The following is a 58,839-nucleotide window of genomic DNA, read 5'->3' as shown; positions in this document are numbered from 1 at the left end:
AATAATGATAAATCGAATTTGAATTAAAAATAAACGTTAATTGCTAATTGAATTGAAGATTGATTTGCAACCCTGATCAAGACTTACCATAAACATAGAAATTAAAGCAGATTTCAGATCCAGCGACGTACGCAATGTTCACTACTGACAATGTTTGACATGCCAAGAGAGAATTTACTCTTAACTTCTTCACCCGCCCAGAAAACAGACGGGATTAATGTCAGCACGCGGAACACGGGGTACGTTGGCGATTTTTAACAGAGAACGATAGATCCACGTCCGCCCTCGGTTTTGTACTTTATAACTGGATTACTTCTGTCTTTTTTTAAGTAATTCGGCTGCCGGACATGTGAATTTCATCTAACGTCTAACAGCGTATGAATGTTTTCCGCAGAAATAACAGCATCTAGGTTCCGCGTCTTTATAATGCGCTGGTAGTTGAAGGAGGAGCGCACTACGTAGTACCCGTGAATGAGTTCGTTCAACGCAAACTTGGTGGACAAAACTTTTTCTTTTCTGCCACGGGAGCACGTGGGCTAATAAGCTACGTACATAACTCATCCGCTGGCGCATCGAAATACGTGCACGCACGGATTGTAACTTTAAGCTCTTGATTAATCATGATGTAAGAGAAAAATACATCTCTGAATACTAAAAAAAATTATGGCATTACGAAATTTGTGTCGAAAATTGTTGATCTTTGGAAGATAAGTACTGAGACATAATTTAGGGCAATGATTTTTATTTTAAATCAAAGCTTGAAGCCATTACTTTAAAATGACATCCAAAAATTTTTAATTTTCTACAAAAGTAAAAAAACTCATGTACTGTAATCCAACATAAACCATCATAATCACAACACCTGATATATACAGTGTACTATAATACTTATTCCGTCTATTCTCAAGGATTAAATCTGTTTTATCGAATCTTCCATATAACTCATGATTAAAAGTCAAGGACAATGTTGAATTATTATAGTCTAGCAATCGTATAGTACAAGAGAAGTAAAACTATACAGCAAATAAATTGATAGAAGGTATACCACATTTATTCGTCTGAGCACTCGATTGCTCGTAAAACCAAGAGGCATCCGTTTATTCGGATAGACAAGATGATATACGCCTCTCATAAACGGTATAACACAAAGTCGATAGAAGTACTAGAGCCGATTGTAAAACACGCGGTGATCCCGTGTTCTGATTCCCATTGAGAGCGCTCCTTCAACCCTCTCCATCTGGGACACCTTGTCCATCGCGTGAGGGACAAAGATTACGCACCGCGTGGAATGTGGAATACAAACCGTGAAATACCTAACCGTATGTACATATATTCATACGGCTCATAAATGCGGACGACTCACGGACCTTTTCTAAACGTCTCCGATGGGTACAGTCTCGGGTTACGTTTCAGAAATTACCTGCTCCGGGACTTTTGTGTAAGTACTGGGTACAGTTCTACCGATCATTTGATTGTACGTGTAATTGCATGTAATAAACAATTCTTTTCAATACTGCGTTTCTCCATTATTTATTATTTGCAAAACAATTTTATTATTATTTATTTATTACGTTATTTGCAAAGATATATAAATATTACAGAATATAACATATTTAATAAAATTAATAGTACCTATATTGTTTATACTTTTTATCATAAATATTTAAAGTTGTCCCATTGCGTAAGCAACATCGCAGTTACTATTCAAACTATTAAATACGCACAGTGATTTTTTGCAATATACATGTCCTTATAAATCGAATGCGAACTATTACCATAGTTGGCATAATTAAAAAATCTCAGTGTCGATTGATGGCCATCTCTTAACACAAGCATAAGTGAAGTAGATTGCAGGGACGGTACTTTATCACGCGAGAGCTGATTCACTTAGGAATGATGTAATGAAATCGTAGTCGTCATAATTGCTCGTACCTCTCGAGGATCTCCTTTACTCATATTGAATTGCACGGCAGATCTGCGATCTGCATTCAACACGAGTAGGCTCGTCGCGTTCGTGTTGTCTGCATTGGTATATGTACGTGCGATTTGCCAGGGGCTAAGGGCCGTTCGACGCTGCACACGTCGTTTTAATCGCATTACCGTGATAATACATTTAACGGCAAATATCTCAAATATCAGATTCAACTTACATATTGTATTGTAACAAACGATTAAAAGTGAGTGCGAACCGCAGAATTTGTTTGACATGTTTTAGAACATAAGAAATTGACAAGAAAAGTAAAATCTAATGGAGTATGAATCAATACGTGATTAATTATGAATATATTTGTTAATGGTACGTTTTTCTAAGGTATTTAACGTAAATCATCATTGCAACATATCTACGGCTGTACTTTAAAATCGGATCAGGTTTATAATTATCGATCTGTACCTGAGATATCTTACTGTGGAAAACAGAAACCAATTAAGGAGTATCACGTTCGGAGCAAGAAAAGACGGCTTTGCAAAATAGATTCATTATGACCGCTGGAACGTAGTCCAGTCGCACGATAAACGCTGTTCCTAATGGCGGGAAATAATTAGTATCGCTGTCGGTGTTCTCAATAAAAAAGGGCAACACAGTTGTCCATACCAATGAGGAAAGCTGTGTCACAATTCTATAGCGCTGCAGTCTAATGGAATCTGCTAGGACGTAAATTCACCTGTTAGCCTGTTACCAAACGCAAAAGCACGTGCTCTACTGATTTTCTAAGAATTTGTTCTTGTTGCATTACTGCAAAGTACGTGATAACATTTCACGTTGCCTAATACTCCTGTTTTAATTATGATATATGCAATATCTCAAATTTCAAGTATTAAATTGTTAATATTCATTCACTTCATCATCAAGTTTGGTCATACACAAATTACAGATTATAGAATGTAATATTATAAGTCCACAATTAATACCTATATTATACATCATACTTTCATGTATTGTGAATATCATTATAAAATGTTACGGAATTATAAATAAAATAAATATTCTCATAATATTGATGTATCGTCTTATCTTAATTTTCCATTTCAAATTCATGAATTATCATAAACACTGCTCTCTACGAGAATAACACATTTATCTAATGTAGAAGCACTAAGGAACAAAGGGAAAAGTAAAAGCACGAAGGAAAAGAGGGAAAAAAATAAAGAAGATATAAATCAATCGTCGCTAACTGGTTGGCAAGGCAAACTGATAGCCGCAAGTATTTTGCTTGTGAGTAGGACTTTAAGGAGTCCTCCGGTAGCGTGGGCGTGCAGACGGACGCGAGATGCACCAGTGGGGCGAAGATGAGAACGGATATCGTGAACCGTCGCGTCGGTTCACCAACAACGAGTTCGCCAAACCGTCGCGTCGTACGGATGAGTCCGTGGCCCGAGAAACGGAACACCTGAGCTTTCGCCCGGCCCTTCTTTCTTCTTCTTCCTCTTCACCTTCTACTGCTGCTGCTGCTGCTGCTGCTGCTGCTGCTGCTGAACCACTATCCATCCGGCCTCTCTCCCCTCAATTTCTGTTCGCTTCGTCCTCCTGCCGTAGAGACCGAACCCGAATGCGTGAAGATTGTACTCGGCGAGGAAGGATGGCTATGCACTAACTCACCTACGTGGGACGCGCATTTCCGAACTCTCTCGTCATCGACCCTTTTAGCTCGAGCCGCCTTCCACTTCGCGGAGCACCTACGGACAAGGTCGTACCCACCGCACTGTCGAGGGATCGATCGAATCCTGGAGGATGCCACCTGGCTCGCCGCTCAAGGTTTCATCAAGGTCTGCTCGTTAAAGGAAAACGCATGCGTCATAAGGTTTTCGAAAGAAAAGTGCCCCTGGTGCAACGCTTCGATTCTGTACTGGAACGTTACCTCGCTTATAACATCGCTTGTCGGAAGACAATTTTGGGGATAATTGCAGGCTTTCCAATTTCATGCAGTTTTATATCTTTTTGCGGTTGTATTAAGAAGAAAAGTAATAAGAGGGTTTATATAATTATCAATAGCTATTTTTTATATTGATATTCATGAGATCGTTCGTTTCCTCCAATCTCGTAAACAAGTAAGGCAGTAAGCTGCTTTACATTACCTCTAATTTCTTGACTTCACTAAAATTTTTAATGGCAACACGTGTTTCGAGAACATTTTCTCGACACACTAAATGTATTAAGGCATTTTACGACTAGGACCCCTTTTTCGGGCAAAGGCGGGAAGTGGTAGAAAGAGTTACGAAGGCTGGCAGATTTATTTCCACTTGAGATGTAGACGCGCTGTTCAAAAGGCTCGTAACAGCTTGAGATAGGACCGGGTTTGGTCTACCTACCGACTCGAAATTGCTTGTTGACCAAACTGGGCAATAAAACGAGTCTATTAAAGCGATGTCCGATGTGCGTTAGATTATCACACTCTATCACAATAGTTTGTCACCATAAATTGATATATCTTGTTCTTGTAAAATTTTTATGAATAATCCAATTCGAGGCAAGGGTTCAGATTTAAAGCAGAACGCGAATCTTAAGATTAAGTAGGCTTAAAGGTACATGGACACCTTGATGCCTTTAATACTCAGTGCACTCGCTGTTGTCTGACCGGCATCCGGTACACTCCGACAGGTGCGAACGGAAGATTGAAATGTACATATTAACTTTGCGTCACTTTGTTTTTCCTGCTAAAGATTAAATAAAAATAATATCGAACTTTGAGAAGAATAACTACTTAAAAATGATCCCGTAATGGATATACATAAGATCTATCATTTGAGTAGAATTAATACACTTCCAAAATAGACCTAGGAAAGTATACCATACTATTTGTTGCGAAAATTGTTCGAGTAATGATTTCATCAACCGGTAGTTTAAATTCCTAAGCTATCTGATCGTATTGCTTAAATAATGATAATATAGCTACATTCAATAGCACTTAAGATAAGGTGAGATTGCATCACTTAATTTTCGAATAAATTCATCTTTGCATCGCGTTTTGTTTTGCTTTCCTCGGTCGATAAAGATTGACGAGCAGAGTGATAGATGACCGCGACTTTCATCGTAGAATGTCATCAATATCGTTAATTATGTATGCACAAGCAGAAGCTAAGGATTTCTATCAGGTATCTAATGTACATGTGCATATAAATCGCTGTCTGAATGATAAAATATGTTATGTGTAAAATATCGTTGCAGTAAGCGTAGTATATTTTATGTAGTAAAATTCGATAATTAGCTTCTCACCTTTATTTCCTCTATACATTATGAAAGAGTATTGTACAAATAAAATTATCAAAAAAATTGAAGAGAATTCTCTATGAAATATTATTGCAGTTAGCAAAATGTAATAGAAATGTAGAAGATATTGTATTTATAAAATGAGTATATGAAATTGTATTTAATTCAGGTCTGTGCCTCTACTTCTCTTGTTGACAGAGCAAATAAGTTGAAGATCGATGGCCGTATTCTATACATATTAAAAATCGCATTCCGAGCACGTTTTTTTATCCCTGTGTAAGATAACCTCGTTGACCCGTTTCTGCATGGCGAATCCCGTTCGTCGTTTATCGCGATACTTTAAAGCTCGATTCATCTGGGAACGTCAAAATTCGCCTACGCGGATAAATTCCACAATGCGGCGGCGGCGGCGGCGGCGGCGGCGGTGACCGGGTATTCTGAATCGTGCTCGCACGCCGTCTTTGTGCAAGACAGCGTGTTCCGGGCACCGGTTTCGCGTATAATTTAGAAGCGTGTCCTCCGTGTATCATCGATTTAATTCCTGGCTACGCGATACCATCGCGTCGCGTGCTCTGTCTCTGAACCGAACTGGACTCTCCTCGACTCCCATGCCGGCGGCTATCTCGGGAGAGTTTCGAGCCGAGGCTCGGTCGCCGTGGAACGACGCACGGGAGGAAAAGGAAGAAGAATCCCGGCAAGACGGATAGAGCTTGTCCTATCGCGTACGGTGTTCGCGCAAAACAAATGGTACCGGGGGCCGCCTACGTTTCCTTCGGCGTTCGACGAATTATTCCCTCCGCGTTTTCGTTCTACGCCACTGCGCGCACTAATGATATTTCGCGATCCGCGCACCGTTCGTTACACCATCGATATTGTAATCCTTTACAACGCCTCGAGCCTTGACGAATGGACAATTTGTCTGAATGCAAATGTGACTCCCAACTTGGGCGATATTCCAGAAATGTATCGCGTATAGAACCGATTATTGTTTGATTTACGGGATACAAGATCTGTTATTTGGCCAAATTTGCGATAAGGCAAACGCAGCGTACGCGGATCCATGTATATTGTACAATTTATGTAAATCCATTCTTCAAACAAGCTTTCGAGCTTGGAAGTTAGCATCGCGAACGGACCAAACGGTGGCAACAGCTGGAGCAACAGAAAGAGAGAGTGAGTAGAATGTATTAAGACACAAGATGAAGTATCAAGTTATGTGACAATTATGGCTACGTTAAGGTAAGTCCGTATGAAAGCGTGGGACGCGAACAATTTCATGTTCGATCATAAATAATGACTCGCGCAAATGATTCCCGCTACGTACTTATGTACGTACGTATGTAGCGCGATGGTGAAGGGGAAGAAATTAGAGAGATGAATCGTGTCAAGATGGAAATTTTTTACTAGATTGCAATATTAATAGGCATTGAACAACGCGAACTTATTGTTTCCCTTTTACATCGTAATGAACGAAAGTGAATGTTGCGCGATTGTTCAACCAACAAATCTAATATCAGATTTTATGTTTCTTATGACGAGGATCTCAATTAACCAATGAAAATTAATACGACGCGGGTACTTATTCGATAAATTGATGTTACAATATTGCATCTCACTGATTAAAAAAATCTCTTAAAGGTGCTTCTATTTAATTGCATAGCGGGATAATAATGCTGATGATTTGAAATTTTAACGAATCAGGTGTCCGACTATTTATAAATCTCTGTATCTAATTGAGCTATCTGCAGACTGATGTCATACGTTTTTCCATTCAGCATAAATCGTAGCCAACAACTAAGTGTCTGTTGTAATCGGAGAGTAGTGCGTTTCATGATAATATTAAATATACATACGATGCGCAGTAGATTTTAACTTGTAAAGAAGCTATTCTGCTTGAAATTGAAAGGTCATGAAACAAAGCTAGATGAATTAAAGTTGACAGCGAACATACGAAATAGTGTAATAGACAAATTATGACAAAGGTCAGCTAAGCTAATAGCAAAGGCATTTAAGGATGTATTGTAGTAAATTCTCAATTATAAGAAAATATGTGTGAGCAAAGTTCACAAGTTTATTACGTATGAAACGTGAATGAGTACAGCATTCGTACTTTCGCCGAGCTTCTCCTTTTAAAAAGTAGAGCAAGTCCCAATCGAATGTGTAAAAGATAACGGCGTTGCATTCGTAGTGCCCCGGGCGTTAAGTGACAGTTGGTGCTTTACTGGTCGAATTGAGTGACCACTGTACTTGTACGTGTATATATGTACATATATATAAAAAAAGAAACTCGCACACGTGGATACATCTGAGAAGGTACGTGTCCATTCGAGCGTATCACGACGCGTGCATTCACGTGCGCTCTAGACACTTGGTAACGCCCGTGAGATCGCTTATTGGTTGCTGATCTCGTCGGTTTTTGCCCATAAGAGAATTTCGCTCGCGCAAAGGTGTGGTACCAGTTTGTCGACTAGATTTACGAGGAGACCGCCTTGAAATTATTGTCGCACGCTTGCCGCGCGCGGGCCACGACTGCGAAACCGCGAATAATGCGCGCCAGTTCGTTGCAAAAAGAAATATCAATGAGGGCCGGGTCGGTTTGGTCTCTTTTCCCCGACTCTTCGGTCAACCTGTTCTCATCAAGAGAGTTCGAGCTTCCTGCCCCACCCACCCTCCTCAGTCACCCTTCTTTCTCCTCTGCTTGCACGTCGGAATGGATTCTGGATTTTTTTTCCAGATGGGACAATACTATCGTGATCGAAGATGGACGCTCGGTACTACGTGCTATAAATTGCGATATGCAAATTTAATAAGCGCGCGCATTGAACGTCGTCGTTGTTCGCTATTGCGATCTTCATTGAACGCTCCGCGTTGCAGGTCTTATCAAAACGGGGTGAGCGAGGCAGCCTCGATGGATTAGTTCTTCTAGGAAAATAACATCACATGTCCCGATTGGAATCCTTTTCGAAATTCGAATGAACTCTGAAATTGTTATGAATTCGGGTTTACACGCTACTCTCCGCGCTATGCAAATTCTTGAAACTATTGGTTGGACACCAAAGCTACCGACAATCCTTTACACACTAATGTACTATTTTTTACATTTGAGTACAATTTAGTCTTCGTACTTTTATTTCAGTTTGATAACAGCTTAAATAATAATTTCAACTTCATGACAAAACGTTCAAACACGACAAAATTTTCATTTTCTTTTTATATTTAGAAGAATTTAATGTGTCATTTGACCAATGCATGGTAGGTACAGTGCTAGCCATCAGAAAGAATGAGGCGAGTAAATATTTCCGACACAGAGTTAATCATACCTTCCAATTTCTAAAAATAGCGGAATTCACCTCGTTGCAAACGAAATGAGATACATACACCGTAGGAAGCGTTTCGCGATACAAAAGTAACTGGCGATCTTACGCTCTTAATTACCCTACTCAAAGCACGAGTGTATAATTCTTCTGATAACCGTACGATGATTAAAGAAAAATATGTTTTTACTTGGCCGGGGACCGTAAATTACATGCATCGGTGCAATTATATATTGCAATGAAGTCGCAAGGTATCTTTACTCTCGGTCCCGATTACGAAGACGCGATTTTTAATTACATAAGGGACGCATGCACGAATGAGCGAGGAACCTGCACGTCCATTTCCAAGCAAATTGACATAAAACCAGGAGAAAATAGAACGCGCGTGCACGCACGAGACACGAGGAGTAGGTAAAAGTGAGCATGTGTAACGTCTGTGTATTACATATGTGCCCGCTGTCTCGTAACACGAATTTACCACATTTTCTTGGGCCGAGTTCACCGCCACGGCGTGTTCTGCCGCCGGAGGATCCACTCGCGACCAGCGCTGATAGATGTAATTACATTGTATCGACAGCAGGCGTGACTGACGCGCGCAATGCGCGACGCTTTGTGATTTACAGTTGCGCCGCTTGAATTAAATGCAATTAAGTCGCGGTAAATTACGCGCACATCCTCGAAGGCACCGGGCAGATAAATCAACGTTGTGTTTGCCTTCGCGTTGTAATCGCGAAGGGTAGGTAGGTAAGAGTTAGCCGGAGGAGGAAAGAAGCACCGGGAGAGAAGCGAGCCGTACGTAAGCACGAGCCGGGAAAGAAACGGAACGGGCAGGACACGAAGAAGAAACTAAAGGTACAGCAGGAATCGCTCACTAGCCCGCTCGTCGACTGTCTGCCCTTCGGCGGCGAGCACAATGCGCGCGCGTACCCACGTCGCAGCGTAGAATCTCTACAGAATGCGGACAGGGCTGTTCGAAAGAGGGTGTATACGCGCGTGCTCCACCAACCCCTCTCGCCGCTCCGCCACCAGGTGGTAACAGGTACTTCACGGCACTATCTCGTTAATTATAAGGAGAGCGAACCTATATTTAGATATCGTTTACGGAATCTTAGGGGATACATTTTTCTTCCTACCTGTCCGTCCGTGCATTTGCTTAAAAAGCAATGCGTAACAGCCGCTAATTACGCTTATACATATATTTCATGAATTTTATGATACGTATTAACCAACGTATCATTACTTTCTCGTTCGTCAATAATTGGATTAGTTCGGACACCGGTGATATTGTAATTATGATTCTGGAATTTGTATGAATACTAATGATTCGATAAGTTACTGTCTATGACTGATATAAAAAAGGAATTAATACTGCTATCATCTGTAAAAAAAGAGGCGATTAAAGATTAAATGCAAATATCAACCACTATTAGATTCGAACACACAAAAACGACAAGATCGGAAAATGCCGATGCAAACGCACGTGGATACGACTTGGAAAAAAATGACCAGACGATATGTCTTGGAAAATGATCAAATCTCAGGCCCAATACAAAGCTTCGAAGCGTTATTTTACGAATTGAGTTCCTTTCTTCCTTTCTTCTCGTTCTCTCATGTTGTAATTCTTAAATCTTATTTGTCGATTAAAAAAGTAGGAGCAATATAGCTTAGGCCCTAAGCCTTAGGGCAACAAGGAACGAGAGATGAAGAGGACATCGTAACTACCAGCATAAAAATTCACCCTGGAAATTCACGGATTGCTGATTTGAAACTGTCTATCTCGAATTTTTCTCTCTGTTTGCAGAATATTTTATAGACATTCCCCATAAGTGCATTGAGTACGCCGCAATGATTGCTGTCACAATTACGTATGTGTATCTAAACTTCAGCCTTCACGTCTTGTTAAACAAGAGATGTGAAAGCAACGGAAGGTGAAAGTACAGACGCGGTTGAAATCGTAGTAATATTGGAAACTCGTTAATGAGTTGGTGACGTCATGGTTAGCAAGTTAATAAGGTCGCGCGGATACGTCCTGGTAATAAAGAGCGCGCTTATCCGGGCTCATCCTTCAGGCTCCAGCTCGCATAAGCGGAGCACCTAGTTGCTATACATACGTACTTACACGCATACATGTCTCCTACCGGTCCTCTCTCACCATTCTGTTATATACTTGAGAACCTCGGCCGTAATTTACATATCTTTGTATCAATGCTACTACCTTATTTCACTGGTGCATACTTTCAACAATGCGCAACGGTTCATATTTTAGAACTTGTAGGATTACAAGCTGGACTACCAGATTAAAAGGACTTCCTTTAAATGATGCAGCAATTTTAATATAAAAAACATTTCGATTCACATATTCGATTATAAATCTAATTGCTTTGATTAACTTTTTATTCATACCTGTCGCTGTATTTAGTGAATAAAATCGTGATACAAATTGCAACAATATTGTGGGATCAGAAATTTCTTCTTTTCCAAAACAAATGTGTATTTGATTGTTAGAAATTAAAAGTATAATAAGTTGTTCTCTTCGCGACACTACTCTATGCTCTAGCTCTCTCGTTGTCCCACGTTCTCGCACTCTCTGACTGTAAGTAGTCTCTGACCTTCCCTTCGGGATCTACCTCGGTGGTTTTCCCCGCTTTTCCCTTTACTTTCTAAAACTGTCAATAGCTGATACACAGATACACTGATACATAGATTTTACAAGAACGTCTATACGCCAGATGAAACCCTATTATAAACCAAACCCTCAGTCAACTACCTGGTCTGAACCTTTGACTATACATATACATATAAATGTACCGCTGGTCCGCTAGAGAAAACGTAACGCAACAACGCAAGCATAATCGGGACCCAACATTTTTGAGAATAGTCACATATACTATGTAAAATTTAAACTCAATTGCTTATAATTGTCGCTGTTTGGTCATGTGCGAGTCCCAATGGCGGACTTTAGCTACCTGATGTTGGCTACGCTTTTTTCACAATGGAAGCCTATGCAATCCCATTCCGGATTCATGTGTATAGGTGTCTCGCACTCGTACAATAATAATATCAAGTTAAACCTTTAGAAAGTTCATCTTGGCAACGAGGAAGACCTTTTCATTTTATCGTTCACCTGTTTTATCTAAATGGCAGCATTTATTAATCCCAGTAATCTCTAAGGTTACAGTTTATACTTGTACCTACGATCAAAAGAATTTTCACCTTCTTTGGGAATCTTTATCTTAGTCAGGATTATCACAAAGGAATAGAGCCGAAGCTTAGCGTTATTGAATTGAATCCGGGCACTCGTATTCTACCACGTTGCGTGTGGGTGTTTAGGGTAAGCCGCTGAACAAAAGTCGCGGTAACGTCGTAAGGTATATGTATGTATAAGTATATCTGTTTAAACGGGCTGATATCTCTTTACCCTATTAAGCTTGGTAATTGACTCACTATCGATTCCGTTATAGTCGATGTTTAAACTGAAATGCTGATTCGCGAAATATATGTAGAGCGTTCCTATTGTATTCTTATTTCTTCGAAATAATTTGAATTTAAATTCCACAGTATGTAACTTTAACTAATCTCTCTAACACCTAAAAAAATTAATTTGTTAAATACAATATTAATAAAGATACTTAAGTTTGTAATATGTACGAATATTTTTGGACGTCACTGTATGCAGTCACGCAATACAATTCGTCACACATTCGCAAAAAAGAATCAATCCCACGTATGAGCCAACAAATTATAAATTCAATGACTTTTCTTCACAGCTTTCACCACTCATATGATTAGTACTTCCGGTACTTTAATAGAACCTCTTGTTGCAGCACGAATTTTCTGAAGAGAAATCACTGGCTGCTAACCGAAAGCCCTCTAATATGTTCGTGATCAGTCTCAAATGATAGCGATTGTAATTAATTAGTAGACTGCGGATGTTTATGCATTTATAGGAATTTTAAATAATTTGCAAAAATATGTAAATTAATAATAAATATCCAAAGTAAAATACAATTGATATTTATTGTTAGAGAAGAAAATCGATGTCTAAATTATTTTGTATTTTTAATATTATTTATAAAAATAGGAATTTATGTCAACATCCGCAGTCTAATTATTATTAGTCTATTATACTTGTAAAGGTATAGGCAGTGATACAGTCTGAATACCTTATATATTTTTTAAAAATAAATAAATTACGCACGTCTTAAATATTACATTATTTCTATAAATATGTATTGTTATTTCAAACTACATACAATACACATTATATTGCGAGGTGTGGATGATTGTTCAACGACGCATAAATAAACGGGGATTCCTACTGCGATTTATTTTGCATTTACATGAGATGACTTATCTTAATCGAAATGTTGACGTTCGCATAAGTCCTGGGAATCCTTCGATAATTAATCGTCGCGTAACAAAGAATATAACACTTCGCGTTCATTTCTCGCAATTCCGGTTAAGAATTATGCTTTTAAACGAGCAGAAGATAAAAATCGAGTGAGCTCAAAAAGAATATAATCAAGAAACATTAACTAATGTACATTTGCTATTGGATTGTGATTAAATTCTCCGTACGATTTTATGATTTACAATGAATTAGATAATTGTTTATCAGGAACAGAAGTATGCTATTCAACACGAGACGTGTTAATGTCATTAATTCAGCCTTTGGTATTAAATCGTTTTATCTTAATAGCCGTATGGAATGAAGTTAACGAAGAAACCTCTTTTCGGATCTACTGACAGTTTATTTAAATACGCATTAATATTTAATACTCGGTGTGCCTAAGAGAGAGTTGGCCCTCGTCGACCAGCGACCAGCCCCGTGTAATTACCGAGTGCTTCACAAGAGAACAGAGTGAAATGGGTCAACACAATTGAATACCAAAGACAAAGCAAAAGAAGTAATATTAAAAGAATTGAGAAGAGATACACAAAACCGCATTCTTCCATCAATTATAATACTTGCTCCAGGAAAATAATCAAATTTCGTAGAACATTATTCACGTATATTACGCTTGTACAGACACAGAAACGACATACGACAACAATTCAATGCTTATTCAAACGTCAATATGAATAAAATCGAGTAGTCAGCATAAAGATTAATCGTGAGATTTGCTCTTAGAAAGATCACATGATAAGTGCGGAACGTAGAAATAGATTCGAGTTTAAAGATGAACCCGGTGGAACGGTCCGGAATTTTTGTCTTCGTATCATCAACGTTCCCGAGCGGCCATTACCGTGACTTTCCTATCCGGTGCCCGGGTATTATTTGTACCAATAAGCGATGAGCAAGAGAACGAGTAGGAATCCCCATGAAATGACGTATCATTACGCGCGTAATATTTGCGTTCGCACGGAGGCTTCGGAAATCGGAAACGGAGCGGAGCGAGGATAAAAAGAGATGGGTGCGGGGCAGAACAAGGCCCGAATGAATGGAAGAAGAAAGGGTAAATATAGCGTTTTTCGCGATTTTCTCACGCAGATAATTTCAACGGTTAGCGCAACTGCGGCCAGGGTCCATCGCGGGTAGCGCGGCACGAGAAAACGAAAGACAGAAATTGTTTCGCCGTGCCGCGCCGTATAATTTGCAAGCCCGCAACCATCATGTATCATTTGCGGGAATTATAAATTCATTATTTCACGATAATTATAATGCATCTGCGAAAACGTCGGTGATCCTGCCTGCAGTGGTCAATACTGAACTGTAATAAAAATTTCCAGAAATGTGAAAATGCCATTGACAATAAAATAAACACGAGTCTTGGCAGTTAGCGTATTATTGAATAATCCATAAAGAAAGGAACGATTTGAATGTTTATCTACTTAAATGAACTTGATTCAGCATAAATTTTTATCAATAACGGAAATTGTATAATGGAAAGACCAGTGGTCTTTTGAAAAATTGATAAGAAGAAAAAGCATACACAGAAACCTCAATTTTCAGTGCAATAAACGCACCGGACGAGCGGATCAATAAAGTAAACTAAAATCGAATATCCGTTTAAGTTAATCCCAATTCTTTTACGCATAGTTATAAATTTGAGGCACTGCGCTGGATCGGTCTTTAGTGCGAAGTCAATTAGTTGCAACTTGTTAGTTCTTGCAACGTCCTCATTCAGTAAATTAGCGTTTTACAGCGAAATATGTACGTACGCATCGAGGGAATATATCACGGAAGACTCGATCAATGGTGAAGAATCGTGAAGGATTGCAGGCAACGTGCGAGTAAGTGAGCATGTGTCTCCTTACGCACACGCTACGAGCAAAGCGAGAAACCGAAACGGTGCGCGTCTTCGAGCGTCTCGCCGTGGTCGTCGAGACGGGAATTAATTCATTTCGCGGCGTGAATGCGCGCACGCGTTGTTCACCAATGCATTATTAATTATTAGACTCGTAAAAGTTGTTAGTAAAACGTGCGTTTTACGAATACGTTGCGGCGCGAGACGCGTCTACGTGATTGGGTTTTACGAGTATAAGACAGCCGCATCGAAACGCGTAGCTGTTAACAGCTTTTCATCGCAAAGCTCGTCGCTTGGCTATTCGGGTGTACGCCATTGGGCATTAACATGCTCCTCCGCGTCTGTCTTATCACAGCGAAATCCGGCCGGGTGAAAATAATGTGCTTTGTGCCTGTGGCCGAAGCCACGTTCCTCTTTTTATTATCGATCCCGCTTCTCGTCATTCGTGTGTGAATTTCTCCACTTCCATTTGACATCACATCGGTTCAAGAATATGCGACTGTACAATCGCGTTTGGTCACCGATTGCTTTGAAACTGCTCGTGGTCTTTCCACCGACTGATAAAGTGTATTCCTGGACATATTCTTAAAATTTCTGAATCCGTACACTGTTACATGATTCAATACGCTTTTATTGTCCATCGTCTTGAGGTTGCACGAATCTTTGAATAAAAACAATAACAAAGCATTCAAATCTTAACAGTTATTATATTAACACTAAAGTACAAAACCAGTCGAATAACTGGTTTTGAATGGAGGAGTGCATGAATAAAAAAGTCGATATTTTTAATGTTAATAAGACAGTTTATTAGATTTTACAAACTCCGCAAGGCTATTAAAATAATTATTACATCTTGAATTATGGTATTGAATGGCAAGATTTTAATTCCATTTATGAAAGAATGTCTATAAATATTTTTCCTAAAAGTATATCGCTTTAAAAATTGGACATAGCTTTTTATTATATTTCTTAAACCTTTCGTAGGGTAATGATCATACAATCTTAAATTCAGGATAGGATTGCAGAAACAATTGCATAAATAACTGAATCGAAGGTTTTGCGCAATTCTTGCCGGCGATGAAAGCAAACGTTGTTCATTGCAAGAAAATGAAGATCCCGAGGCTCCTTTGCTTATTTAATCTACCCGACTCATCCTCGCTCGTGTCGCTGCTATAATTCACGTAGGACAGGTTGACATGGGCCAAACCTTACGAATTTGAATATGAGACTTACGACTGTCTACGACTGGAATCTGCATTCATATTGCCCGAACCAGCTTTGGCCTCGCAGTCTCTCCTCGCGAAGCATCATTGTGACAATAAAATCGTCGTTTGAAGAATTATGCGTCGGTATTAGTCCTTAAATCATAAAGCGAGCCAAGCATATATGTATACACGGCATGCAACGTTTGTAGAAATAGATTGAGTGACTCAGCGAAAGAAGCCTGCAGCGATTTTAGAAGATAACGTTACGTGGGAGAACGATTAATCTTTACAATGTGCAAGACTTCCCCGTTGCGGAGTCAGAATGTACAAGTCTACTCATCGGAAATTTCAGTTACGTGTACTTAACGGTAATAGATCAGACAGTGACGATGCATACTAGGTGACGGAAAGTGATCCGAAAATAAAAATTGATGTCGCCGGACTTCCGGTCGTCGTTCTTCCAATTATGGCAATATACCGCGGCAGGGTTCAATTCGTTTCCCGGAAGATTCGATTCAGTCCCGAGCAAATATTTAGATACGTTACAACATCGTCGTCATCGTGACGCAAACGTGGAGCACTGATATTCGTGACGTAAGTATGACCCGTTGAATCGTACGTGCCGCGCACGTGTTGCAGAGAAAAAAAATATTACTGCGATTTAGAAACACTGTCGATTGTCTTTTATCCATCACTGACCTTTGGTAAGGTAACAACGAAATGTAAGATAGTATCGGGCGACTGGCGTCTGAGAAAGCTAAATGTAATGGAATTTGTTGTACCAATTCGTGTTATTCATTATTATCTATGCGTTTCTGTTTAGATATTAATGCAAGATCAATCAAAATCAATCAAACCTGATATGTGTCATGATGTATGACTGTCTTAAACGTTGTAGATGCATAATTCATTTCGCGCATGAAGTAGCGAAATTTTACTATTGTAATACAATGTAGTATAGCATTCTAAATAAGATTTATTACGACGATAATGACTGTTAAATACGAGACTGATATTATTGATCGATCTCTATTTAAATGTTATGTAGATACGTTTAGCGCCAAATTTTTATTTTAATGAAAGAAAAAAATGCGAGATAATCGTCATGTTTTGTGAGTACAATGCGCGATACGTAATCGTTTCCTTCTATCATGTTCGCCAAGTGTTTCAATCTGTGCTTATAATCTACGGCTACTATTTCTTGTTGTATCATCAAGATTAGAGTTGAATTATGAACCCTATCAGTCTGAAGAGACGTTTTGTTTGTCGAACACGTTTCTTTCCATGGACGATTGGGATCATTATGCGAATCAATATTCGTAGATGATCTGTTATCGAGATGAACAGGGTCCAGAGATCGATGCCGAGGTAAAAGCTGTCGAGAGAACCAGAGCCAGGACTCGCGCGTGGTTTCCCAGCTAATGGACGTGTCGCCTCGTTATTAATTGCACCTACCGTCGACCTAATTCAACCATGTAATCGGTTAAGTTTTGACTGGTGACGTAGATAATTGCAGTACAGGCCGCTTAAATACGGACCATTAGGCATCGTGAACGTAGGAACAGCGTCAGATACCAGTGGCATCCGATGTAATCGGAAGGAGCGCGACTCAACTCGAGCCCGCTCGGAAAGACCACCGAGGTTACACAGATAGCGGCCTTTTTTACAACAAAAGTCAAATTGATTGTTTTCCTCCTGTGAATCATCCAATGGAAATTTGTAACATTTAGTCAATCATTTTTTATANAATGTTTACTTCTGGCATAAACAAATTAATTAATATGTTAATGTTATTCATGAAAATATCTAATAATTGCCAATGCGAATCTAATATGTAATACTCCTTTTATAATGTAAATGCAAATGTGTAGATATGTTCTAAGCTCTGCGAGTGATCTTCGTGCAGAGTCGACCAACAAACGTCTTCATTTCTTTTGACAATGCATTTATAAATGCGGACTTTCACGATCACAACATCGAGCGATGAAATTGAATTGGCCGGCGACACAAGTGACGGTATGCAAACTCGCGAAGCGGGTTTCTTTTATGCGGGCCGTGTGTACTGCGCTCTCGCAATGCTCTTACCTCCCACTCAGCGATCGAACAATTCCCACCTCGGAAGAAAGACTGAATTCATGAATGGAAACCGCTCTCGAGCGTCGACGTTACACCTCCGTGGTGTTCATGGTGCGAGATACCGCCCGCGTATGAAAGTTCGCGGAAGAGAAAGTCCTCGATGACGATGACATCATCGCTGCCATGGTCATGGTCTCCGTAATCCGGATCACTGGTTTTCGTGTTAAAAATTTGAACGGAACTTTCCGCGAAACGACTTGCACGATTTTTGCGGCTACGTGCGTAGGTACGTATGTAAATCTCCGGTTCCAAATACTGAGAACGTACTTGAAACAACGGTGGCACGCGTATGTAACTTAAACGATCGTTAAAGATTATGTACTAATCTCACAGAGTAAATCTAATAAATAGAACGAACTTTGCATTAGACGCTATTGTAGATAAAACGTCATTTAAGATTCTCTATTATATACAGTCATTGTCATTAATATTCATGAAACTTTGTACATACATAAAACTTAGATCTACGAAAAGCATGTATCAAATATTTATTCGAGATCCTAATAGAAAAGTTAAATATCATGACTTTAATTTTTTTATTCCAGACTTCGACGAATAGCAATTCTTGTTAGCTTTTTGTTACATGTTATACATATAGTAAACTGGACCTTCTAACACCCCAAAGAATGTTACGTTTTTCGGTTCAATATTAAAAATGTTATTCAGGTTTGAAATGGGTACGAATGTCAACGTGAGTGACCGGTATATACGCAATGTTTGTCTTATTCGATTTTATTTTTTTGTTCATGCTTGACCCAATTATTGGACTCGTTCTGCATTACTTAACAGGCTTCTCAAGATACGTACAGCACGACGTTATAAGTATTTCTGATATTTAATGTCATATTGATTAAATATTTATTTAACGTACATAATTAATAATGCTTAAAATAAATTGTGGCAATATCAGATTTTACTATCGGAAACCCACTTGCACCAGGTTTCATTAACTTTTGTTCAAGTCTTCAGTGCTTCCTCCTACTGATTCTCCTAGTAGTATCACAATTGAAGCACCTTCTAATTATAATTAATAACCATGGTACCTAATGAACGATTACCTCTACGTGAAACTATATGTAGGCAACATATACGATCCAACCTACCCTACTCCTCCGCATGAACCTACCAGTCTACCATTCGAACTTCAATGACTATTTCCTCTGCTTCTCTCTTCGTCTAATAATGCATGTCTGTCTTTGAACAATGAGATGCCAGAAAAGTGACTGACGTCACTAGTTACGAATCGTACCTTCTATGGGTTTCAAGTTGGGAGTTCGGATCTCGCTAACCCACGTTCGTCGTATGGTGGCAGTCACAAATCAAGGATTACGCGCATTACAGAACTCCATATCGTGGCCTACCCTGATTTACGAGCTTGTAAAAGCGTGACTCCGCCAATCGTTACTTTCGATGTTTATGTAACGATCGTATTAGATTCGTCATAATCCGTGGAATTGCCAGATCGTTCGTACAGTTCACTATATGCATCCACGATTTTCTGTTCTACCAAGGTTAATAATCTACGATAGAAACTTATTATGCGCATAAATTGTAACGTTCTTTGCCTCCAGTTGAACAAGACGAAATTTCGTAAGGTTTTTCAATTTAATGTAAAGAAATCCAGATGATTTATTTTCGTTTCAAACACAGGATACAATGGCCTCGCGTAATAGGGTCTCAACGATTGGTAGGAAGGGAAAATGGGTCCGCGAACGTTAACATCTGATTGGTGAACGTTCGTCTACGTAAATCTGTAGAAAAATCGCAACGGATCTAAGAGTTACAATTATGGCGGCTAGGTAATCCATAGCTGTGTTCCTCTCATTAGGAAACTTGCCGTAGAAGGTAATTGATACTTTCATTAGCAGCCAGCATTCCCGCTCGCGAATAGCTCAGTTTTTGTCTTGTTCTCGTTAGAGGTGACAATAACTAGTTAGCCGTTTCTAGGTAGGTATAGGTATACCCATCCATCGGCTGTCTCACTCGTCGCGAAACGTCTCGAAGCTTGCGAGATACTAGCAACACCCTGAAATTATTACAAAGTCATTATGCTAGAATGATAATGATATTTCCTATCTCTCGGAATTCAATAAGTCCGTTCGTTTGCATACTTGCCACTCAAACAGACGCGTTATTAATCGATCATCTGTTTCAGCTTTGATAAATGTTAAGTACTTTATAAATATACTGTATGTATGTACATAAATCGTCTAATTGTAAGTCTAGAGACTAGGATACATTCCGCAAGATGACAAATACATGACACATCATCAATATCATACTTGACATTTTTACTTTATCCTTTTAATGTCTACGTAAAGCTTGCGGTGAGGTTGTTAATGAATTTGTTTTGCACCACAACACTTGAATTCATTTTCATAATGAATAAAGTAAAAGTCATACGGCTGTTTTTATATCCACTGAGTATATCAACCTACATTGCTTGCACGCTATGTAAATTTATGTTATGAAATCATTTATATCATTGTTAATGTTATTGTTAGGTGTAGTTTTAACATTGAAACGTACAGTGAATGCAATTCTAATAAAGGCACTTTGAAAATTAATGATTCTTCCGCCTATTTGAAAATGAAGGGCAAATAATGTTGCCATAATGATGCATTTCATTTGCTGCGTCTTAGATTTCGATTTACGCCTCAGTTTTCTATACGTGTACGTAATGAAACGTGTTTAGTAAAATCTACGAGTGCGAAATTTATGTAAGTGCATTGTTTTTCCTCCAATATTCGAAAGAGTCAAGAAGATATGGAATAGAAAAAAAATGACTAAATGAAAATTCTTAAATGAAGATGAACAATTTAGAACTATTATTTTATAGAACAGATGAGAATCGAATAGAAAAATTGCAAAGAAAATTAGTTCTGAGTGCGAAATAACGAACACTTTGGAGGAAATTAAAAGAACAAGCTATGAATAGAAATTCAAAAATAACAAAGCAGGGAAAGAACGTACTCACAATTGAAATCAATAAAAGAGTAATCGAGTGCATTTCAAAGTGTTTCAGAACTTCATCTGCTAAAAACAAAACTTTGCATGTTGCTGCTTAGATTTCTAAGAAGCCACAAAAATAATTGATACTGAAGGCACGGCACACGTACGATCGTTTATAGGAATTTCGCTGACTGTATTAATGAGTGTGGTGAGATTATGACTACACATTAAGCGTATAGAAATCTCGACCAAGGACAGGCATCGTGAACAATAATTAATAACAAGTAAAGACGAGGCAATTTCAATACGCGCATCAGCAACTGCCGTTAACATATACTCGATGATTGAGTCTCCTTATCCAAGGTTTAAATCTATGAGTAAGAACGTCGACCGAAGTGCATATCAGGGATACAGTTACGCTTCGCACTGACTGGGCTCGGAGAGCCACAACAGCTCTCCCGCGTCCAACCAAACGATCCTATCTAATTATGTAAGTTACCGGCACCTACATACAAACACTCGTACGTAAGTGAGCGCGTACATGCGTGCGTACGTACCTGTATGTATATAATGTATAATACGCGGCAGAGAGTTTACAAATTAGCTGTGGTTACGAGATGCCCGTACACGAGCGTCGGCGAAACACTAATCACGGTGATTGCAGGGGAGTGCAAATCGTCGATGGGATAATATTCCGCGTAATTGGTTCAGCCCCTGTCAACCTGTCTAGCTACCGGACGATGTCTTAACCTGACAGCCCGTAGGGCTGCAGCACGTAAACGTAAACGTGCGGGATGTTACGCATTTTCGCAAGGTATCACCTGGCATGTCCGTTCGTGGAATCTATTACGTACAACCGATCCGGTCTTGCCTCGTAAAACGCACACGATTCGAGGAGCCGGCCGTGTTTCTCGGTTCTGCTTCCGCCGCACCGTGAAGAGAAAAGTGAAAGATTATAATTAAATCGGATAGCGCGGCGCAGTAATTTACACAGGCAAGGAAGATTACTTTGAATAGGAGTTTATAGATGTTTGTCTTCTACGGATCTCTAGAAGAGCAAGTTGTGATTTCTGGAAGAGACTACCATGGTATCTTCGCGAAATATCTGCAAACAGCAGTTTAAAATAGTGTAACGTAATAGGGGGAAAACCATTTAACATAGTGACGCAGTTTTTCAGTGTTTAATCTGGGTTCTTCGTGAATATTCAATAGAAGATCGGTCATATTTCTACAAAGTATTGTAGTTTAAAGTATAATTACACACGAAATAGTTATATTTTATGCATTATGTACTGAAAAAGTGTTCTGCCCGAAATGCCAGTAAACGTAATATTGACATGTTCTTTTAAGAAAAAATTCTCGCGACTGCGGCACGGTAAAAACGACTGACCGGAGAGAAGTGAGACCAGCACAAAGGAGCGAAGCCGCTTACTTTTTACTCGTTACGCATGTACATCAAACGCCGGGCATTCTTTATAAAGACGTCCCGGTTCCTCGCGGAATTCTTTCCTGACAGAGCGGCGCAGGATGTTTCCTGGAAGGTGGATCTGCACCTGTCGAGAATACGCCACAATGGCATCGGTGTGCTCGCATCTTCTAGCCTCGCGTTCCTTCGACTTCCATGCGGTGTTGATCGCCGCGGCGCGGTACCGTTTCGAGTAACTCCGTTCCCACGGGAATCTGCAGAAATGACAGACTCCAACGCCCCTCGCAGCCGGAATTTGCCTATGAGGACCGAAAGGGAGGAAACTTTCTTCCAGATATTAATAAGTTATAGCGGGCCGATCGGTGTTTTTTTCTTAGAAGGTAGACCCGGACGGGACAACAATGGCCGAATTCGCCACGGGAGACCAGGCCCCGAAGATATACTCCGGATAGACTTTGACAACGCGATCGCCAACGTCCCGTATTGTAAGCCCATGCCTCCGGACTGCAGATCAGATAAGGGATGCGTTTGAAAGACCGACTGACACGGGCGACTTCAGTACGCGCTACGTTCGCACGCATTTTCTCTCTTTCCGTTGCCGAAAGATACCGAAACTCGTCAAAACAACCCCTGCAGAAGCCGACTGACCACCCTGTAGCATCCGTGGTAAGAAAGAGCCAGGATCGTGAGACGAGGATTGGAAAAGGATTTCGAAATCGGAAAGGGCTTCTCGGGCGGAAGAAAAGGATCAAGGGTGAGGTCGTTACTAGATTAACGAAAATGTACCTGACACAAGGTCGTTAACCATTATTCTGTCACACTCGACTTCTTGTAGTTTCGAAGAATATAGTCGCTCAGTTCATAAAAAAATTTACATGGACCGTATTTCGATGCTGTAAATCTGTGGAAATGAGAAAGTTATCGTTGCTGAATGTACGAGTAACAAAATCTGTTTCGTGTCTCTCAGAGTGCGAACCATTATTCGAATGAAATTTTTACAAGTAATTCCGTTTGTATTACTCAATCATTTTTACATGATTTTGACGGATCTTCATATGAATGAAATTCGTTCAGATAACAGGACACATTTAATTGGTCAGAAGAAACATATGTGCAAGAATCGACCGCGAGAATATTGGTAGGCTAAATGATTTAATTAACTTTCCAACCGGTCCCGATTCGACTGAATTATCAGCGGGAGGCTCTCTCCGTCCGTAAGTTCTCGGCGAACGGTCGTTCAAAAAAGGTTGGACCGTAACGATAGGACTCCTTAATTTATCAATAATTTGTGAGACATCGTTGTTGGTCGTGCGGGGAGATATAACGAGAGTTGTAACAACGGGCAACGATTTTACATTCTCGAGATTTATTCTTCTCGGGAGAAACACGCAAAGTTCAGTGACGCTTGCGTCATCAGACCGGCACCGCACGCTTCGTACCTACCACCGCTGTTAATGTCTCCTTGCTCCGATTTTTGAGCGTAAATAACTACGTGCTCGACTAGAAGCGTTTCAAATGGCAGAAGTAAAATATTCTGGCGCACGAATGTCTCTGATCTATGACGGTAGGAGCAATAATTATTGCGTACGTGGATATAATAACGATTGGCGATAGCGGCATTATTCATCAGGTACTAATTTACTTAACCTGGTACGGCTGCATACCAAATCTATAATTCACCGCTAGTTTCATCATTTCTACACAACACTTGTCACAATAGAATTAATGTCTCGTAAACGAAGAAACATTGAAGAGCAAAATAGCAGTTATTGTGGCTTCCTTAGACAATAATATCTAACAGTGATTGCTGATGTAATTGATAAAAGTTATCGCACGTTGAAAATTCGTGATGTCTTTCGATCAAATGATTCACCGCAGATTAAGAGACGAACATTTTGTCATCACTAAGTATAATATGAACAGTATTGTCCGTTTAAGTATCCCAGATTCCAAGTAATGAAACGTTTTAGTATTAGGATTTCCTCTAGCTTATCTCTCATCGTATTGCTTCCTCCTCGAATGTATAAAGAACGGAGTGAGAAATAATAACAATGATTTCTACGTACATTTCTAAAAATATCTCGGATAATTCCATATTTAAGAGTATAATGAATTTTAGGATGGGACTTTTTTTTTATTAAATTTTCATTATAACAAATTCAAATTATTTATAAGAAAAGAGAAGAATTGAAATTAACATTGGAAATGGAAGCATTTCATTGGAACAAGCCATATAAAAATAAGATTTAACATAAACTTTCGCAGTCTAAAAATAAGCATTTTTAAGATGTCAATAGTCACCGAAGTGATAACTATAACTTAAACTGTGTTAATTAAAGCAGATGATAACGTTCAATCGAATGAATCACCGCGGGGAAAGCGCGCGAATGAGACATGTGAGCACGTTGACGAAGAGCGGAAATAGGAGCGCGATATCAATCGAAGGCGCGAATTTTCGGATCTCGTTTACGATTGTGTCAGTAGGTTTCCAGGAAAATCAACGTAATCGCGAGCAAGTCATCGGCGAGGGGAGGGTTTCTTATTGGCCGAGAGCAGAAGACGCCCACAACGTGCACGCTTATACATATAGTACTCTAGTGCTACGCCGGTGTTCATTCATAGTTCCACTCCTGTCTAGTCATTCATTAATCCGATACGGCGAGAGTGTCCTTACCTTACAGAGCGTGCGCTGATCACGAGTCTCAATCGTTCGAGTGACCCCCTTCGAGTTCGCGTTCAAGCGCCTATGTGTGTGTGTGTGGGTGGGTGTGTGCTACGTTCTACAGATACATCGACGGAAATTGAGGAGCGAGCAGCTCATTGACAAGGTGGATTAAACATCAATCACGGAGAATGCGAATAGGTAAGAAATGACTCATGAATCAGGCTCTCGGTTTCACGCGAACGTTATTGGTAACGAAACAGTTTACCGGTGCGACTCGCTAGCGCTAAGGCTCCGTTTAAAATAGCCGATGCTACGGGAAAATCGATCAACTTGTGCATTCCATGACTACACGCATAGCGTAAGATACCTTCTTCCTTTCTCCTTCGACGGTTTAGTACAAACGTTATACGTACGTACGTATCGCGTTCACGACATTTGCAACCTGTTAATTATTATTAGCGCAGAGAGTTCTATAAAGATCGCGTCACGAGCCGATCGGTTAAAGAAGATATTCCAGTTCAAGGAATGCCGGTTTCATCGATTTTACCATAACTGCATACTCGGCTATTTTTATTTTCCCCTAGACACACATATTACCCGGCTGCGTCGCGTTGTCACGTGTATGATTTCTTTTGTAAGGAGCGCGTTTACGTGTTCTGTAAAAGCAAGATCCGGGGAACCCTGGTAGCGACACCTTTTTTTTTTATCGTTGATCACAGCGGTTCCTCGGTCGGGGTGGATGGCTGATCTCGACCCGTACCTCAACGGAACTAATGGATTTCAAGCTTCTGCTTGGATCGAGAAGGCGCGAACTCGCCTGTGGCAAATCGCTCGTGCCCCGAGCTCGGATCGCCATTCACATCGCGCGTCGTCTCTTTTATCGTGAAGAATTGAAATTAACACTGGAAATGGAAGCATTTCATTGGAACAAGCCATATAAAAATAAGATTTAACATAAACTTTCGCAGTCTAAAAATAAGCATTTTTAAGATGTCAATAGTCACCGAAGTGATAACTATAACTTAAACTGTGTTAATTAAAGCAGATGATAACGTTCAATCGAATGAATCACCGCGGGGAAAGCGCGCGAATGAGACATGTGAGCACGTTGACGAAGAGCGGAAATAGGAGCGCGATATCAATCGAAGGCGCGAATTTTCGGATCTCGTTTACGATTGTGTCAGTAGGTTTCCAGGAAAATCAACGTAATCGCGAGCAAGTCATCGGCGAGGGGAGGGTTTCTTATTGGCCGAGAGCAGAAGACGCCCACAACGTGCACGCTTATACATATAGTACTCTAGTGCTACGCCGGTGTTCATTCATAGTTCCACTCCTGTCTAGTCATTCATTAATCCGATACGGCGCGAGTGTCCTTACCTTACAGAGCGTGCGCTGATCACGAGTCTCAATCGTTCGAGTGACCCCCTTCGAGTTCGCGTTCAAGCGCCTATGTGTGTGTGTGTGGGTGGGTGTGTGCTACGTTCTACAGATACATCGACGGAAATTGAGGAGCGAGCAGCTCATTGACAAGGTGGATTAAACATCAATCACGGAGAATGCGAATAGGTAAGAAATGACTCATGAATCAGGCTCTCGGTTTCACGCGAACGTTATTGGTAACGAAACAGTTTACCGGTGCGACTCGCTAGCGCTAAGGCTCCGTTTAAAATAGCCGATGCTACGGGAAAATCGATCAACTTGTGCATTCCATGACTACACGCATAGCGTAAGATACCTTCTTCCTTTCTCCTTCGACGGTTTAGTACAAACGTTATACGTACGTACGTATCGCGTTCACGACATTTGCAACCTGTTAATTATTATTAGCGCAGAGAGTTCTATAAAGATCGCGTCACGAGCCGATCGGTTAAAGAAGATATTCCAGTTCAAGGAATGCCGGTTTCATCGATTTTACCATAACTGCATACTCGGCTATTTTTATTTTCCCCTAGACACACATATTACCCGGCTGCGTCGCGTTGTCACGTGTATGATTTCTTTTGTAAGGAGCGCGTTTACGTGTTCTGTAAAAGCAAGATCCGGGGAACCCTGGTAGCGACACCTTTTTTTTTTATCGTTGATCACAGCGGTTCCTCGGTCGGGGTGGATGGCTGATCTCGACCCGTACCTCAACGGAACTAATGGATTTCAAGCTTCTGCTTGGATCGAGAAGGCGCGAACTCGCCTGTGGCAAATCGCTCGTGCCCCGAGCTCGGATCGCCATTCACATCGCGCGTCGTCTCTTTTATCGTACTTTACCCGCGACTCGATTCTCGAAAAGAAACGAAAGAAGTGGCGCTTCCTCTAAGGGTTTTCTGTAACGAACGAGGAATGCGGCGTTCTCATAATCACTCTGATTTCAACTATGCAAGTGATTTTATAACAGGAAACTTATACCTCGATTGAATTCTTCTCGGATTCTCACTTCGTATTTATTTACGATAATTTCCAATATTTTGTAATTAAAGTACATTTTTCATTCTTGTATTTTCACGTTTAAGTAGAGAATAAACATAATTTCCTGTTGAGCAGAATAATGTTTAACGTGCAAACAAACCTACGTGTTGGTTGGTTATCAAAACATGAATCATCTTTCATGCACACTGGTTGCTACCTGTCGTATAAAATAACTTTATCTCCCGGCTAGCTAACTATAATAGTGACACGATCCGAGAACTATTTGCGATTAAGGTACTGATAGCGTACAGATGATCATATCTGGATGATAATATAATTCGTCAATTGTTTTATCGGAATGAAACTTTTTTAATGCAATACTTTTTAACCAACCATGAAGCTCTTCAATTTGTTTGTATGCACAATAGCAGATCGCTTAGTCATTTCGCTTGATATTTTATTTTTGCTTTAGCAAACCTCAAATGCAGTTCGCAATTAAGCCGAGCGAAATATGTATCGTAACTTTTTCGTCAAACATTTCGCGCGTAACGATGTTTTAACGAAGCAAAAATCGGACAGTTTTACCAACCGTAATAAAACTTTTCTCGGTTGTTTTGCTTCCTCGTTGTTCTCTCGAAGCTGACGAAAGAATCACCTGAAGAAACGTGTCCGCGGCAAAACGAGAAACGAGACGTTGCAACGGTGCCACGTATTTCCGTTCTAATGACTAGCAAAAACTTGACACCTGCATCGACACCATAGTGTCGGAAACAACGACCGTGCCGAGAAATCGACCGATTTCAGGAGTTAGTCTTGCGTAACAAGAATTTTCCATTTTTCCTGCCCGAAGTACGGGCACGCCGATTGTGTCGTTGTCTCGGAAAGCAGGTAGCGCCTCACGCCGCGTTATATAACAGAAAATGTAAGAACAGATATAATGAAACTCGGGGAAACCCTCGGCATACGTTCTGCGTTGCGTTGATTCTTATCAGTAAATTAGCTTCATTGTCAGGCATTGTCAATACAACACAATTGAACGAAGATCTTCAAAAGTAAATCGAACGTTGCAGTTATCTTTTCTTGGTACTTACGTATTGTGTAGACATTCAGTGAAATTCATGAATATTCGTACACGTTTCAAAATTGAATGACTTTTTTAATATCGGATTTAACGAATTAATTTTCTTCAGGTATTAGAGAGATTATTATTAAAATCGACATCTTAACACAGCGCTTTAGATTAGAAAACTGAATAATTCTGTAATTTATGCCCTTGTAGCAGTTTTCTTTAATTTTTTTTATACTTCACATAGTAAACTATTCTCTGTACTTTAAAAAAAATTGATTCATTGAGTCCAATATTAAAAAAATTATTCGATTTTGAAACGCGTACGAATATTTACGATCTGTATGTATTACACATACTGCTATGACTCAACATTGTTAATCGCTTGGATTAACAATCGTATAAACGAGCATGAGTTGACAAAATACAAAAATTCAGACAAAATAAAAAGGCATTTTGTCTTTACCAGTTATCTTTACCTGTCTTTACCAATGTACGCATCACATTTCTTGTCTTATCATTTCTCTCATTCGACACTGAAAAATAATTTTAACAGAAGATTAACAACTTCCGTTGAACTAAAAGAGACACGGTTTATGGAAGAACCTTCCATATTCCACCACACGCGGTTACACTGAACTATCGAGTAATTAACGACATGACACCATAATTGGCGCGGTAATTCGATCCCCTTGTGGATGAATTCTCGCGAGAGACTTGCATATCCCGAGGGCTAGAGTTAAGACAGCGCGCGCGCATCGTTAAATTAAAATCCCGAGGCGACCAGTACCCGTCGCATCGCATCGTCCAGATTTGCAGTGGGGGCCACCTCGGCGGTGCCTTCTAATTTGCTGCGCATAATATTCGAATAATTTGTGCACACTAATAGGACCGGAGCGTGAAAATCTCGAAACAACTTACGAACCAATCCCCGATATACGATATTACGTACTATTATACATAGTACGTACACGTTCATCGAAATCGCGCGAAGATAATTGTCGCGTCTCCGGTTATCGAGCACGTAAATGTGACGAGTCCCTCGCAATCATTTGATCAAAGTGTGCGACGCGACATATCTAATCGCGAAGCATAATATCTTATCAGTGACGTATACGACGCGCCGCGTCGCATCGTTGCGTTTCATTCGCGATTGGTATGTATGTATGCATGTATGTATGTAAGTATGTAAGTATGTACGCACCTGCATCAAAAGTATCGAATGTGCTCATCCTGTTTCTTATCGGGCGAATCGTTATTATTTGCAAAATTTTAGTCGCCTTAATACATTTACTTTTCGATTGCGACTTGTAATGGATATGTGTCGAAATAATTCGAGTCGAGTCGTGCTCGTTATCTTCTTTCAAATGTAAACTTTATGAAACATACTTAAAAGTGCGAGAATCTATAAGCCATAGTCGATGCAGCGAGACGAGGCACTATAGGAAAAGATGCGTCTATGCAACGGTGGGAATGGATGTTAATCAATGTTGTGTTTAGCGATTATTAATATCAATTATATATTGGAAAGGTATCAAATCACTATAGATCACATCGTTAGTTGCTCCGGTTTTTATTTTATTATTTGTATTACATGCATGTATGTATGTAAGTATGTAAGTATGTACGCACCTGCATCAAAAGTATCGAATGTGCTCATCCTGTTTCTTATCGGGCGAATCGTTATTATTTGCAAAATTTTAGTCGCCTTAATACATTTACTTTTCGATTGCGACTTTTAATGGATATGTGTCGAAATAATTCGAGTCGAGTCGTGCTCGTTATCTTCTTTCAAATGTAAACTTTATGAAACATACTTAAAAGTGCGAGAATCTATAAGCCATAGTCGATGCAGCGAGACGAGGCACTATAGGAAAAGATGCGTCTATGCAACGGTGGGAATGGATGTTAATCAATGTTGTGTTTAGCGATTATTAATATCAATTATATATTGGAAAGGTATCAAATCACTATAGATCACATCGTTAGTTGCTCCGGTTTTTATTTTATTATTTGTATTACACGTATTTACGTTTACTGCGTTTCATATTTTGTTGTTCGCTTATTGAACATAAGTGGAACCTTAACAACTGTATTTGATAATTATGACTACATCCTTGTACTTCTTAATTATCGCCGGGTCTGTCTTTTCTGGTGCCACGACTCAATGAACGAATTATAGCAATTTTTCTTTATACAAATACATCGATTAGATTGACGGGTTATATTAAACAGCGAGTCAGAGTTGATGAAATATTTATAGATCACAAGTCATTTAAATCTATTTGTGAAAGAATTTGATTGAGTTGTTTCTCAATCATGTGCTTAGTTCACCTCTTATTAATTATTTTCATTGTTTACTGTAATAATAATTCAATGTACTTTTCAACTCCATTTATTTTATTCATAAATACAATCTACTGAAATTGAATAAGTTTCAATATACGTTAAAAATCAGAAATTCGAATCACAGTATAGATAGAGACAAGTAAATGCGCAGGTATAATTTTTATCGAGGCGCCGCGTCACAGTCTTAAAATCGACGTCACTTACTGCTAGTATCAGACAATATCATAGCTGGTCCTATCAAAGCACGATGCTATCGAACGCACACATATAATTAGAAGAGTCCGATTCCTTTCACGTGATATAAAGTTATACTTGCAACTGATTCATTCTACAAATACATCTCTCGCGATTGACGTGACAAGTGTTTGAAAGATTCTAGAGAACACGGCATGATTTCTCTGTTCAGTAGATACCATTTTCACGACAAAAAGATAGAATATCTTATTAAAAATCGGTTTAATGAAATAGTGGAACCGATAAACGCGAGTTGCAAGTATGCCGAGGGGGTTAAGTGAGTGGGCGTAATGAAATCATCGTGGTTTGGAGTTCGAGCCCGCGTACGCTCTATCCCCCACGCAAAGAGAGGCAAGGTATCGTGACGAGGGTGTCGTGTAACAGCAGGTGGGAGGGAGGGAGGGAGGCAGTTAGGGCAGGGAGGCCTGAAAGAAAGGTAGCCAGAGGAGCAGAGACCGAAGAAGGGAGGAGGTGGGGTGTCGTAGGAGGTGGTGGCAGGAGGGAAGAAGGTGGGACCGAAGTGGCGGTGAGCGAGCGAGCGTGAGCAAGAGCGAGAGGGCGAGGTGAGTAGTGAGTCCGTGAGCCCGAGTGAGTAACTGGGAGTTGCGACCGAGGACCCACTCAGTCACCACGAGATCGGCAAGCCGAATGGTCAACCGCGCCGGTTCTCCTGCTCGGAAGTCTGCGCAGAGCAAAAGGGATCGTAACAAGGACACGTTGTTCCTTCGAATGTCAACTAGCGCGCGCCCCCGCGGACGGATTGTTCGAATCGCGCCACTGCCCACAGTGGACCGGCCGGGCGTCGATTTACCGGGATCGCACGAGGAAAAACTCGCGAACATACTCGCACGATGTGGAGATTTTTGGTGCGCTGTTATGTCACGCTGACATCGATCTGACGCTTTTTTTTTTTTCTTTCTTTCTTTGTTCTTTTATCTTTCGTCGTCTCCTCTCGGACCGCTTCACGAGAGACGCGAGGCCTCCGGAAACCGGTCGCCGATTCCGTGTTCGTTTCGCGATCCCTTTTTCAAAAGACACTGACGTTCCCGGAAAAGCCTTGAGCCGCGGTGGGACCGGAAGTGCGTGAGTGGATGCGAGCAAGAGGCATCGACGGGAGAAGCCGAAGACTCTCCTGCAGAAGGACGAGGAAGAGATGATCTACGAGCTGCTGGTGGCCGGAGCGTTCGCCCTCGCCACACTAAGGCGGTGTGTGTACATTGCTAAATTCTATCCTCTTTCTTACGTCTATCACTTCTCACGTGCTTTATAGAATGTCGGAAGAAAACCGTAATTTTCTTCTCTGGGAGACGAACGACGACACGAGCAAAACTCGGTCGCGCAATACATCATCGATCAGAATTTGATAAATGATAAATGATTAATTCTTTTTATCAGTAGTACGAGTTTGCGGCCGAATAAATTTGCTCGTGTCCGTCTGTTTCCCTGTTTCCTTTCTGAAAAACTGCAATTTATTTCCATCACGAGTATTTCGTGGAATCACATGCGGGAAAGAACTAACGACGAGGTGCATCTGGCTACGAGTTTTGTTGTATTCGTACATAATGATGCAGTGACACGTGAGGATTCCTCACGATGTTTCTGGCACTCATTTCTTTATTTGCTCACTGCGTGATTATAGAAACCTTCTTTTCGCAAAAAAGGCGAATTCCGAACATTTGTACATCGTCGGAACTTTAATTGTTCTCCACGTTAAGGAACTAGAAAATTCTTTATCCAAATTATTCACCTTTTTCATATGAATAATTATTTCCGCTGTGACAGTTTTCACGTTTACGATCGTTTCGATGATATCGCACGTTCATTTACGATCGATTTATTAAAAATAATCTGAGGTATCAGCTGCTTAACATATTTCATTCGTGTACACAACGATTAATCATTTCCAATAGAACAAGAATAGTATCAACTATTTATAATGCTAAGGTAATTTCTTGAACGGTTTCCTTGCTTTTAAAGAAAATTCATATTTTTAGCAGTTTTTGTTATCTAATTACATACAGTTTTTGTAATTCAATGGTGCGTTCGAGGACAAATGGATTCGATTATCATAATTGCACAATAATGATATCGATTAAGCATAATTGTTTCATCAATTTACACATTATTGTATAGTAATATCACACATCGTGCAATCACTCTTTATCTATACTTTGAAATAGGGAAAAGTAATCATCCATTTATAAAACCGTTTACCACCTTGGAGTTCTGTGATAATTTTGCACCTGTTTGCTGAAACTATACATTGATAAGACATTTGTAACTACATATTTAGAGGCTCAATTCGTTTATCGTTGAATTCCTATCTTCAATGCCTGGGTGCAAACAAATTTTGCTAAGTCTAAAAATCGTATTATCAATTGTATGAAACAGATAATCGGAGGTATAAGATTACTTGCGTATTACAATTGAAATTTAAATGATTAAAACTCACTGATTACACAATTGATCGAATGAAGTCGAATTTAATTTGAAAAAAACAAATGATCCGTGCTCCGGGCAGTTAAGAATACGTTGCGTCATTTCTAAACATTAATAGAAAAGTTATCTCGAACAGCATAAGAGCAACATTTCCTTTCACGATGATAATCTTGAGTTTCGGAACCAAATCAACGTGTTGTCTGTACGTGTTATTTTTCTCAATGATAACGATGTATATATTTTTCATGCACTATATTCTACACAGATAAGGTGAAAGATGTATTGCTCTTATGTGGCTTCGTGTGACACCGATTCTATTGGAGCGCACAAGATTATGACCTCATCAATCATTTATAGATCTTTGTAGGAAAAATTAGTAAACGTACAACTAATCAGCGTGACTCATTGTCAGCTCCCCGTGTGTTTATTTGGCTTCGGTAATAATGGCCAGAGAGTGAAAGATATAGTACAGTCTACGTCTCAGTTTCCTTCTCGTCGGCCCACCCGCCACTTAAATTCAATTTATGTATACAGGAAAAATTTCTGTTACGATTGAGAGAGAAGGGAAGCGATATTAAAAGCAGGTCGAATATTTTGATTCGGAGTTGGAAAAAAAATGATCTAATTGCATGGTTATAAATTAACTATTGCAACTGGAGAGAACCAATCGTATAATTACTACAGAGCCGGAATTCAAACCGACGTATGAATCGCCTTGAAAAACATAAATTAATCGGAGAAACTAGCTCCGTGAAACTGGTCCTCTGCGTTTAAAATAAATCAGAATCAAAATTTTTGATATTTAAAAATCTGGATTCTTCATTTTGATAGCGGATATTGAATCGTTTTATGTGCATATGTTTAATATGTGTATAATTACATAATTTGCTAGAAGTATTCATATTCTCTTTAAAATCACGTCAAGAGAACATCTTTCATATTTATAGATAAAGATATAGAATTTGTGAAACTATAACAAGATTGAAATTTTTTTTGATGCACATAACGACGATCATGAAATTTTGTAATTCAGGTCTTTGAAGGAGTAAAAGATTAATACCCCAGTTTTGAGCTTCTATAAGACACACATTAGAAGGTCGACAGGATTTTCCTTCCTCCTCACGTTTCGTAATTATCTGGTGCCTCACCCTGTAAGCCGCTATTCAAACAACAAACCTCCTCGGGGCTTTGGGCACAACACGCGTTCCCCGGAAAGACGCTAGTTAGTGAAACGAAACTCGAGGTTTCCTCGATCACGGGCGCAGAGGTATCGTGAAAAGTATCACCGGCCGTGTTCGCCTCGTCCTCGTCCACGTAGCCGCGTGTTCCGTTCCCGGTCACCGGTGAGCAGGCCTACGGTCTCCGATAGAGGCGTGCGCCGTGTTGATCCGGGACACACACGGACTGTTTGCTCGGGGAACCATCGCGGACCCTTTTTTCATGTTAGCTCCGAGTCGAGTCACAACACTAGTAAAGTTACAAAAGCCAAAGGCAAACAGATCCGGGGACGGGCCTTAACCGGTTTATCAAACACTCGTGTGCCCCGGAGGTGGTCTCTCGTGCGTTGCTAAAAGTGACGAAGACGAGAGATCTTCTTCTCGTGGGACGAAGAGGACGTCCGCTGCGTCGACGTCGACGTAGCGTAGCCTCGTCATCTCCCTGAACCCTGGAGCGCGTACCATATCTACACGTTTTCGCGATGAGAACGAAGAGAGGAGCCCGTTCACTGCTCCTGGTGGCACACACCGATCGCTGCACTCGGAGGGGAGCGAAACGAACGAAAGAGGAGTCGAACAAGTGCCAAGACAAATCTTTCCTTTTGTTAGATACATCTGAACCGCCGCACCGTGAAACCACCATGTTTCGATCCGTGATCATTTACAGCTTCTTGTTCGTTTGTACGTTGACACGTTTTATGTACATCATTCAAAGGGAATGATCTTGCGATACGAGCTGTGTTGATTCAGGAAGTGTCGCCATGTCAACCGATGATATGCGTAATTAATGATAAGTGTGTTTAACGGATCCTCTTGATTCTCGGTTAAATATACGTCTTTGAGTAACTAGGACTTGGTGGGCAAAGGTTTATAAAAGAAATAGAAGATTTCTAAAAATAAAATGTTTATAAAAAAAAAATTAAGAACACGGGTCATTAAAAAAGAAAATAGCACAAGCTTCCAGTTCCTGCTTGACTTCCCGCGTATACACGCGTCTCCAGTGCGTTACTCGTTGTTTTTGCCGATCGTGAAAAAGCTGTCCCAGCGAAAATTCACAAGTCATAGGGGTGAAAGTAATAAGGCAATTTCACCAACTGAAATTATACGCTGCATTCCAATCACCGAAATAGGGTCGCGAGAGAAAACCATTCGGAATTGTACCAATCGCAATTTGTCCTTGCTTCGATCCCTTCACTTCTACAGAAAATTGCACGAAACAGCCAAAACAGATTTTGTACTGTTCGCGCGCAACGTAGGATTTTCAATGACGTGTCTGGGAACGAATACCGAGAACGAAAATCGTCGAGACTAATTCGAAATCGAAGATTCAAATCATTGGCGAACCACCAGATTTTTATGTCCTCGTGTCTGATTTACCACCGAGGCGGTAAAAAAAGAAAAGTCTGAGACTTAAAGATGACTCGGGCAAACTTTCGGTTGTGGTTTCAGGTTCATCAGGGTTCACCGGATATATTATATGGGACAGATGGGCATTCCACCGTGAAATGAAAATATTATGCCAATCCCCAGACTGTCGAACGATATTGCATACAACCATAGTCACTATTTTTTATTGAAAAATTATTCGGAGAAGTAAAACAGTAAAGTGTTTATTAATAATAACGAGGAAGATTTGTTTAGAAAAAGTAGTCTTTCGTGAAGAACATGTTAAAGAGAAACTTGAAGTACCTCTCTCGTTTTTTATATCTTTTTCAAACAAAGTGTAATTAAACTTTTCATTTAAATAGAATGTCTTACAAGAATCAGTCAATAGAATGTCCACAATTTAAATATTGCGTTTAAGCATTAGAATCTTAGAAACATTCAACATAAACCTGTCGCACCTGTACCTGATCGAGATTGTACATTCTATACATTTGTAAACAGCTGAATGGAATTAATTACGCTAGTATGGACAGCACAGCAGTGAAAAATATTTAATCGTCAAGTATGTCTACATACAATAAAAACAAAAAATTTAAATTTGTTGATTTACACACTCATGAAATTCAGATATACAAGTATAGAAAAAAGTTCAGCGAACACATCGTGTCTGAGGACTTGAAAAATAAATTTAATTTGCGCGCAGCTCGTGATGAAATGCAAATTTGCATAATCGTCTGCAAAACGATGAAACGACATATTAATAGGAAGGATTTAGGATGTCTAACGTGCACCAGAGCTCGATCCCCGATCGAAGCTCTTGTCCTCGTTTACGCGTAATTCCGCTTCGCGAGTGAAAAACTCCGGCTGACAGTACGTCATCCGCAAAGCCAGACAGACGTCGGATTTACTCTCTCGCCTCTTTCTCTTTGTCCCGTTTCCGTCCCCGGCTCCGTTCCTCTATCTCCTCGTTACTCGATAGCGACTCTTTTTCGTCGCTCGCACATAAGTACATACCTATATAAAATTACTCAAGACGTGACAAACCGAACGTGGTAGGCGGTATACATCGTGCATTCAGTCGACAAGATACGCAGGCGTAACATACACACGTCGACAGTATGTCATCGTGCCGTCGATTTTGTCGACTACGCTCGGGCTACTCTCGGGGCTCACTTTTTCTGGCAATTTGTTAATCGTGCAGCTCACTTGGCTCGACCAGTGAAACGGACGCGAGCGTCCGCTCCGGGAAAAGAAGTAGTAAAACAGCCAGCGAGCGAACCGGGCTCGTGATAAATTCAGTTTCATACATTCTTGTCCGGTTTTCTGACGGGCTCGCTGCCCGGCTACCGACTATCGGCCACCGGTACCGATATTCTCCATACGTCTTGAGAGAAATACATACCTGCGTGCGTACGTACATATAACGTTGAAACACAAGGACAATCTTGGCTCATTGTTTCAAGATTTATGGGTGAATTGATATTATCGATTTACCCGTTTCCTTATCATCGGCGACGCGACAGCTCTGTTACCATCATTTTGTATTTCGCAAAACCAATGAAACTGCGTCTCTGCGTGCGATATATATCTATCAGAGTTTAATTCAAAAGTTGTCATTTTGTAAAATAATTTACATCGGGACGTTTAAGAAATACGCAATTGCCTTTTCTAACATTTTGGTATTCATTCTTGTAATTATCTATAAAGGTTTAGAACGTGCAATGTATTTTTGTTGAGCCCGAAAAGATAGAGAAAATGTTCTTTTAGGTGAGTTTTTGCCTCCCTCTCTCACGCGTAGCGATAAAAAGAGCTCTTCTATTCATTTTATTGGATTCAAGTCTCCATTTAACCGGTCGGTCTATTTTCGCATGTCTATGCAAGTCACGTGCCATGAAATGTTATATTTGTTCACATGACAAGGAAATAAAAGATAACCAGGCAGTTGAAGATATAATTTATCAGACATTAAAGTTATTCCGAAACATGAAATCATCTTTAAAAGCATGCTCCTATCTCACTGGAAAGAATATAAAGTTAATACGTACAATCTTACTATTAAAGGAGATTTAACAAATGTTAAATATTATCTGAGAACTTTGCTATTCATGCCGTCATTCAGTTCTTTTAGATCATTTAGCTACAATGAATTTGATTATTTTGTTGTGGTAATGAGGGAATTAAATATACTTTCGTTGTATCTAATGAGCCGCTAATTGCAAGGATTGACGAGTATGTTAAATATTGATAGTCATGTATTTCATGTCAGTAGGTACTTTGAAACGATGTGGAACATGCAAGAAATAATATTATTCTATATCATATATAATATTTTACAGTTTGCGATACAAATTAGCAATTCTTTTCTCTTTTACCAAGGTTCTTATCAATGAAATATTTAATTCTTCAAGTATTTAATCCTAAATTGAGATGATATTTAGATAGACCACCCCGTATAACAAGCTATTGGACTATGAAAACTTTTACTATAAAATCAAATATTCACCGCGTATTACCGTGAACGTCCGATAGACCATAACGTTCTAAACAGGCCAAGAAAGAAGAAGAATTTCTAACAATCCAATTGGATATCGTCGAAAGAATTAAGCATGGCGAGCGGTATAATAATTGGTCGTAGCCTGGTTTAACGGTATGCTAAGAGAACATCGGTTAGGGTTAGGCGATAGCCCGGGGTGTGTTGATTCTGAAGCCGGGCCAATTACGAAACGTGCAATAAGCAATGGGTCGTACGCACACGTCCCGAGTCCTGAAGACACGCAGCCATCCACGGTCTCTCTCGCCACCTGACGCCATCCATCGTACGGTTGATTACTATTCTCTACCTTCGGGGGCATCCGCGCAATGAACGATGCGTTCATTCATGTCGAACTACAGGGTTGCGCTCTTTGCGCCGCGAGTGTAGCGCGCGCGAATCGCTTTCCTCTATAATACAGAGTATAAAAAATCCGCAGTTTGGTACACACACTATTACATAGAGATAGATCGAGATCAGGAGTATACGGAGTATACATCTCTCCACGCGAAACTACCTCCGCTTATGCGACTTATTTTATTCTCACGTGGAAAAATGTCCCCCCCTTCGTGTGAATGAGACAATTAATGAAGTGCTGCAGCGTATTGTGAGTTTTTTCTTAATACATAAGTGGAAGCAATTCATTTTTTATGACTATCATGCGTATCCTTAAAATTATTACCGATCGTAAAGTGACGTGTGTGCGAATTGATTTTGCCACTCGAGGACACGCGTACATGGTTTATGTACGTATGTATCTACATATTATGCTAAAAACATTCGATATGTCAGAACTAACGACACGTGCGCTTTAATAACCTGTTGCACGCGTTGCATATATATCTAGATAAATACGGGAAAGTTCTTCTCCTCTTCTTTTGCCCTTTTATCCTTCGGTGGAACACGATTTTTCGCGACCCGGTTGCACAAGCGTCGGGGCAAGCGAGATATCCACAAATTAAAGTAAATCGACTGATTCTATCTCGTCGAAGCCGGTTTATCTCGTGCGCATACGGTGAAAATTCAATCTGGCAAGGAGAGTCTCTCTCTCTCTCTCTCTCTCTCTCTCTCTCTCTCTCTCACTTACTCTCTCTTATGGACTCCAGTAATTAATTCTTGAGATAAACATCTTCCCTTTACAAAATGCAAGATTTGTTGTACGTCTGTACGTTCGCGCGTAGCCAGACACGATCGATTCAATCGCGTCCTTGATGAAAGAAGAGAGACGAAAAACAATAGGCACGCACTCGCATCGGATCCGTCTCTCAATCGTGGATCGTGGGTGGAGCGAGCGAGTTTGTGCCTGACCATCGACAACTCTTTGATTCAGTGCGATTGTTGCAAAGTCGGTTCAATGATCGCCGCGGCGCGACGCGACAAACCAGCGATCACCATTCGGTCTTGTTCTTCGCGAACAAGCCACGCATGCAACTTTGGCACGAATGTTTCCCCGCTGTTACCTCCGAACCGGTCACGTTTACACACTAGCTACCACGTGCTCGTGACTGGATCGCATTTCATTTTCGCGTATCGTCACTCTCAAAAGGATTCACTCTAGCAACGATTATTTTCGAGCATCTATGTACACTACATTATCATTAGGGTCCAAAGAGTAAACCTCCTGCAGGTCCACGCGCGCTCTTGCCATTTAAATTCGATCAGATTTTTTACTCTTCCAGAGAGAATCGAGCAACGTTGTGACGCGATTTGTTCACGAGATCAGGTTAGAGCGCTGACCTGTGTATTAGCGATTTCATTACACACGCAACCTGCTGAGAATATAATTTAGATAATGAATGCATCGATTTGAATTGATTATTTCTAATTTGTGAGTACCTGACATTTTGCATTAATGATCTATAAATATAATTCGTAGTATGCGTGTTTTTACACTCTTTCTAGGAAGAAAAGTACTAAAACGTTTTATTGTGCTCGTTCCCAGAAAGTACTAATTGTTAATTATCTTTTTACATCATTTCCTGTATCTAAATTATTCGCTCTCTCCTCGTTTATAAAAGAAAACATTTAAATCAAACCGCTGTGACATAAAGAGAAAAAATCGTACAGACTTAATTGAAGTGAAAATTTAAACTTCTATTTACCATAAATGATATCATTAAAATAAAATTATCCAAGTCTATGTTGTCAAGTTTTGTTCATTTTTAAAGTTTAATCGTGTCCATAGGTTTACGCATTATCTGTCGTAGGAGTGTATCAAATTAATAATCTCTGGATTTCATTTGTAGTAGAGATTTTGAAGATTGTAGTAGAGATTTCATTGAAGTAGAGATTCCAAGTCTCTCTCTTATGGACTCCAGTAATTAATTCTTGAGATAAACATCTTCCCTTTACAAAATGCAAGATTTGTTGTACGTCTGTACGTTCGCGCGTAGCCAGACACGATCGATTCAATCGCGTCCTTGATGAAAGAAGAGAGACGAAAAACAATAGGCACGCACTCGCATCGGATCCGTCTCTCAATCGTGGATCGTGGGTGGAGCGAGCGAGTTTGTGCCTGACCATCGACAACTCTTTGATTCAGTGCGATTGTTGCAAAGTCGGTTCAATGATCGCCGCGGCGCGACGCGACAAACCAGCGATCACCATTCGGTCTTGTTCTTCGCGAACAAGCCACGCATGCAACTTTGGCACGAATGTTTCCCCGCTGTTACCTCCGAACCGGTCACGTTTACACACTAGCTACCACGTGCTCGTGACTGGATCGCATTTCATTTTCGCGTATCGTCACTCTCAAAAGGATTCACTCTAGCAACGATTATTTTCGAGCATCTATGTACACTACATTATCATTAGGGTCCAAAGAGTAAACCTCCTGCAGGTCCACGCGCGCTCTTGCCATTTAAATTCGATCAGATTTTTTACTCTTCCAGAGAGAATCGAGCAACGTTGTGACGCGATTTGTTCACGAGATCAGGTTAGAGCGCTGACCTGTGTATTAGCGATTTCATTACACACGCAACCTGCTGAGAATATAATTTAGATAATGAATGCATCGATTTGAATTGATTATTTCTAATTTGTGAGTACCTGACATTTTGCATTAATGATCTATAAATATAATTCGTAGTATGCGTGTTTTTACACTCTTTCTAGGAAGAAAAGTACTAAAACGTTTTATTGTGCTCGTTCCCAGAAAGTACTAATTGTTAATTATCTTTTTACATCATTTCCTGTATCTAAATTATTCGCTCTCTCCTCGTTTATAAAAGAAAACATTTAAATCAAACCGCTGTGACATAAAGAGAAAAAATCGTACAGACTTAATTGAAGTGAAAATTTAAACTTCTATTTACCATAAATGATATCATTAAAATAAAATTATCCAAGTCTATGTTGTCAAGTTTTGTTCATTTTTAAAGTTTAATCGTGTCCATAGGTTTACGCATTATCTGTCGTAGGAGTGTATCAAATTAATAATCTCTGAATTTCATTTGGAAGCAGAACTTTCGTTCAAAAGAAAAATCATCGTCATTATTTTTTTGAGTAGCGCATAACAAATTCCAGAAACTGCAAATAGCTATTTACTTGGCTTTCATATTGCTAGAGTATTCTTTTCATACGTTGTTCGATTGTCCGAAACATAAGATGTCTAGAGGAAAATTAACCGGCTTCTATTCAGACGTCTCGTATTTTAATCACGCGATGAACATTAAACGCGTCGAAGCGATGACACCTTTTGACAGAGTCGGTCGACTTTATGACCCCGGAGGTTGAGGTCGCTATCGGTCGGCGCGGCATTCGACGAATGCGCGTGAAAAGAGATCCTAAAGGGACGATGGTCGAGGCGTGCTGTGTGTACCCAATTCCATCCGAAGGTTCCGCTGACATCTCTGTACGAGCGCCAGATCCTCAATGTAAAGGGTCGTATAACTTGCGGTGGGAAAGTTCGATTTTATGTCCCACGTATGAGGAGAGGACCGCCCGCTGTTAGTCAATCATACAAAAGTCTATGCTTCCTCTAATGCGACGCGTTAGCCACGCAATTTTACGATTTCGTATTCGAGAATATTTCGCTTAATCGGATAACACTGTTACCTTTCGGAGAGATGCCGCGCCCCATCGGGCCGTTTCGCGCCGGTGCATTTATAACCTGAACCACGGTGCCTACGTCTTTATTCTCATTAACAGCGGAGCACGGAAAGCCTCTTAAGGATAAACGTGATCGCGTAATTAAATCCTTGAAGTGCGCGTAACGCAGACGGGATTTTAAATACGTATCTACAGTCGCGTCCCTCGCATGGTTATTGACGAAGCCGTCCTTTCAGAAGCCAATCGCGATCGCATAAAAACTGGACATCATAAAAACAATGTTGCAAGTCACTCACGCTTAATTCGGTCAAGTTTCCTCGCGCTCGGAACTTCTCCGATATTAAGCATTGCGAACGCGTAACGCTGATTGAAAACGTGCTTATTATCGCGAGATATTTAACATAATTATGTCCGAATTAAACGAAGATCATTTGCGCAGCGTGAGAGGAGATACGTTATAATGGTTCGAGTTTGGTGTGAATGGAACTTTACGACGACGGGTCATAAAAGAGGCGTCGCGAAATCGAACGTGCGACACAAGCGGCAAATTACCCTCGGTTGGGAGGAAATAAAACGACCAGTTTCTGACCATTGTGCGCAGTTCCTACGCAGATCTAATGGCTGAACAGAAGATTAAAAGAGGCGGCAAATTCGCTTCGAAGGGACGCGACGCGCGAGAGTCGCAAGCTGCAAATGTCGCGCGGACCGTCGCGTCGTGTCACTGATTCTAACTCGTAAACGTGCAAAAGCGAACGTGTCGAGTATGAATGAACACGGGTGGTGGAAAATATTTTCCTCTGCGTCTTTCTCTTGGAATGCGCGAAGAAAGAGCCCGCCCGTCGCTGTGAACTAGACTGTCAAGAATGCGCGCAATGAATAATGCATATTATTTCCCATTAATCACAATCTCTCTTTTTATTCTGCATTTATCGCGCCAAACGCGAGCCAATTTCACAATCGTTTGCATAATCTATTTTTGCCGCGCGTGTAACGTTGTAACGTTGCATTAGAAAGATTCATTAGATCGTAAATATTCATAGCGATGAAAGGTTCCGATTTGTCGGTCATTATTATCTCAGGTTTCTCTACGCTAGAAAGATTCTTTTTGGCTGTGAACGCATGAAATGGCTCGCGGTTAAACGATTTGAACGTTGGTGGACGCACGCGACGATCTGGCGAAACGCCCGAGCCACGCGCAATCTTTCAATGGAAAACAGGGGGGATACGCGGTGCGCGTCTTACAATCGTTTCGAAAAAGAAAGGAGCCAGCGTGAGGACGGTGAAGAGAGTCCGGTGCGGCGACGCGGCGATACCATCGGCCGCGATTCCCGCACATAAGAATCGGCCTCCGCGAGCGCTTTCTTACGCACGTGTGCGCACGCGTGTGGGGCCTATTGCCGGTCGTGGATTCGAGATAATGTAATCGACGATGACATTGAACGCCGTAGTAGCCGATCGCGTGCATTCCAACGCTCTAAGCTTCCCCCTCGTTCGCCGCGATGCGGTCGTGAAACGTCGTTCCCGATCAACTTTTGCACCGATGCCAACAGTAGGTTGTCACCTCTGGATATAAACGATGGGTGACGTCAGTATGACATCAGTGATCTATATCGTCGTAATACCGTAAAGCACCTTCGTCGTGCTCGTGAGCGAACCGTGCGGCGCCTTCGCAAGGGATACCCTCAACCCGACGCGGAGAAGACCTGACGGACGCGGTGTAACAGGTAGACCACGCCGAGCGTCAAAGACGAACGTGTAAGAGGACACTGCGACCCGTCGAACACGATGAAGGAAGAACTTAAATAAAAAGGAACAATAAGAGCGTGGAAGTGGAGGTAATGTAAAGAGGAATAAAAGAAGCGCACGATGCTAAGATTGGCGGGAGGAAAGCAAAGGACGGAGCTTTACGCGCAACCCCGGGAACTTAAAATCTCTCGGCTTGGTGCAGTTTATGGGTGGAGTCGTCCTCTGACCGAGGAATAACGGACGCCAGGCTGGTCTTACTAGACAAAATGCAAATCCTGCGCCCTGCTAATCCGTCTGGCGTGTCCGTGACGTCAGGTTCCATTGGCGGAGACGCGATACGACGGGCTCGAGGTTGACCCGGTTTTTCATACTCATTGAGAAAACGCGTGCATCGTGAACAGTTACAGCAACCAGCGAAGAGAAATTTCACGTTTTATCATCGTATCATCGACGAGATATCAGAACGCAGTCTTGCAACTCACGTTCGATGGAAATAAAACGATGGTATATCGATAATAAAAAGTTAATGGATGTGCGCGATATCGTATCGCTTTGTCGTTACCAGATTGCACGCGTGGAGAAAACTCAACGCCTCTGCAGGCTATTCTCCATGTGCGTATTGTATTAAATGTTGCGTGCCGTGCATAACCTGCTTCTTCCTATGGTGACCACCATGGGCTCGCACATTCAGCGTTCGATACTGTTGTCGTAGGTCGTAGCTGCGGATGAGGATGGTACACCTTCGGTGTACGAACACGATTTTTGCGTAGACGCGTGTACGCGCGTGCTTTGCGTATGTACGCCAAGATTCAAAGGAGAGGTGTAGGAGGGGTGCAGAAACGCGTCCCACTTACCATTCTGAATAACGTCGCGCTGACAAATTGTGTGCATACGTTTCGACATGGTATAATGTGCTTTCTAATATTTGACTCTCTATACTGTTATTAGAACCTTGCACTCTTCTGCAGCAAATTTTAAAAGCAATTGATAAATAAATATTACCTCAGGACAGATTTACGTATCCCCTTAAAGGGCATATAATCCTCATTTTACATAGAATTTTTTTAAAACGACTTATTTACGATTACACGATTTTTTTAAAATGATTTATACGTCGTATAATAATGACAGGAATCTGGTCAGACTGCGTCAAAAATGATAATGTACCAGCACATAACATCAACATTTGCTTAGCAAATGCAGTTGACGGAGAAAAATTTGAATATTTAGAATTTGTCGATATTGAAAAAAATTAAAACTGATGCTGTGCCTGACGAAGAAGAGTTAATTGACGAAGCCTTAGATTCTCATTAAACAACAATAATAATCATGGAGACATTTTAATCACTATTTGCATGATTTTCTTTTACTCCGTACGCTTAAGATCAGACGTTCATGCTTTATTGAAATGCTTACAGGCATTGAGCCCAAGAAAGTGTTCTACGCGTTACTATTTCATTTCTTTCGTCTGGAAACGTGGATATCTTATTTATTATTGCCTCCTGCGACACGTTCGCCTGTTGCGCGTTGCCGGTCGGTGATACATACACGTGACAGTACGCGCATACTTATCCTGCAAGTCCCGACGCGTTACTTTTCAGATTCATACGCGGAATACTCTCGAACGGTGTTGTATCGAACAACTTGCTCCCACACTCGTGCCTGGGCAATGATATTCCGCTCTTTCTTCCAAGACAATCGGTGGTGTAGCTCTCTTTCCATCTGGACACTCGCCCCCTTTTTTCCCCGTCGCTTCGTGTTCTCTCTTGTTCGAGCCGGACCAAAGAGGTGAAGGTGGAGGCTAATCACCACGCAATCACCGCTCCCGGTGCGATGCGGCGCGGCGCGGCACGGCCGACTCCGATCCGTTCTCAGAAAGCAGCAACCGCCTTTTGCCGCCCCGAGGCATTCACCACTGCCGGTATACTCGGTATAGCAAAACCAACAATCTTCATCCTGAGCTCCGCGGAAAAAGACCCTCTACCCTCTCCACCCTCTCCTCCACCTCTTTTCTCCAAATCACCGGAGGGTCGACCGATCGGCCGACAACTGGCATCCAGGGAATCCATCCGCGAGAATGGCGGCGATACCACTTTGAGAAACGATCGACCGGGCCACGAACCTGCGTATTAAACAACGGGAGTGAGCAATCTTCTTAACACGACATTGCCCGGAATGCGGATCATTCGAAGCGGGATGACCATGTCCGAATAGCACCGTTATTATAAACCGTGAAGATTACGATCTGAAATTCTGTCCCGATTTTCAAATATCTAATTAATCTGAAGAACGAGCCAAGTCCGGTTTCATTGGCACGTTCAGTTGTCAAAGTAATAGTAACATCTCCACCTCGATGGACAAACATGGTTAAGGATGTATTGGCTATACAGTCAGGAAAAATCTCGGAAAAATCGAAAATTTTTTTGTTGTTGTTTATTATTAGCAATGTTCTTCCGACGTCTGATTTCTTTTTAAAAAATGCGTTTCTAAAGTGCACAAACTTTTGGGTACTAAATACGGTACAAATCAGAATTTATAATGGAAGGTGCTTCCGCATGTGGAATTTAATATACATTCAGCTGAATCCGGCAAAAATTATTCACAATCAATTTTCCTTTCAAATTAAGACTTGAAATACACACCTTAAAATTATTATTATAAAGAAATTATAGAAAAATACGCCAATGCGTAGAAATCGGAACGTGAGTCGGGATCGGGAGATTTACCTTACTTATGTAGAGGGTGCATGCTTGTACTTTATGTGAAAAGGGGAAGAAAATGTAGAAAGGTGAGAGCGAATAGCGACGCGCATTGATATCGTTGGGAGCAACGGTCGTTAGGAGTACACACAATATGGGGTGCACCTTTAACAGCGGCTGCGGTACGCCTACGCGACGTGCTGCATATCCGACAATACGACTCGGCTGGACCCAGGCGCGGAGCAATTCCGGGAGAAGAAGAGGAGGCGTGAGTTTACGATAAGATACACCGGGCGACGCGACGTTTTCAGCCCCCCTCGGTCTCGGGGCAACCGCGACGCAGCGTAACCGGCTAATCGAATCGTGACTTATTGTCAAGCTAAATCCATATTCAAATATGCACCGGGGTCACGTTCGTTAGAACTTTACGGTTAATGCTTGAATGCTGTTTCAATCTCGGTAGTTGAAGGATCCTGGGAACGATTTTCAATGGTGCCCGACGATTGATAACGCCGAACGCGTCGACGCTCATTGTGAACGCGTTACGTCTTGTCACAATCGCTCAAATTGACTGTATTGAGAGTTAACTAGATCGCACAGTCGATTTTCATCTCGTGACGCGCGTTATTGGCAATCGGTGTTTGCGAGTGAAATATCGACATTAGATGCGATATCATCTGGCATTCGTTCCGAGGTTGATTTTTCCCTCGTCGAGCGCAACACCTTACGAGTCTTACGACCGCTAACGACGTGTATCCTTAACTTATGACAAGAACACGTTGCGGATCCTTGGAACCAGTTACGGTTAAGGCGCTTTTGATTTATGATCGAAAAGCAGTATGGGACACGGTTTTCAATTAATCACTTACTCTGCTCGAAGAACCGAAGCCGATCGAGGAGGACCGTGCGTGAGGGGTGAGCGCGAGATGCGCACCATCGACAACGGAGCGCACACGTGACCTGCGCTCTTGCTGCGCAACGCGTTGCGTTAAGACTTGTGTTCGTTCACGCGTGACTGACGTGCGAATTGCACGAACGATCGTATCGAATCAGCGTGACAGCTCGCGTCTGTACACACGCATCGGTGCCGCGTGCGTGAGTGTACACGCACGCACGGACAATTAACGTGCGTTAATTACCCACGCGGTGGTCCACGAGTTCTTTGTCGGCACGCTCGATACCGCTGTCGATTCTGAATTTATTTCTCGCCTAAGCTGTGTCGTAGACGATACCTACAAGAATCCCATTTAAATTGTATTCCTCCTTGTTGCACCGTGCATGTTTAAGCATCCATTATATTACTATTTACGCATAAAGAGAGGCGTTCGTTTGTATGTTAGCAAAAATTTGAAAAATGACTACAACAAAATTTGGATAGTAGCTTTCTTCTATATTCCGGAGTGTCATAAGTAGACAACGGATGTTTATGCAAAATAAAACATTTAACTGCTGAAAAACAAATTTGCGAATTTTTCAAAATTCATGGGGTGAACGTTTTTTATGTATTTCTCAGCATTTTCCAAGTTTGACGAATTATTCACGAGAGATCTCCTTGTCAGACACTGTATTACAATTAGAATATTTTTTATGTTTAATCACATCATGTTTAATGTTAAATGACATCAGCGGCTATTACAACCTTTGGTAGAAAGTTAGACTCCTTTTACGAAAACGATAGATAAATCAGTTTTAATCGACATTTCCGTTTAAGTTTACACAAAATCCGACGATAATGAAGGTGGTGCGAAATTTATTAACCGGCGGGGGTCTGGCCTCGTAAAAAGTCCGAAAGATCCGCGCACGCCTTCGGGGTGAGTTCGCGAGGTATATGAAATCGCGAAGGAAGTCGTAAGCTGGGACGTTTAATTGCGCAATAAATCCTGATTCTCCGATTTGCAACCCATTTCCTACTGCGGGGGCGACGATTGGTCGCTGTTAAATTGGCGCGTAGGTGCAATGGTAGGTACCTACATGTATTCATGTAGATACGCCGACTGTGAAAGTCGGAAGAGCCTCGATTCTCCCTATTCCTCTTTTTCTCTCTCCTCGGCGATCTCTCTATCGTACCCTCGGGCGAGAAACGGCATGCGACCTTTCTTCCATCGCAGTACATACCATCCACTCTCTTTATTTGTCCGGGGTTTAACTAGTGACAGACTTTTCGCGCGGATCGTGAATTTTTTTTCACAGACTCCCACCGTGCACGTAGATTAGAAAAGAAGCGTCTGTGCAATCGCTTGTGTTCACTCATTTTTATTCAAACACAAAATGAACGTATATGTACGTCGTTGGTACAATGCAATCTCTATTACACGATCCGGAGTGCGCAGCGTCGTGTTTCAAAATCAGACCTATGCGCGAGTAGGTATATTTACAATGCATCGTACCGTAACGTTCTGAATGACACGGCACGTTATTTGAATTTAAATCGAAATTAAGTCATTCAATACGCACGTCGACCGCTTGCATCCTTAGACAACGAGACCAACCAGCACTCTCGTTGTATGAATTACAATACTGGTCATCTTTTCTGGTTACCTTTTGTTCGAAGAATCTCCTTAAGGGGGGTAGACTCTGACATCGGCGCGATAAGACAGAATGTCAATGTTTCCTCTGGTCACACTTATCGTCCTTATATGAGAATATTTTTTGGTCGTCAGGTACCTCTTCGGAAAGAGGAAAGTCAAATCTGGCGCGCTCTGATCATTGCACAATACTGTTTGTTTTTGATTTGTTAATTGTCGAGCGAAGGATATGGTATCAGGGGCGCGACCGTTTGAAGGTTAATACAACCTCACTGCGTCGTTATAAATCACTCGCAATCTAGACAAGCCGTTGCTGAAAGTCAATGAAACCACCACGCAAATCTGTATATAAAACGTTTCTCTGACATTCGTTATTTCGATCTCTGTTACAGATTCGGTGGCACAGACGATCACTTTCACGAGCCTTGCATTTTTTCTGTGTTCGGGTCTGAACACGGTCTTGGCCGCACCTGCTTACGGCTTCCCGACTGCCGTGTCCAACGCGAACAGCATGGACCGTTGGTTGCAACCCTGCGGTAACCCCGTGTCGATGCTGCTGAAGGGAATGTCGCAGCGGCACAGCGCACATCGAACGCTGAAGAGGGTGCGAACACAGTTACGCGTCGCCCAGGACCACTTCAAGAAGCATCTGAATGATGTGCGCGAGATATACTCGAAGGTAAAACCGATGACGTTTTCGTTCGACCTGACCGCAATTCGTAATTAATCGCTGAACCGCGTCGCGTCGGGGTAAAAGAGAGTGGGCGGCTGCTCTCGCACGGAGGCTCGCACGTGCACCGTTGCTAGCGCGCGCGCTCAAGTCCTACTTTCCATTCTGTCTGTAATTTGCATTTCGTTACGATCCACCACGCACGAGCGTAATTACATTTTTTCAACAATAATTCGACGTCGCTAGGGCTAGGGGTTAATGCTACTGTTATCATTATCAATCAAACGATCGAGTTAGAATGAAAGCATAGGATTTCGTAATTTGCCTGACGTTCGTTATTTCGACGAAGCCGAATTTGGGACAACAGATTCGTTTAGCATGCAATTTTAAACAATCGCCGCAATGAGGTTTCGCACCCTTACGGTTGAAATTCTTTCGTTAATTTCTACGAACTGTACGCCGCGATCCGGTTTGCGCTTGAGTAACTTCCAAGAAATCGAATATGCGCATCGTAACGTCGACTATGTGTTAAGTAAAAATATTTAGACAAAACAATATCTCAACTTTCATTCGCAGGTGTACAAAGAGCTGAAGGAGCAGTACCGGGGAGCAATGCCGTGGCTTCCGGAGAGGGAGTTCGAATGGTATTACAGGGAGGTTTGGTGTCTCGAGAAGGGAAAGAAAGCTGACCGCGCGCTTCCGCATCTTCACGATTCGCTCCAAAAGTTCGCCATCACGTTCCATTATCTCAGCACTTTCCGACTGAAATCCAACATTGACGTAGACTTCACAATGACGAGGCGAAACAAGATTATTAACGAAATGTATAACGAGATTCTTAGGGTACGTCGAACATGTTTATCATACTAAACCGTATTAAATCAAATTCAAAATTAATAAATTATTTTTCGACCGATAATTTCATATTTTTGGAACCGAGTTTCAATTTTTTCCATAGAATTGTTTGACATGAATACAAATAGAGAGAAAGAAATAACTTCGAGTCTTAATTTAATAGAAAAATGTTTTCTTTATGTTTCAGGTGTTATGCGAAGTGGAGACTGCAATTTTGAACTTAGGCTTGCAGATTCCTCCGGCTCATACGGCGAAAATCGTTGCCAGAAATGTGAATTGGGCGATGGAAGGCGACCTGACCCAGATGTTAATTCAAGATTGGGGAGTTATCAGGTTCTACCAGGTGTTCTTGAACGATTGGACGAAAGCATTTCGTAACGCGACTGCAATTGGCTCAGGAAGTTGTGATCCTAACAGTCAAAGTCCGATACCCAAACACGTAAACAAAGGATCTGGGCCAAAGGGTAAAAGAATACCGAAGATTAAAAAGCAAAAAAGGCCAGTGATTAAGAGACGACCGGATGCTACTGGTCGAAAGAGTTCCTTGCCTCACAAACCAATAAAAGGTGTTCCAAGGAGCAGGCTGTTGAGGAACAAGCGAAAGAAGATCGTGGGAATATGATGAAATTCGTTTTATAAGGTTTCTTTCCTTCATTTTTACAAGATCGTCTTTTAATAGGAAGGGTTAACAGGCAATCACGTATCCTTGTAGCAACAACCTCTATATCGTTGCGATTGATACGTCTTTATATCGTGTTATAGATATTTCACGTTTTTGACAAGTATTAATTTAAAAGGCATTTAAGATAACGTATAGAAAATGTGTAAACCCGTTAGTTCCTTTTAGACACTTCGAGATTCGTTGTTCGTGCGTGTGGTATTACTCTTTTTTTATAACTCTTTATTTATATTTTTTTTTTAGCGTTTCATCAGTATATTCAAATTATTTGCCTGTCAATCTTTCGCGAAAGGTTTTTTTTTTTTAATATTCTTTGTATTATCACTCGTGTGTGTGTATTTCTTATTTATTTTTATCGTTACGATCATTCGTAGATGCTTAGTATTTTGCAATCTTGCCAGTTTGTTCCGATGGTATAGCGTTAAGAATTTCGCGATAGAATTAGACGAGATCGGTGATCTTAAACGATGGTTCACCGTTTTCTTTTCGACAACTGCTGCATTCGATAGCTCTATAAAACTATTATTGCGAATCGAGTTGTATACTAGAGACCAGTATTAAGAACCGTAGTTCAGAACAGTATTATACTAAAATAACATACAATAACTAGGATAGTTAATAACATTGATATAAAGAGCGATACGTATGACGCGTTTAGATTGGTTCACTTTACGAGATAATTTCAGCGAACGTGAATTCATCGCATTGTGTGTACGTGCGAAAAAGGTAGTAAAGTAATAAGCACATGCGCATAATTAAATGCAACAAATACATGAAATGTGCGAAGAGATTGATTCCAAATTAAGATGGTGACACTTCATCTTTTACTCTAAGAAAAACAGATAAAATAAATTGGGGTCTCAGAATATTTAAATGAATCTTATAATTACGATCGTGAACCAAAAAAATTAGGACAAATACCAGCGCTTTAAAAATTTGACATGTTTTTGTCCACTTGTATCCTCAAATTAGTTCTCGCGTCAAGTTTATATAATTTTTCGTGAATGTTTATGTATCTTAAAATTTAAGATTGTATGTAACGTTCAAAGTACGAGGTATAAAATATGGTGTGCAAGATAATTGTCTGCATACTTGGATTTCATTTTTGGGATTTTTTACTTGAACACGAGTTTGCGTAAAAATTGACGATCCGCATACATGTAAGAGAAATTGCTAGTATGCGACTTTTCGCATTGCACACAATGCTCCCGCACTTTCAGCAATTCAATCAATCGCGGCTGGTTACGAGTGCACTCGTCAAGATAAAACTCGAGGACCGAGTGACATCGAAACAACGTGAAAACGATAGCACACAGTCGTCGGTTTAATCACACCGAACAAGACGATTTATCGAACTTTATTTATTGTAGCTTTAACAGTAAGCGGACGAAAGCTTAATGTCGTTTAGCTGTGATATCTTGAGCGTACGTGGACGTACAGAGTTCCTACGTTTTATACATAGGCACATTATATATCTATTTGTAAGTATGTAACGTGCTTTTATGCGTTCGCGGTAATGCAAGCTTAGGTGTAAAATGTCATTACTTCCCCTATTTAATTTGTTTCCTCGTCAGTCCGTAGAATCTCGGCTTGTTACGAACATGACAAAATTCTTTCTTGACCACGCTCAAATGTAAACGAACAATTTTCAAATACACGTTATCACAACATTAGAACAACCACGTATTTAAGAGTTGTCGAAAACGAAAGAATAAATTTCGATTATTCTATATATCTTTTATTATTCTATACTCGGGTTAATTTTTTTGAATACGTAAATATTTTATTAATTTTATTCAGAACGAAAGATCTAAGATATACCATTTTGTCGATATCAAGTTATTCTAACGTTAAGAAGATACTTAATACCGTTTTGTTATCGAGGTCACATGATCGATTATTGAAATAACGGGGGACCAATTTCACAGTTCATGTATTTACAGATTAGTAGACTGCGAATGTTTAATTAGATTTTTTTTTTTAAATTGTATGTGCAATAATAGTATGAAATGCGGAGGGACCTCCAGATAATTAATCTTTATCTCATTATGTTTAATTGTACTTACGAATTTACATAAACATTCGCAGTCCAGTTATTAATATACGCATTAAAAGTGCGAGCGTGTGCTGCGCAAAAGTACTTCTTTGTTGAAACGAGAACATACTTATATTGGCAAGACAATCAATCTTCAAATTGTATCAGATCGGTACTTCGATGTACATGTACTTTAACGCTACGTATTTTTCTACTTGATATTTACAACCGACGTGATACTGAACGTTTTATACACAAAGACACACGTACACAAACGCGTACATACACACACGTTTATACATAAGGATTTTAGTTGCATTTTATCAAGTATACGTAGTAGTATATTTATTCTTGCGTACATGTAAGCGTACATAACGTTACAATTTTATTTATTATATCACGTTATCATCGCATATTATTATTTATTGTCATTTCTGTACTTATGTAATCGTCTCGAATAAATTCGATGTTTTTGTATTGAACAGTGATCAATCCTTCACTTTCCTATCTTGTTTTAAACGATACATTTTAAACAATTTCAGACTAATTGGAAATTTTCCATTTATATGTAACATTCGTGTTAACTAAATTGCATCAGGACTCCATAAAATGTTTGCGAATTCATGCTCTGAATCAACTGACTAGCGGTCATTAACATTAATACTCGGATTACTCTGGTAGTAATGCATAAAAATGGTACGAGAAGATAATAACCACCGAAATTGTTTAAACAGAATCAAACAAAAGTAAAGTTGACATTTTAGAATAATATATTGGCGCGATACTTAAGTCTTATACTATAAAAGATGTTTGAATTCGCATTCAAATGTAAGACACCAATTCAAAGGTGCTCCTAAAACTTAATTACTTGCACATTATTTGTTAAACTTTTAAATATATTGTATCGACTCGAAAACTACCCTGAACAGCAGGTTCAGTATCAGGAGTACACGAGAAGTGGAAAAGCTGTAATCAATATTCTTTCATATAAATGTTTACGTCCCATTTAATGATATATATTCTTTAATGTATCATTACTTTATTTTAGTTCATTATCTTTTGAGTTCCATTACAATATACTTAGCTACTTATCTTATAGAAGTACAAACATAATTTCTTTCGTACTGGTGAAAAAAATAAAATTTCTTACCAAAATGAAGTGGACTTGTGGATTGACATAATTTAAATATGGTATAACTATATGTACAGCTAGTAACAATGAAACTTGACACGTCAAAATTGTATTAAAGTCCAACGGTATCGAGCAGTGAAAAATAAGATGTAGACTTTTTACTCGTTTTGAATTTTGTCCCTTTAGGGGAAACTAACACAAACCCAAACTAGCTCAGTTTCATTGTTACTAACTGTACACATTCGTTACTTACTCGACAATTATTACGTAACTCAACTGGAGGTAAAAGTATTTCCGGAATAATTTATTTCTTACAATACGCTAACGTCTAAAACAGATGAGGCAATTGTTTGTTTCTTCAAGGTATTGATGTACGTACTATGTACGTGATCATACTCGGAATACTGTATGCATTCCCAATCTGGGATGTGCAGACCTAATTTTAGTCCAGTGAATCTCACGACCATCTAATTATAGCGTAACCATATATGGTACACGTCTAACATGTATTACGTCGAATTAGCGTAGCGTAGAGGGAAACTACGCGCGTTACGTAGACTTCATTCACTAGTTTTTGCTCCTCCGGTCTTCATGCTCGGACCCCAACGAGTAAGTTTTGACCTCTTGACGTCAACTTATTGTACCGCCTGATTTCATACTTACTTGCTTACGTATTATCCTCCCGCCTGTTTTTGGAAATACATGCTGCAAGCTCTTCTTTTAAAAATTCATTTTATAGAATGCATTCAATATTTGATATCCGCTAGAAGGTGTCACTATGTTTTCGAGCTAATAATTATGGTCGTACCCAGAGTTCTCGCTTAGGTCTACTTTTTAGGTTTTTAGATTCCTTCATTTTAATCAGAATGCAAATAGGCTGGTGGTTGCGTTCTCATTGTCAAGTAGCTTACGAAGTCTCTGCTAGACTTCTCTGACGGAACTGCATCTATTTACTTCCCTAAAGCTTACAAGTCTGTGTAAATGTATGATGACAGGTATCGGCAGTTTCGAAGAAAGTTTAAACGTCTATAAACGAGGGAATCCGCGAAATCCACGATGCTTAGCCTATAGGTAGGTAATACACATGTTTATGTGAACACGTCATGCAGATAAATTTGGATGGGAATATGATTGTGTTGCTCACTTTGTAAAAAGAGAATGGACAAAATTGGAAAGGTCATTATCTAATTTGCAGAAAATCCATGAAGAATGTATGCTCTTCACGTTTAACGTTTCTTGGTGTAAATAATATTCTAATTATTTTATTACGATGAAATATTCATAAATGGAGGAATTATTAACTGTTTGGAGGACATTACACTGTTTTTTAAAATTAAAATTATTCCAGGTCGAAGAACAGACTAATCGTAATAAAAAAAATAATGAAATCGATTTCTTTCCATTTTAGAAAATTCATCCCTGAGGAAGTTAAACTATAACATCAGTTTTGAAAATAACGCATTTTTATTCTTGAAGGAATGGCGAATATAATATAATTTACTGACAATGATGGTCAATGCTCTTGATCCCTTCTCGGAAAAAGGTATCACTGAGGTAATCGGTAATTCGTCATCAACGAAGGGACGTAATTCATGACGTAGAACGAACGGGATGATGATACTCGATTATAATCTTAACTCTCGATGATTGATATGACACACCTAATCTTACAACTTCCGCCATACTGACGATAAGATATCGGAGCATTTTTGCAATTGGCACAGTGAATTTGTTACCGAATTCACGTTGACGCAACAATTAATACCGGAATGCGGATTGTCTCGTGACGAACGTTACATGAATCAACCAGCACGTGGGATGTATTTTCGAAAAGTTCGTTTCGAAGAAGAAGAGTCAGCAGCGTTTCCGCTGGATTCTACTGGAGCAACGAGGAATTGGACAAAATATATGCTGCCACCCCACCGTCGAACTTGCGTGCGTACACTCGATTGTTTACACAAGGCTTGTGTAAATTGCTCACGCTCTGGAGTGGCACAGGCCTGACAGAAACCCATATATAAACTGGAAGCACGAGAGTTTGACAATCTCAGTTCACGATTACAAGCCGATCGTTAACATCGCCTAAAACGAAACCGTTCGCGCTCGATCGAACCTGAAACGCCGATCGAAGACTTAGTAATTCGAATATAACACGATCTCAGTAAAGTGACAAATTTTCTAAGTAAAATTCTCGAGATTCGCTCAAAGATCTTCAAGATGTTCGTGGCACGTGGTTACCTGTTGATCTCGGCTCTTGTTGTCGCTGTGATCGCCGCACCAAGCGGACAGACAAAATCGCAAGTTCCAAGATGGCATTTACCGTGTGGATCGACTGTAGAAACGGAGACTTCTGCGATCGTAAACTTCAACGATGAAGTCAGAGACAGCATCGAAAGGCTCAGTCTTCTGCATCAATTAACCATGACCGATTACTTGAACCGAGACTACGAGTTCCTCTACGAAAGAGTACGAATTGGTGTACACGATCATCAGTACATACCGAATTGGGTTCCTGGCAAAAAGGATGTGAATCTGGTCAAAGGAATGATCAACGCAGAACCGCAGACGGTGAGTGTTTACTGTGTTTTCGATCATAATTTATCGCGTATCTTTCCCTCGCGTATGACATTGTGCAATTCAGGAAAATGAGTTCTAAATACTTCTATTTTTACTTTAAATAAATCTAACGTTCCTCAAAAATGTAAGAAAAGTCAAATTTTATGAGAAACTGGAGTGTATATACAGTTTAGTAAAAGTTCTTTCACTCAGTGAGTCAGAATACTGACTAGACATTCGCACGTCGTACTCCGTGTACACAAGTAGTACGCGAGTAATAATTTCGCGATAGCCGACGAGTAATCGCTTCGAGTTTCATTAAAGACATTGACATCTTTTTGCATCGAACGCGTTAATTAAGATTCAGATGCGTTAATCTGAACTACCGATGGTTAACTCCCCCTGCGTATAAATATTCATCGAGCGTGGAAAGCGTTATAACGCAGGATCAGTGGAGAAAGGAGGGTGCGTGATGACGGGTTTGCAGGGACAGGTGGGAGCGCGGTCGCGTTTTCATCGGCCGGCAAATTGACCGGACGTATCTCGATGTTGCAATTAATTAACACAACGTTAAATAACAAATTTTAATGAGACAGTAATTATTATAAAGTAGCAGGCGAGCAGAAGCGCGCGCGGCACGTCCATCGATTTGCGCGCGCAATGCAAGTTCGCGAACGGTACACACCGCTCATGTTAGCCGGGTCATGCGACTGCGTAATCGCGCTTGTCCTCCGCGGCAATGCGTGCACGGTGATAACGTGCCCGTGATAACAGACAGGGTACTCCCTCGATGTGTATTCTCTTTCTTTCGGCTGGCTCTTGGCGCCGGCCGCCTCTAATTGCACGCCGTTCTCCGTCCTTTCACGTGTCGCGTACGTACTTCTCCTTCTCTTTCCTCATATCGCTAAAAAGAGTATATCAAACTCAACAGTCAATAGGAACGTTGAAGTAGTAAATCGATGTAGGTACATATTTACTTCTACATACAAGTCACATATCTAGGGGAAGCCCGCGAGTTTTTCCTGTAGTAAAACATGATTAAAGACGAGATAACAATCAACGTATAAGTTTTACAAATAGTATCTATAATAACTACACTATATTGCAATAACTATAGTACAG

At 40.5% G+C, this 58,839-nt stretch overlaps 2 protein-coding genes and 1 long non-coding RNA gene across 5 annotated transcripts in view; 2 read left to right on the top strand and 1 right to left on the bottom strand.

Annotated features, from left to right (window-relative positions):
• Positions 1-1,613: 1,613 nt before the first annotated feature.
• LOC113464166 (uncharacterized) lies at positions 1,614-9,433 on the bottom strand. 2 transcript variants are annotated; one of them, XR_003389006.1, is made up of 3 exons: positions 8,999-9,433; positions 3,599-3,767; positions 1,614-3,526 (listed from the first exon to the last, which is right to left on the bottom strand). It is a non-coding gene; the product is annotated as an uncharacterized LOC113464166 (long non-coding RNA). The 2 variants fall into 2 exon arrangements; XR_003389005.1 differs by lacking the exon at positions 8,999-9,433 and adding an exon at positions 3,858-5,576.
• Positions 9,434-26,646: 17,213 nt separating this feature from the next.
• LOC108623611 (uncharacterized) lies at positions 26,647-54,450 on the top strand. Of its 2 annotated transcripts, none has more exons than XM_026812418.1 (4): positions 26,647-26,718; positions 50,183-50,469; positions 51,037-51,303; positions 51,503-54,450. In XM_026812418.1, exons 1-4 carry the CDS (start codon positions 26,709-26,711, stop codon positions 51,935-51,937), a joined length of 999 nt encoding a protein of 332 aa, XP_026668219.1. In that variant the 5' UTR covers positions 26,647-26,708; the 3' UTR covers positions 51,938-54,450. The 2 variants fall into 2 exon arrangements, with proteins under 2 accessions (XP_026668219.1, XP_017877695.2); XM_018022206.2 differs by lacking the exon at positions 26,647-26,718 and adding an exon at positions 31,850-32,406.
• A 2,928-nt stretch (positions 54,451-57,378) lies between these two features.
• The window catches only part of LOC108623609 (uncharacterized), a 4,165-nt gene continuing 2,704 nt past the window's right edge, over positions 57,379-58,839 (top strand). The window contains exon 1 of the mRNA XM_026812419.1: positions 57,379-57,744. Within this exon, the coding sequence (XP_026668220.1) occupies positions 57,379-57,744 (366 nt within the window). The remainder of the gene's footprint in view (positions 57,745-58,839) is intronic.

The sequence above is a fragment of the Ceratina calcarata genome, unplaced genomic scaffold, assembly GCF_001652005.2.
Source record: "Ceratina calcarata isolate Rehan_Ccalc_2016 unplaced genomic scaffold, ASM165200v1 scaffold283, whole genome shotgun sequence".
In the NCBI taxonomy this organism is placed as follows: domain Eukaryota; kingdom Metazoa; phylum Arthropoda; class Insecta; order Hymenoptera; family Apidae; genus Ceratina; species Ceratina calcarata.
Note: the sequence above shows the minus strand (reverse complement) of the source record. Positions and strands in the feature narration are given on the sequence as shown.

Excerpts from the sequence above, each read along its gene's own strand:
- LOC108623611 (XM_018022206.2), top strand. The coding sequence starts at position 32,352 with ATGATCTACGAGCTGCTGGTGGCCGGAGCGTTCGCCCTCGCCACACTA. Across the intron at positions 32,407-50,182 it reads CCTCGCCACACTAAGGCGGT|ATTCGGTGGCACAGACGATC; the intron begins GTGTGTACATTG and ends TCTCTGTTACAG. Across the intron at positions 51,304-51,502 it reads TGTATAACGAGATTCTTAGG|GTGTTATGCGAAGTGGAGAC; the intron begins GTACGTCGAACA and ends TTTATGTTTCAG.